Source organism: Homarus americanus, unplaced genomic scaffold, assembly GCF_018991925.1.
Source record: "Homarus americanus isolate GMGI-L3 unplaced genomic scaffold, GMGI_Hamer_2.0 scaffold24523, whole genome shotgun sequence".
In the NCBI taxonomy this organism is placed as follows: domain Eukaryota; kingdom Metazoa; phylum Arthropoda; class Malacostraca; order Decapoda; family Nephropidae; genus Homarus; species Homarus americanus.
The window spans coordinates 4,000,432-4,068,119 of record NW_024744357.1 but is presented as its reverse complement, the minus strand read 5'-3'; the positions used below and the strand labels follow the sequence as shown (position 1 = coordinate 4,068,119).

At 36.6% G+C, this 67,688-nt stretch overlaps 2 protein-coding genes across 6 annotated transcripts; both read right to left on the bottom strand.

The window, feature by feature from the left end:
- Positions 1–9,215: 9,215 nt before the first annotated feature.
- LOC121877723 ((Lyso)-N-acylphosphatidylethanolamine lipase-like) lies at positions 9,216–31,772 on the bottom strand. Of its 2 annotated transcripts, none has more exons than XM_042383577.1 (8): positions 31,651–31,772; positions 22,377–22,453; positions 22,029–22,238; positions 21,575–21,749; positions 18,736–18,890; positions 13,258–13,375; positions 10,798–10,984; positions 9,216–10,610 (listed from the first exon to the last, which is right to left on the bottom strand). In XM_042383577.1, the coding sequence occupies exons 1-8, from the start codon at positions 31,692–31,694 to the stop codon at positions 10,353–10,355; spliced, it is 1,224 nt and encodes a 407-aa protein (XP_042239511.1). In that variant the 5' UTR covers positions 31,695–31,772; the 3' UTR covers positions 9,216–10,352. The 2 variants fall into 2 exon arrangements, with proteins under 2 accessions (XP_042239511.1, XP_042239510.1); XM_042383576.1 differs by lacking the exon at positions 31,651–31,772 and adding an exon at positions 24,403–24,911 and having other exon boundaries at positions 22,377–22,468.
- A 3,926-nt stretch (positions 31,773–35,698) lies between these two features.
- Positions 35,699–64,245, bottom strand: LOC121877899 (REST corepressor 1-like). 4 transcript variants are annotated; one of them, XM_042383852.1, is made up of 10 exons: positions 64,004–64,245; positions 62,263–62,325; positions 55,944–56,030; positions 53,878–54,092; positions 51,730–51,843; positions 51,216–51,385; positions 48,540–48,675; positions 47,955–48,065; positions 47,648–47,786; positions 35,699–47,052 (listed from the first exon to the last, which is right to left on the bottom strand). In XM_042383852.1, the coding sequence occupies exons 1-10, from the start codon at positions 64,122–64,124 to the stop codon at positions 46,880–46,882; spliced, it is 1,329 nt and encodes a 442-aa protein (XP_042239786.1). In that variant the 5' UTR covers positions 64,125–64,245; the 3' UTR covers positions 35,699–46,879. The 4 variants fall into 4 exon arrangements, with proteins under 4 accessions (XP_042239786.1, XP_042239788.1, XP_042239789.1 ...); XM_042383854.1 differs by having other exon boundaries at positions 48,540–48,657; XM_042383855.1 differs by having other exon boundaries at positions 48,540–48,642.
- Between the last annotated feature and the right edge of the window lie 3,443 nt (positions 64,246–67,688).

Below are 67,688 nucleotides of genomic sequence, written 5' to 3'. Positions count from 1 at the left end.
GTTTAGGCCGAGACATGAATAAGGAGATGGAAAATCTTCCACCCACGAAGGATGCTACATGTTACATTACGCAAGAACAAATTACCAGAAGTTGTGGGTGGAGGCTGACAACCATAACAACCATAGAAATGCTGGACTGCCATCATCAACAGGGGAATGGAAAGAAACTGGAAATGGGCTACAAGTCACAAGGATGACACTGCCTGCCATACCAGCTGTGTGTGTAGAGATAGTAATGGCAGCTTAGATACTAGAAATAATGTCAGTCTATTATAAAGTGACTGGGAACATGTCAAGCGATTTAATTTGTAAACACGTGTGGTCTGAATGAGTCAGTTGACTTTATTTAATGCTCTTGGTGATTTATACATGGTCAGATTGTACTAAAAATTATTTCAGTAAATAAAAGGCGAATGGGAACATAACAACTGACTGAATTTGTATACTGAATGTATGTTAAATTACACATTCATTTGTATACCAATGTATATGTGTGGTCTGAATGAGCATTTGACTTCATTTGTAGTTTTTTATTAATACCACAAGGTAAGAATACACCTTTAATGTCATATTCTTAATCCTTGACCCTCAAAACATAAAAATTGAGTCACACTAACTATATGACACAAATGGTCGCAAATCAAAGACCCGGTGAATCTTAGAGGGACAGCATGATGGCCATTTTGATGCTGTCATTTCTGCCATTCAGTTGGTCTGTTAAATTGATATCCACCCTGGTGTTGGATCCACTGACTATTCCCTTGATATCTGGCTAGTTGGTTTGCTTGTAACAAAGATGCCATCGAACCAAAATTTCAGCATAATTCCGGGGATAGGCTGGCTGATTATTCCTCTTGCTTAATAACACCAGAGTATTGTGCATTATGTGGTATCTTCTTGGTCCTGCAGCCCCAGTTTCTATTTTCCCATTACAGTCCCTAATACATGAGCATGTTAACAAGCAACTCTACTGTACTGACCTTTGTGAATTGTGATTCAATTTCTCTCTCACTGCTTCATTCTCATATACAGTATCTGAAACATCATTTCCACTTACTTTTCATCATTTTACTTCAGTTATTTACAATCACTTATTGTTTTACAAATTCCTGTACACACAATTTGAACCATATTCATGCATTTTTCCAATGTTACTTCAAAACTGTCCATCAGAGTAGTGTAATCTGCATATATGAAGTAAAAATAAACACAATTAAGTTGTACATTTATTAATAATATAAAACTTCCATATAAAACACACTTCAGACAGTCCAATGTGTTGTGCTGTTGACAGTTGTCCCATACAGTACACTTATTAGCCAAAGGTTGTTTATGAGACAACACAACTACCACCACAGCATTACCTTCTCCTAATACGGTGTGAAGTGACAGGACCACTTAGGCTTCATAATATTTCTACCTGCCTAAGTACAAAAATTCTGAGTATTTGTACATGATCATTAAACTGAAATTAAATGTGACTGTTCCTAATTTTGGAATGAACTTGATAAAATTTCAGAGTGGAAATATTTTATAGGCTGTTACTAAAGACTATGGTCTGCCTCTCAATTTGTTTTGCTAGAGTTGGGTATGCCACAGCCTGTGTACAAAGTAATCATCTATGGCAACATATAAAACAATCAGATCATACCATAGGTCTTGCACACTACGATCAAAGTGCTTTCTTGTAAACAGTGGTGGACAGGAGTGAAGTACAGTATTAATACAGTGCAGCACTTGGTTATTTTACTCAAGTTACTTTTCAGCGATGTTCTACTACTGTAAGCTTGCTTAAATAATTCTTGAGAAAAATATCAAAAATTTTATTTAATTGATTTTAAATTTTAGTGTCATTATTGTGTAACCAAGAGAAAATACTGTATACTGTATTCACATTATTCTGGTGCCACATGGTAAGAAAATTCCTCATAATATTTTGGTAACCCTTCATAATGAGGTAATCTATGTACCTGAACACAATGCTGCCAGCTTCAGCAGCCTGTGAACATTTTCTTTAGCTGTAGTGGACTAATTAACCCAGAGCCAGCTACTATTGGCAGCAAGAATTAAAAAAAAAATTCAATTATCATTAAAAAGCTACAAAGTTTTGCCGATACAGTAGTATTGATAATGTACAATAAAAAAAAATGTCCACTATCAACTTACATCACTGGTTTTTTTTATAACCCCATAAATTTTCAACACTTCATCTATAAACATAAATACTGTTCAGTATTACAGATTTCCAGGGAGTTACTTTTTATTTTCTGTACTTAACTACTTTTTTTTAAATATGGTGCTCTGTACTCTTAATAAAGTAGTTCTAAATAAAGTTACTTTTACACATACAAAAGTTACTTTCCTCCCAAACAACAGTTCATTTGCTAAAATAGCTTATATCATCACTTTGTCCACTGCGACATGTAAAAATGGTTGTTTATTTTGTACAGGCTATGCATACCTGGTTCTCTACCAGGAGTAAACAGGTGTAGGATTCTAGCCACAGCCTAAAATAACAGCCTTTAGTTCAGTCCTGTTTACAACAGGTCATTTCATCTAAGCATTATACGAGTATATCTGTTCTTATCTCCTGAAGTCATACAAATCATGACATAACAGTAACAACAAATGACTTAGTTTACAACAGTCTAGAGCACTGTATTAAACAAGAAAAAATTTATATAAACATCAAAATTTTACTAACTTAACCCTTTCACCGCGTGTCACGCACTTGCCATTTTATTCTGACTACTGCCAGACAATTTTATTCAGCTTAGGGTAACCTCCCGCTGTGAAAGGGTTATATATATATATATATATATATATATATATATATATATATATATATATATATATATATATATATGTATATATATATATATATATATATATATATATATATATATATATATGTATGTATGTATGTATGTATGTATGTATGTATGTATGTATGTATGTATGTATGTGTATATATATATATATATATATATATATATATATATATATATATATATATATATATATATATATATATATATATATAGTACAGGTCACCGTCATTTATGCTGTATTTGCAAGAACCACAACTGAAATCAGAAATCATTACTTGTACCACTAAATTTTGTGATCATTTGTGAAAAAGTGCTAAACATATTGGTAAGCACAGTATACAGTACAGTACATATTAATTTCCAATATTTGCAAGCACAATATTTAGTTATAAAATTACTACTACCACATGCATGAAACTTAATACAATACAAAATACAGTATTGTCAAGGGTGGATTTTGGTGAGCTGGAAACATACCCTCCCCCTTTTGTTTAGAAATCCCTATTCAATATTCAAGTTTTACTTATGACAGCCTTCTCTAGGGATGTAACCCACAGCATAAATGATGCCAACCCGTATCTGTTAACACTACCAGGATAGAGATAATATATATATGAGTTCCTTATTCCAGATTACATGATAGTACAGTATCACAGGCACCAAAACCAAAAACCCATCAAGGTCATCCATACTTGCAAAGACAATGACGAAATGGATGTGTGGTGTACAGAAAAAGAGAGAGAGAAACACGTGCACACAACATAACATATGAGAATACAGTGGTCCCTCGGTTAACGAGCACAATTCGTTCCAGAAGGTTGATCGTTAACTGAAAAATTCGTTAACCGAAACCATTGCTTCAATGGGTAATTGGTTCCAGCTCACCAAAAATTACATACAAACTGAAAAGAAATGCAGTAAAGTACACTTACTTTGAGGTGTGCATGTAGAAGGTTCCTGGTTGATGATGATGATGATGGGAATTAGAATGGGGGTGGAGGAGAAGGGAGAAGAGAAGGCACCCCATGCCGCCATTTCACCCATAAAATTTTAGTTCACTTGGTGTAATTCAAGACTATTTTCTTTAAATCAACACTGCACTGTGCTATATATTATATATCAATATGTAAAATATATTTCAAAATGACCAATAATTTGACTGGAAACACAGAAAAAAAGCATTTATGTTGAAAAGTCTTAAACAAGATGTTCCTTCCTCTGAACCTGTAAACAAACTGACACCAAGCTTGATGTGGCTGTTTGGTGCGCAAAAAACTAGTTTCCTGTACTTCAATTATGATCAATAATTGTTAAAATGACTAAAAAATTTAATATAAAACTTTTAAAATTATTGAATAGTACAACCTTCTTGATATTTACTAAAATGGTCAGGAATTTAAGCCCTAAAACCGATTACTGCATTGGCGGACTAATGCTACAGCTGGTGAGCAACCATATGCAGGCGAAAACATGCTATGAAAAATTCGTGAGGAATTCGTTAACCGAAATTTTTTCGTTAACCGAAGTGAAGAATCTTATGGAAGGTAATTCGTTAACCGAGGGATCACTGTAATAAATCCTGAGAAGAAGCCTGGCCAGAGACACTAAATAAAAGATAGGGTACAGATAATAACATAATGTATAAATACCTGTACTGTCATGAATTGTGTCATGCAGAGTATCATTCTCTACGTTGATGTCTCATCTTTTTCAGGTCAAAAACCTATCAAATAATACACAGAATATAATATTAATTCTAAAATGTCTTATTCTTTAAAAAAACAAAAAAAACATACCTGTACAGTTTATGCTTCAAATACTTTGAATACTGTACAAGATTTTTTGCTAAATTTAATTATATCACTGCAGTCCTTTCCATTTAGCTGTCAGAGTTTTAAACAATTTCCATATAATGTTCCTCACACAAAAACACAAATTTTCCAGGCAGTGCCAATTATTACCAGTAAAAAACTATTATACCTCATGACTCAAACCTTACAACTAGATATACTAGAGTACATTTAAAAGCTTATATACAGTCCGTTAAACATTTTTACGTGTAACTTCATTACCCCTGATCCAACCATCTATAATACATCATCTATTACAAGTTCCTTCAAATTCTGAAACACACTGTCACTTAATATTCTATCCAATATTTGTTTTTCATTTCTTTATATAAATGGCACGAGGGAGAGACAGAAATTTTGGATCACACTTTGTCGTGCACTGTGAGCCGTTGATTGAGCAGAAGTGGATAAGAAGAGATTGAAAATTTCAAGGTTAAAGTCAGGGATCATGTCAGAGGACCAAGGGTGGAGAGTGATAACCCTAATGACTAATGAAGACTTCCTTAAGAAGTTTAAACAAAAGAACAAAGAAGAAGAAGTAGAGTCTCAGAAATGAATGAGCAAAAGTGAATTACATGTGAAATGTTTCATGAAATGTGGAAATTCACATTCACATTTTTGCAGAACTTTTTTGTGTGAGGCATGATGATTCTATTTCAACTTGGAGTGGAATACAGTTTATCATATAATTTAATTTACAAAAGATGGATGAGCTACTGCAATACTAAAATCAAAGATGTTAACTAATGATACTGGCCAACTACCAGTGTTGGTTACATTTTAAAAGTACTGTACAATATGTAACTAAACCTGTATTTCTGAAGTGCATTTCCACCTGATAGATGAAGAATACATAAAATTGCACTTCTTGTAGTTTGTGAATGACTTAAAAATTAGCATATTCACCATTCTCAAATCATGTAACTGCATCTAAGATATAAAAATGTTACTCTTAGTTAATATATATATATATATATATATATATATATATATATATATATATATATATATATATATATATATATATATATATATATATATATATATATATATATATATATATATATATATATATATATATATATATATATATATATATATATATATATATATATATATATATATATATATATATATATATATATATATATATATATATATATATATATATATATATATATTTGTGTGTTGGTATAACTCAATAATATCACAATTTCTTAAGTTACTATTCCACATGAGAGAGGAAATGAAGGGCTAAGCTTACAGAGACAAAGGCAATGCCCACTTACATCTTTTAACACGACAGATGAAAAAACCTTCGTCTGTCAAGCTATCACCGGCTTTTTTAAAAATGGTTGTGGCATGAAAAACTTTTTCCAAAATATCAACTATGTTATCTCTTTAAGCCACCTACTATGTTCTTCATCAATACAGAACATTTTATAATCAAGCAGAAGTCTTTATACCTATTTAAAACTTCTTCTAAACACTTGCTGTACATACATATAAATTTTTAACCAAACCCATTTCAAAGTTCCTTACCATACATGAAGATTTTAAATTTTTGTCAAGCCTTGATTTTGTTTCATTAATTTTATAACTGAAACTGTTTAAGTATTACAAGAACGAGGACCACCTATACCCAAGTGAAGTGGGTCAAACAGAAGTATAGTACTATTAGTCTTGTTAATTGTTACACGTGTTAAAAAGAAATGATGGGAGGAGAGAGCTTTGAAGGTTACATAGCTAATGTGTAAGTAAATAAAATCATCCAAAACATAACTCAACAATACTTCCAATTAAATAGTATAATTTTATTCTATATTCCAATTTTCAAATAAATGTCCTAACTTCTTCATATCCACATCATCATAAACGTAAATCAAGATTACTGTCCATCAATCATGTTACACTAAATTATTATTATTTTTTTTTAATACTGTAAATGAAGATTATTTTGTCTCATGTACAGAAGCCAGTCTTGAAAGTCACCGTGAACTTGGACACATCAGTACATTGCTTGGCAGGAATCTCAGTATGAATGAATTGCCTGCAGACTCAATTTGTTTGCTTGAATACCTTCACTACAGGGACACCACTTTTAATATATTATTTGACTAACACCAGACGATTTTATTCAGCTCAGAGGTGACCCCATACACAAGGGGTAAACTGATACCTGGGCTAGTTCTGATTTTTTTACTTAAATCTATTTGGATTCACTTCAAAACACACGCACACGGCTGCTGTACTTTGCCATATTTGTGTCATGATTTACCGGTAAACCACTAAAGCCATGGTTCCCTCAACTCCCAAACCTCTATATATTTCCTCTGAACCTTCTACTTAAACACTTGGTGAAGACTACATTAAAGAACATGAGTAAAATAAGTCATTGAATCTGTACCTGCCACTGAAGGTGATGTAACCTTAGCTAGTAGCATTGAAGAGCGTGAAAGATCCTGTTTTCATTCAGTGCTGTATTGTATTGCACTATTCATTAGATTAGTATTCACAAATGTTTATTTACCCAGTGCAGTACTGGGAAGTTTAGAGGAAATGCAGTTAAACTTAATTCTTAGAGCAGGAGAGTCAATTCTATCACATTCTTGAAACAGAACACAAATCCTCCAGTAAAAAATGTTGAGCTGAATTATTTTAAAATATTACATCTGGTGTACTTTACCTGTACAGTATAATGGGCCACTGTACTGTACATTTTAACTGGCATGTACCATAATTATTAACACATTATATAAAGAGGAAATTTGTGTACAGTTGGCATTCTAAAACATGATTAATAGCTTCCCAGGCCTTGATACCAGTAAAAAAAAAAATTATGAACAATACTCACTGGAAGTTTAGGTCTAAACCAAAATAACACTTAGCTACACAATTTATATGGAGTACAGTTGTCTTTACATTTACTCAATCTCATTAATTTTTAATATACAGCATGACCCAACAATTCGCGCGGCCCTCGATTATTCGCGGATGACACCCTGGATGTACCCAAGAATGTCTAAGGGTAGTTTTAAAGTTGCTGGAATTTTCGCGGCCGGGACAGGGAGCCATTCATTCTAGAGACAGTAATTTCTTTTACCTGTATTGTATTGGTGTGTGTGTATGTGTAAGCCCCCTCCCCCCCCCAAAAAAAAAAATAATAATAAATAAAATAAAAACGAAAAATAAATAAACGTAAAAATAAAAATGCCCCAGCTGGGTGGGCTCGCTGTGCTCACCGTGTTCCCTCACCCACAACTTCTTGGACCCCCCTTTTGATATTCCTGGATCTGCCCCTGATAGCAGATGGTCTCTGACTGACGTATGTGTAAAAGGATATACTGAACTGTACAGTACATCTATATCTACAAAAGATCCAGCAGTATCTGAAAACATGGAGGACGAGCGAGGAAGATAGATACCACGGAAAGAAATTAAAGTGATACAGCAACAAAACATTCGACCAACATCCATAGCAAATGTTAATTGCCAAAGAGATGGATCAGAGTTATGTCAGTTAACCCTCTCGTGGTCTTTCATCGCAAATTGCATCACTAAACACTCCTGTGCAGGGGCCAACCTTCCTGCTCAGCTGTATCTCACACTGAGAGCATCCTTCCTGTAAGCAGTAATGCAGGAACAGTAGACCAGCCCTATCAACCACCTAAGTTCCTCCTCACTAGCCTTGAAGTCTAGCAAATGCATCTCTAAGGGTGCAATTTGGGTCTGGATCACTCTACTCAATGTTTATTAAAATGGAAAAACCACTCCTGTTGCCACTGCATCGAAAGACTGTAAGGGGGTGAGATTTCTGACCATGGCCATTGGTGCCAGAGGGTTAAACAGCTTATTTAACCAAACTTCACTAAAACTGGAAATCTGGATAAATTGTTTGCTACCTGAAGCATCTGTACATTTTGGAGGAAAATGGGAAGTTTTAAAATATACAAGTACACCAACATTTTACAATATCAATCTAGTCTGCCTCACCATTTCATATCATTTCCATTTGGTCTATTCAAATTCTATCCATAAAAATCGGAAGACCCGTGGCTATTACTGTACACATTACAACAAATACTGAACCAGTGCAGTGTTGTCATCCATATTCATCCTATGTTTACTCACATCACACACACACACTAGATATTATATATATTTTGATCCTTTCCTTGCTTACTCCCTATTTCATCACTGATTACTCCCTATTTCATCACTGATTACTCCCTATTTCATCACTGATTACTCCCTGTTTCATCATTATTTACATCATCGTTTACTCCCCATTTCATCACCATAGCAAGTGCAAGTGGCAGCAGTGGTGGTGTTGGTGCAAGGCCAAAACTAATGCACACGCAAACAAGCATTACTGACGAGAGGAAATAATAAAAGCATCTCAGCAGCTGCTCCTCCTCTTCACTCCTTACACCACAGGCTCAGGGGGTGTACACAGGTTATCTCAAAATTATATTATAAGTTTTAGTATATTAATATTATATGTTATGTCATTGGGTATGTTTTTTTTGTTTTGTTAAATGAAACACAAAACCAATACTGTGAACGTTCATAAAATGGCCACCAATTTTTTATTTAAATTGGCTATAAATGGTATTCTTTTGTGCCCTGAAAAACTAAACTCCCTTTTCCTCTATTTGGTCTAATTATGCAGGGGTTTACTATAAGAACTTTATTATTCTCACATCAATATACTGTTCTGTATAATTATTTACTATGGAAACTATCCAGTTTTTAAACAGGTTTTGCAACAATAATTTGTCCTGAAAACTGATGAACTTCAAAATCCCATTAATGTAAATTTGTTAAGATAAAGATGTTACAAGGACAAAATTACTTCCTGATTCTAGAAGTAAAATAACATCTAACATCCTTATACAGGTACTTAAGATAACTTACTAATATGGAGGAGGTTCCTAACCAAATTTCCTTTGTGACAATAAAATTATCTTCATAGAATACTGTATACAACATGTAATAATAACATACTGTACTTAAAATTGAAATATAAACTAAATACTTATAATTGCAAAGATCAAGGATACCAGTAACTATATATGGCTAACAGTGCATTATTACACAGCCAGTCTTACACCCAACACTGATACATGAGAACAAGAACATGATGCAAGTAAGCCAGGGATGCAATAAGAAGCCCCTGCGCCACAAGGGGCACGAGAATTCTTTTTCCTAACTAGTCAAGAATTGCTCTCATTGAACTTACTCAAACGGCTAAAAACAAATGCCACACAATGAATAAAGTTTTATTTCAAAACTTCATTACTCACTCCAGTAGTTTATGTTATGGAATATTATCGAGATGCCTTTGCATAGGTGATAAACTTTGGCCTCTAAAACATTACTGCACTAAACTGAGGAAGCCTTCCATGTTACTGCAACAATAAACAGCATGCCATAAATTTAAACCTGATGGATCAACCTGATTATGTAGTAATAGTACTGTAATTAAAAATGATTATCTTTATAATCTAAATAGATCTGCAACAGGTCACCAGATATGAATGAAGACATAAAAATATAGTTTTGTCATATTGTCTTAATTACAAATTCCTAACCATATGACACCATTCCTGTTATGGCCAACTTTTTTCCTTATAACCACTATATCTATCAGCTTATAAATAATGTGATGTTAATCAAGCTCCTCTGCTGATACATTCATATCTACTTGGACTGTCGTCTCATCACGTAAGTTATCATTACGTACATTGATTATCTTTGAGAACGACATGCCAACATCATCTTGGTTTTCCTCGGTGTTTTCTGTCGGAAGGTCTGGAGCGAGTGCAGGTAGTGTGCCATCATCAACGTGTTTACCAATGTTATTTATCAGGTTATTGAATATCTCAGCCTTGTCGGCATATACATGATGACCTGCTCCTGGGATAACCTGAAAATGACAAATCATTAAGTTTTTCAACCACATGGACACCTTCAATAAAAGTTTGAATTACCATACATGGGAGACAGTGGAAGGTATAAATCAAGTGGGCACCAACAGCATGACCTCACACTTGGTACATGTATACTGTATATAATACAATGCAGAAAATTTGACGAAGAACTGGGAACAGTACCTGAACATTTACATAGGAGTCGTTCCTCATATATTTAATCTGGAAACCTGGGTCACGGTCCACCCATGATCTGGATCCATATATCAATGTCATTGGCATTCCTTTCCTGAGAGAGTCCATGCGCTGAATCATGGGATACTTGGCCCAACCAAACCCAGCCATCAGGGTGTGGAAAGCCGATTCACCACTAAAAATGTACAAAATACAAATCTCTCTTCAAAAAAAAAGGGCATAATCATCAACTGTTTACAAAGTACTGTACAGTATTGATAATTTCAAACAAGAGAAAGCACATACAGTACATATAGTATTTTTCACTGAACTTATTGAAATTTTTGCCCATATGTTTGAGATAAAGTGAATATCTATGTAATGTGAGTTTTGGATGTTATGTGATGTACAGGTATTTTTGCCAAATTATCGTACTATGTTTTGAATAATTAGTGGCATCAGTGAGAGACTTGTAGTGGGAAGTGAAAAATGGTCATGCGATATCTGTATGTAAGGTGTTGGGAGCAACTAAATAATGTGTAGCTGTAGTGAGTGTAGAAGATGAGTACACCAGAGGTACAGTGGAATAATTAGCAGACTGAGAGGATGATGCTAACTTTAAGTACACTGTATATTTAGGTACTGTATAGGACGCACCACCACATAAGACGCACCCCTATTTTACAAGAATATTTTGTGGATTTATTTTTCTTTTGTTCGTTTCATCATACATTTATTGAAAAGGATCTTAAAGTGGTTTTGTAGGAGGAAACATATGATTTTGTGCATGTAAATACAATATATACTGGAATCAAGTAGGAAATCATATATAGTATCATTATACTAACGCAACTCTACCTCTGATCAGAGCAGCTGTGTGGCTTGTTAATATTTTGGTCAAGAGAATCACCGACAGGATGTTACTCATATTTTTGGCTGTGATGTTTTGTGTTGCCGCGATCTGTCACCAGGGTGTAGCACCATCGCTATTGTTTTGGCATCATCGAATCATTGCAGAAGGCTGACTGGCGGCTGAAATTTCTGTTAACATTTTAATCTTTCTAGGGGCATTTTTCATTTAGATAATAAACAAATGTTTCTTGAAGGTAACACAGTCATTAAATAATGTAAGACATGTATCTGGTGTGGGTTATGTATGCTGGGGAAGGAGGTACAGTGAGATGTTGTGAGCTTCCCTCCGCCATTAAGCCAATGTAAGCCATTATTTACGTCTTCGGCAAATTTGCCGTAAGTTTGTGATAATAGATTGTGATAATTTGGCTTGTTTTTCAGTACGTATTTTATTATTAGTAATATTATTAGCAACACAATATTTGTGCTTAGTGGACTACTGCTCGTCCCAGACTCCCTAGCGAGGCACCTCCGCCTACGGCACTCGGCTTCCCATCCGTAATATGGGTGCATTAGACGCTGGGTATTTTGTGATACTTTTTGGGGGAAAAAAATGCGTCTTATATGCCGGCAAATATGGTAATCATGTGGTCACACCAAAGCCAGAGAAACACTACTTGTACCAATGAGTTCTGCTATTTGGGTAACATGATCAGAGTTGGAGGTGGTGCTGTAGCTAGCTCAGTTAGCTGGAAGAAAGTTAGGGTGCTGCTGCCTATATTGTTGACATTAGAACCTTCTCTTCATGTGAAAGGAAGGATGTACGCAATTAGTGTGAGAAGTGTGATGATGTATGGCAGTGAAACATGGCGGCAGGTCAATGAGGATATCATGTGTAGGCTTGAGCGAGCTGCAATGAGAATGGTGAGATAAATGTGTAATCTAATAATGGAAAACAGGAAAACCTGTTCAAGTTTAGAGGGTGGCTGAGTATTGAGACTATTGGCGAGGTTTTGCATTGAGGTAGAATGAATGGTTTGGTCATGAAGAGGGAATGAAGGAGACCATTTGAGTCAAGAGATGCATGAGTTTTAATGGGGAGGGGAGGAGAGCCAGAAGTAGGCCAATAGGGAGAGGTTGTAAGAAATAACCTCAAGGTCAAGAACCTGATGACAGAGGCTACAAAAGAACTCACATCATGGAGAGCTGCCATCAGGTATTCACAGCTAATCCACACAAGTGTGAAAATTTCTCCTAAAATAGCGACAATGATGATGATGGCAAACTTTTATTTTATCTTTGACTCCACATAATAAGTTTGCAAAATAAAAATAAAAATAGCCACTTTTCAACCAAATATCACACCATCTGGTGCAGTCAGTATACTTTGCAACTGGGAGAAAAGCTGAGCTGAGCTAAAGCAGAAAGTAGTTTTTATTTTGTTTATGTGTCCCTGTGTCTTGGGATACAAGCCTTCATCCTCCTCCTTTATACAGCAAGACAAGACTAAGGGGGAGGGGGGATTAAGTTATCTGTAGATGACTTGTTTCTAGAGACAAATGATAATATTGTAGACCAAAATCAAATGTAGGTGTACTTGAAGTTTCTTTTACTTACGACGGATTTTGAGCATTACAGTGGTACAAGTAACTGGGGATTACTTCCTCAGCATCTTTCACCATACCAGAGAATTTGCGGATCAGGTCAGGTCTGGCTTTCTGGAGCAATTTTGGGCCTGTGAGAAAAACATAAAACTAATGTTACCATGTAGAGTATTACCCAAGACCTAGAACAAATGGAGAAAAAATAGTAATGGTCATATAGTGATCCTGTCATCAGTTCTATAATAGTTACTTTCTTATAGAGCACTTACAAACAATACTGTACTTGATTTTAGACACTACCGTACTTAACCCCTTGTGAATGGTGTCGCCTCTCAACTGAATAATATCATCTGGTGTTAGGCAACTATAATAATAAAAATAATAATAATAATAATAATAATAATAATAATAATAATAATGATAATAATAATAATACCTGTAATAATAATAATAATAATAATAATAATAATAATAATAATAATAACAATAATAATAATAATAGCTGGTCTTTTGTTTGTCAAAAGCAACTGTTCTTCTAAAGGTTCCACTAGCGCTTGTAACACTGCAAAGTAAAAAACTTGAGAATAAAATGAAATACTGTACAGGAGGGTCCCCGGGTTATTTCCGTTCCTGAGGACGTTCTTAAGTCGGATTTGTATTTAAGTTGGAACACATGCTATGTGCATAACGTACTTACAAAACAATGTTTAAAATCCCACTATATTATAGCCTAAGTCCTTATATACAGTACATCTAAATTGATTTAATTTAAAACAAATGAAGAAATAGAATGACAAAATACAGTAAATGAAAGTAAAAAAAATAGGTCATCAGGTAAATAAAATATTGTAAATTTCAAGTTTAACCCCGTTCGTAAGTCGGGAACCCCCTGTACTACAATAAAAGATCACAAAAAGTGACAGTTCGACTTCTATCATTCATATGCCCTTAAGTTTTAATACTTCCTAAACCCTGTAATTCTTCATCACTGTACCGGGTGTATTCTGTTCAGCATCATAAACTTTAAAAAAAGAGAGGTCTTAAGTTGTTTCTTAAAGGACTCCACAGACGTCAGCTGCTTCATGGATACAGGCAACCTACTGTACAGTCTGGGTGCTGCATCGGAAAAGGATCGGGCAGCAGAAAGAACATTCCCGTACTGCTCTAGGTTCCTCAAGGCATGAAGAATCATCAATACTACACAAAATCATTTCAGAATGTGTAGTTCGTGGAATTAGTAGGTTGGCCAAACATTAGTGTCTTAAAAGTCATTAGACAGAGTTTGCACTCTATCCTAGCTTTAATTGGAAGCCAATGTAATTTGATCAAGAGTGGGGTAGTGGGGGTCCTTGTTAGGAGAGCAAAAATATGCCTGGCAACCCTCTTCAACACTGTTTGAACTTTTTTCAGTAGTTAAATAGGTAGGTAGACCCAAAAAGAGTTACAATGGTCAATCCCAGACAAAATAAGTGAATGTCATAGTGTCACAAGACACTGTCAGTCCAAAAACTGTTTTACAACATTTATATTTTGTGTATGGAAGTTTCAACTCTTAACTACTGAATTTACATACTCTTTAGAATTCAGTTTTGAGGCAAGGTACACTCCAAGAGTGTGAGCAGAGTCGACAGAATTGAGTTGTACTTCCCCAAAGTTTAAAGAGCCAAAATCATCTTATTGTCTCCCCTCCTATTTCCTTGGATGACAATAATATCGGTTTTGCTGTCATTCAGCTTAAGTTTATTCCTAGACATCCAAAACTTAATATCAGACATCAAGGATTTCATTATCTCCTAAATATCTTTAACATTTATTATTTTCACATAAACTGTGTATCATTGCCATAGAAATGGTAGGCAACACCATGAGCATCCAGCAGAGATACAAGACTACTGGTATAGACTGTAAGCAGAGGTGGTCCCAAAACTGATCCCTGTGGAAATCCAAACTGCAAAGGGAATGGGTCTGAATTGGTACCACCCTCCATCACACACTGAGATCACTCTGACAGATAAAACTCAAGCAGTGAGAGTGCATCGTCATGGACACCAAACAACCAAAGATCCTGAAGCAACAGATGATCCACCATGTCAAAAGCTGCAGAGAGATCTAGCAAGACCAGAAGGGAGGACTTTCCTGTGCAAGTGTTTATTACTAAATTCAGAGGGATCACTCCATTTCTCTCTAAAAGATAAAGTATTTTCAGTTTCAATACCAGGTTTCTTAAAAAGTGGACACAATAAACCGTTTCTCAGATTGCAAAAAATTGCTCACTGCAATAAAATTTATTTATGATTATACAAATACAGCCTGCAGCATGTTCATAAGTGAGTGGTTCCTTTTATACATTTACTGGATCAAGATGGCAAAAAGTCTTCTTCAAGTCCTTGATATAGCACAGGATGTTGCTCACTCCTACAGGACAATTCAATGAAAGAGTGAGGTTAGGTGTCTCCATAGAGAAGGGGTTAGGCAAGACTAATTGTCTACTCAGCAGAATATATGAGAAAACTTAAAAATAGTAAAACTGAAAAATATTTAGGGCTGATACTCTAAATGGGAGCTGGTTATATGCTCAGGGTTTGAAGCAGTGCCCCCCCCCCCCTCCTTGTGTGGTTCTGGAGGAATAAGTAGGAATACTCCATTACTGTACAGTCAGTTCTGCTATAACGCGATAGTTGTGTTCATGTAAGACATCGTGTTATAGAAATTCGCGCAATAGAAATAACAGGGCTTATGGAGAAAATAGGGTTGGTGCAGATTACTCGAAATCGAAAAAAAATTAGTAGTTAGCCTAACACAAAGGATAGAGCATTCTAAATAAATGTTACATTCATATCTAATAATGAAATCATAAAGTAAATGTAACACTTTACCTTGAAAAAATATGAATATAACTTGATGGGGAGAAGGGTGATTTTGAGGTTGATAACATCGAGCTTCTCTTCAAGTGTTATAGCCTTTCTTTTACGATCATCACCGGGAATGAGATCACCAGAACGCTTCTTGGAGATATTCTTCTTTACCATATTCACAGTTAATACCACAAAATTGGAGAAATAGTAAGCAAAAATCATGTTACAGCAAACAAGCGTTCGCGTTTTACAAATATCGTTCCTCTATTCATAAATCGCGTTACAGCCAATTCGCGTTGTCAAAACACGCATTATAGCAGAACTCACTGTACTTTACATCAATGGAATTTGGAGGGGATTTACTTTTAACTCAATCCTCTAAATTCTGAATACTTTTACTCTGCTACTCTTTTCAAAACATTGTGCTACTTGCTACAAGAACATGGCTGTCATTGGGATGCATTCAAGCACTTTCATATTGACTGATATGCACTCCCAAGCAAACCATAGCAAGAAATATCTTTCGAAAATGAACTGTTCCTTAGACTAAACTCAAAATTTTATAACTATAGAATTTAAATAAATATACATAAGTTACACTTCTTTTTTTAATTTGAATAAATATAATTTATCTTATAATTGTTCTTACTTTTCATTATCTAACAAATACAGTGGAGGATAGGATGAAGAGTGGTGGACATCCAGACAGCAGTAGTATGTTTGAAAGAACAAATAGTATGACACTGTGTGATTTTCAGGTAAAGTATTGGACTGATGGGTGATGGTGACCTGTGTGGTGAAGCAACAGGACTAAACCAGGTTGGGCCTTGTTACAGAAGAGGAGTAGCAATCTTGCCATTAGCTGGAATCCCCAATCTGTGGAACTCTCCAATATCCGGAATGAAAATCGGGGAGGATAAATTCGAGAAAACTCTCTCCAAACCTCTCCGTTCTGGGCCTGGAAATAAATTTTCCAGGAGTTCTCAGAGATTGCAGTATGCTCCAACACGTCTCCAGATACCAGACGTGTGGGTGGGCTACCTGCTTGGATCACTTAGTTCATATTCTGCTGCCATTGTAGAAGGTTGTTCCCTCACTAGCTGCTGTTTTTTTTTACTTTGTTCTGTGCAATAATGTACATTACTGAACATACCAGGACACAATCAGCCATGAATACAGTGTTAAAGCAGTTTTAAGATGTAAAAAGTGATTATAGTTTCATATACTGTACTGTACTGTACTGTATATTCAGTAGGTGGGAAATGCTGGAGCACCTTACCTTTTGTCTTTATTCAAAACATCTTCAGGCCATGAGACCCATTAATCCCTCACCAAACAATGGGTGACCTGACCTTACATCAAGTCAGGTCAGTAACATGAGACCCACTTATCCACCACCCTACCCTCATCGCAAGTGTAAAGACAAAGTTATTTCAGTTATGTATTACATTCAGCAGAGTGAACAGTGTCTGTCTACTCTAGGTTCAAGACAACAGCAGCTGTCAGAAAGTACAGTGTTCTACAGTATACATTATTTTGTTTACAATATCTACAATAAATTGTAGGCGTACAGAAGTGTTTGCGTAAATAAATACAACTTCGTGCGAGATGCGTAATTTAGACTCAAAGAGAACTTTCCCCAGTGTTGTGAGGAAATTTCCAGTCTTGGTTGTAACACACAGCTCCATTCACGCATCTCAAGCCCGTATCATACAGATTTAAAAAAAAATTTAATACTGTATATTCTCTTAACCAAACTTTTAGTTAAAGTATTCAGAATTATTTGGGTAAAAAAAAAGTGTTTCTAAGTTCCTTAGAACTGATTTATAGACTCCGGTATCAACATTTCTTATAGTTTTTCATCAAAGAACTCAGTCCCCATTCTTATTATTGCACTGGCATATTTTGTTTTCGGGTCTTTTATTGGAACAGCCTTATAGATAATTTATTCGGTATTATCATGGTAACAAGTTCCTCTCTCTAACACTATTACAACAGATGATGTGAATAAAAATTTCAACATATTTTTGCTAGACATACCGGTAAATATTTTTGCTTGTGCCCGTGGTCTAAATGTAATGGGAGAATGTTTGTTTGTGGGAGATGAGACGATGAAAGGCGTAGTTTATTCGAGATGAGATGCATGGTTTAGACTCTCTTAGATTCTTGGAAAACTTTCTCCAGCACCCAGAAACATTCCGGGGATGTGCAATAGTGTCTGTCTGTGCAAAATGCATAGTTTAGTCTCTCAGAAACTTTTGAAATCTCTAATCCCCGAAAGAGCTCTGCACCAATTGTTCCGGCTAATGGAAATATCAAGTTAGCAGTAAAAATAAATGAATGTTCACGAATGAAAGAATGAAGAGAAAGTGTGTGTGTGTGTGTGTGTGTGTGTCCTGCATTAGTTGAGAAAAGGCATGAAAGAGTAAAATAAAAAAAGGAGGGGGCTCAACTACAGTATACACAAACACAAAAGAGTTCATTACATATTCCCATCCAAAGATTCACTTACTATAAACACAAACTTCCTGAAGGCTTCCACCACAAATTATGTTTAGATACAAAAAGATAATTACTATAACTATGCATCCACCAGCGTCCCACTAACTAACAATTCTTCCCACAAAAACACTTACCCCATGGTCCAGCAGTTCTCACAACAAAGAGAGGATTGAAGGGCTGGAGTATAGCACCGACAGCTTTGACCCAGAATGGAAACTTGTATCGTTCAGCGACATCCAGAGGACGCTCCGGGAACCCCCAGGGATCAGCCAGGATGAGATGACGAATCCTGGGAACAAATAATTCTCCTGTATTACACTATTCCTTGTTGTTATTGTCGCCACGATCCATCATGATAAGCTTGCATCTTGGATTTTATAATAGGGTCACAAACCTTCCTCAAAATGGAGTTTCAAAATCTTTTAAACTTAAAAATGTACAGGAATACCTCGCTATTTACAACCCTGTTTATCCACAATTGATATTTCAACACCGCTATTCAATATTTACAAAGCATACCCTACTTATTCGCAAATAAAAAATTACAATACCCTTCAGTAATATTTCAAACTACACAGACCAGCTGATGCTCTCATATTCAGCTGTAAGGCCCGCTTCACACGAGTGTCTTTTCTGCGCAGTTTAGAAATTAGTGAAGTTTAATGGGACCGCTTAAACTGAGCACACACGGGAGACGCTCACCCCACACCTGTACCTGTACTTCCAAACCACAGAGTTAAAAAACATGCCGAGCGTTCTAGTATTCATCATATGGCAATGGTAAATGGTAGTTTAAATGCTTACACTCATTTACAAACGTCGTACACATGACCCAGTGTCAAGGAAAAGTCCGAGAAGACCGGACAAATCGCCAACTGCACTGGCTAAGCATTACCCCGGAACAAATCGATTAACATCCAGGTTCCCAATTACTGCTGGGTAGACAGAGGCAAATGGCATAAAGAAGCATGCCCATAGTTTCACCCTGCCCGGGGATTGAACCCGGGTTCAATTCCATGTGAGGCGAGCATGCTGACCATTACACACACTCACTTACTCACAGTGTTCTTTTGTATTGTTTTTATGGTATTGTAGTTATTTTATTACATTATATGGAGTGCACCTGTACAGTATATCAAAAAATAAGTTGCTATAAAAAAAAAATATGAAGCGCATACTATAGGTGTGTATGTGTGTGAAATGAATGTGTGTGGACTTGGCAGGTCACCAAGTTAGACTGTCCCTGTAGCTAGATCTCCATAGCTCTCTCCCCACCAGGTCAAGCTGTGTTATTGATATTTTTCAACTCATAATTTCCGGTAGATATAAGTCATTTTCTAATTTTTTTTATTCAGTTACATGCACACACAATCGTTCATACAGAATGTGCAAAAAAAAAAAGAAGAGAAATGAATATCATAAGATCAAAAACATAAAGGGAATAAACATTTGTTACGTGCACGGTAGTTAGTGAGCGGATCATGATAGGAGGAGGAGGGAGCAGAGTTGGGGATCTCAGGCACTCTTGTCTCCCATGTCCCACGTGTAGTAAAACTATTGCCAACTGACAATTTGGTATTTTTTCTTTGACTTTATACAATCCTCGAATAATGAGGAGTGTGTATAAAAAATTATGTGGTGAAAGTTGCCGCCTGGGAAGGCATCCCCCATTCACATTAATTTTTACAGGGTAAATTGGCCCGATATTCGCAAATTCTTGATTCACAATGACTTTTAAAAACGTATCCTATGTGATAACCGGGGTATTCCTATATAGGTAACAAAGTTCTCAGTAGTGACTTGCACAGCTGAATTATTATCCAAAACACTGAAAACTGAGCATTTAACTGCCCAGTATTACTAGTAGAGATATCCCTCGCTATATGAAAGGGTTTGGTTACTTGAAAATAATGTGTTAAGTGAATATTCGTACATCAATTAACATAACATGTGGGAAAAATTGGGTTTGGTTCCCCAATAACAAGAAAGCCTCAATTATCCCTAAAAAATTAAATGTTCACAAAAACTTACCTTACTAATGTAACTTAGTACTACCTAACTACTGTAATTTAGTACCTAACACATATAAGTGAATATTTGTAGAATGAACATTAGTATAGACAGGGATACCTGTACTTATACTCAATGATCATAAACATACAGTAGTAAATTCTCATTTGTCTGGTACAGTATTCCCTTAAAGCCTGCTGGGGTTAGGTAAAATGGACCCCATGAAAAAGCAAAATCCACGAGTTTTTCATGTCAGTCCCAAGAGTGTGAAAAAAATATATATAAATAGCTATATGCACACGTCTAACAACATTATGTATGCGTAAGACACTATAATAAATATGAAATAATATAAATAAATAAACAAACATGAAATAGCACTGTATGGACATTAGGTCCACACAGTGATAGCTGCGGTAGTAGGAAACATGATACCATATAGCCAGTGATTTGGCTTTGCCCGTACAGGAGGCTACTAAATCTGCAAAAATAATGTTTCCAAAATATACCTTGTTAATTATAGGGTGCATCTTATGACCTGGGAAATATGGTGCTCTGTACTGTCCTGTAGTGTTGACTCCTCTTGATCCCTGGCACACAGCCTCAGATTTATTTTATTTATTTCCTATGGCAATCCGTGAGTTCCAAGGGACACAAGCTTTAAAACCGTGAGCGTTAAGGGAATACTGTACCAGATATGTCAATGGTGTCACAACACTGGCACTTTCCAAATCTCTTATGACAGCCTGCTTGTTGACATATGCCATTTCACTTAAGATTACAAGCCTTGGGACTATTCACAAATGATACCCAAGTTTCACCCATTTGGGACCAAGTTTCCATGAGGCTGCCCCAAAACTCCCAAGGATCTGTTTCATAATTCTTGAAAATACTGTAAGTTATCTATCACCCACTGAAAGATCCACATAAGTGCTCATCATTCAGTTACCTTATAATACTCACCTCTCTGGGTGTTTAATTGCATAAGAGGCCGCAAGGAAGCCTCCAAACGAGTGCCCCACAAGGATAAATTGTTCTAGGGCCAACTTCTGCCGCCAAAGCTCTATTGAAGTGATAAACTCGCGCTCGGCCTCTAACGGATCCTTTGTGAAGGTCGGACGAGAACTGCGGCCAAATCCTTTGGGAAGTAAAAGCATACAAAGTTCAGAGGCAAAACTATGGGTTATACATGAAGTAGTACAATACAATACTGTAATAATAAAAGCTTTGTATATTAAGAACTTTTTCACAACACTACCAACTGCATCAATAACTGAAAGTATAAATAAAAGTGAAATTTCTGAAATAAACTTATGATCCTTTTTAATTTATTTTTTCAATCTAAAGCATGAACCAAAAAAAGTCCCACAGGATATCAAGAAATCATCACTACACACAGGTACAATACAACACTCACCTATAATATCTATGGCATAAACTGGTCTGCTGGCTGAGAGAGAGTCAAAATTAAGACACCACAACCCCACACCAGACCCGAAGCCATGGAGAAGAACGAGTGGAACATTATCTGATTCCTCATTGAAGCTCACCGTCCAGATGTGGGACTCGGTTTTGTCAATGGCACATCCAACGTTGACATAATGCCCTCTGTATGACCCCTTCAAGTCTGACCAAACAAAGAGACACAGAAATCAGGTTAATGAAACTATATCACATTTACATCTGTTTCCTCAATGTAACACACACAGAAGCTTATACTATTCAATGGTTCCTTATATAAAATCTGAAATAAGAGGAAACTTACTAGACAAAACGGCTTTTTCTGCCTCGCGAAGAAGACTCAGTGAAGTGGGACACCATCTTAGCCAGCTACCAAACCAACTGTCATCAGAGGAGGTAAAAAAGAGAAAGACAAATAAGTATCCTGGATTTCTCACTCTACTCTAGTCCACTAAATCTTGACAATCCACTGTCCAAAAACATCAACTATCAGCATCGTTTTTATGGTCAAGGTTTGTGTAGCGTGATGGAGCAAGTGTGTGTTTCTGCCACCTACATCTTCCTCTCAGCCCATCCACCATTACTTTAAGAATATAGATAAATTCTGAAATTTCATATACTGTACTGTACAGTATTGTATGTACTCCAAGAACCAATAATTATTCAATAAAACCCATCAATTATTATTTCGATAAGGCATTGCCCGTGACCGGTCACTGGTGTAGGCTGTGCACACGAAAGTCACTACACAGAGCAATATAACATCAGGTTTTGCACAAAAACTTTTTTCATCATCCTCCTACACTCACAGTCACAGGCTGCTCTATAAAAAAATAAAATTAGGGAAACTGCAGTTGCTTGAGTGTATGTTAAACCCATAAAAAATTCTGGCCAGCTATGATATCTGAGACTAATCTTGATGAATAAGAGTTTGCAAGTTTTAACTTTTTTTCTCTGTAGGAATCCTGTACAGTAGAACATCAATATAACGAAGGATACGTTCCAAGAGAGGTCGCTTTAAATCGAATTCGCACTAAATCGAAGTGTTGTTTCATTGGAATAATTTAGTTTGGTACTTGAGAGAAACATAAAATACTAAAAAGACTGAGAGTCTACCCAGATGCACCTCAGCCCATCTCCTAGAATAAACAAAACATTGTTTTTTGTAGTATTGTGTAAAAACAAACACTCATAAATCAACACAGCTAACATTAAGGGATGTGAAATGGTCTGTTTACTGGCTGGGAAGATGGGGAGGAGGGAGGGAGGTGATATGTTTGACAGTTGATGCCAAGGTCTAGTGCTTATTTATTTATCTGTCCTTAAGAGTGACTAAGTTTTTCTCTTATAAAATGTCACAGAAGTGACCGGGGAGAATATAATTTACATTGCTGGAATTCTTATAAGATAGTGATTAATTTGAATATAAACATGCTATAGTTTGCACGAGACAAAAATTTTAATAATCATTTAGTACATTATTTTGAGTACATGTACAGTACAGCTGTGCCCTTAGGACAGTGTAGCGTGCCCAGGGGAATATTAGGCGCAAATTTTAAAATATGATGCGCCAGATTGACTCGCACAAAATAGGTAAGATCCGCTTTAAATTAAAAGATTGTCCTTAATTGTGGGTGTCGCTTTAAATCAATAATCTTAAATTGAATCACTTTAAATCGAAGTTCTACTGTACAATATATGTGACAGCAATTTTTATTCTGTGCACTGCAGGTGTGAAGTAGAAGGGTCGGGCACTTTTAAAAAAAAAAAACGTGCGCTCTTATGGGCAGCTGGAGGTTATAAATATCTCAGTTGGCAACACTTATTAATGCTATTCGAATAAGTGATATTTTCTTTTTATTCTGGTCGCCAGTATCCATCACGATGTCACAAGAGGAGAGCACAACAACTGTGTGTGGCCAGAACAACAGCTCAAAACAAGATTTATTATGTTGATATGTTGGATGCAATTCATTCTAATAACTTAAGAGAACAGTGATGATGAATCTAGTGTGTGTGATGTGCTGGAAAATGTGCAAGAAACAGTGAGTATCAAGGAACTTCACATCACCACATCAGTACATACCGTACTTGATTCAATACACTCAGACTTAACTACAGGTTTAGTAACAGGTGTTTCAGAGGAACTGGACTATATTTTTTAGTAAGTTAATACTGGTCCGTTAGGGAGCTAAGGGTCATAATGGCACATAAAAGCACTCAGAAAAAGACAGGTTAACAGAGTGACATACTGTACTGTATATTACTAAGTGCTTTAATCACAATGTGACAGGTACAGCAACAGGTCACACACAATGTTATAAACTTATCATTTATCCACTGCTTCAGGATCAAGTGAAGATGTACACTCAACATCTTCCTCATCTCGAGTTTCATATATCACCGGCCAAAGGGTCTCATTGTATTCACCTACATGTGTTAAGGCTAACATTACACCTTTCCACTTGCTGACTCTCTTCCTGGGACCACTAACATTCTCTTGTCCTTGGGAGAAGTGTAGCAGCAACAATATCTGCAAGACTACCAACAACACTTTCCATAGCACTTGAAGCCCATAACTCATCTTGGCAGGAGATTCACATTCACAATTACTCTAAACAATGTCTCATCGAAGTAAGATAGTCATAGAAACTTTACCGTGCTAAAGATTTTCTAAATACTATAATGCTTAAAACCGGATCCTCGGTACCAGCCGTCAAATACCCACAGGCAGTGATGCCAGATAATACACCAAATCAATCTTCAGTAGCACTGAATATAACGATAAGATACGGCGATCATAATGTGGACCGCTGTGGTGAGTGTTTCTACAGCCTCACACCACAGTCACTCAGGCCTTTACATAGCCTCCGTTATCAGCAATCAATTATCCATCTTGACCTTTAAGCTTCCAGATAAAATATTTATATATTCAATTTAATAAACATGCTATCTAGTAATTAGTCACCTGGCACTAAAACATTTTAATAATAGTCTATGATACTTCTATACTGTACTACCATCCAAGTTCAGAACTCCAAAAAGTAAATATTTTCAAGAAATATGCATTTATGAACAAAAAAAATCCTCCCAGGTGAATCAATAAGAATCAGATTAGAAACTTCATTGTATTGTACGCTGTATATATTACACAGTACTGTATCAGTCAATGGCAATACTGGGTACACATATAAATGAACATTCTATACACTGTGTTAGAACTATTTTACTATGCATAGTGTACAGTTCTCAACTTGTTCTAAGGAGTTTAGCTAGAGGATGAAAACCTCACAATTGATTAATGAAATATACACAGAACTTCAAGAAGCAATACAGTACTTTATAATCTACTGAAGAAAGATTTTTAATCTAAAAATTTTTATTTGATATAATACTGTACACAGTTCTGAAGAGAGGGTCCTTTAAAGTACAGTATATGTACAGCTGACTTTAGGTTAGGTAGTGAGCACATACACTCGTATAAATCCAGAATAAGGTGGGAAAAAGAGCAAAACCTATTAGAGAATAGTATGACAAAAAGTGCAATACCCTGTACAGTAATATCTCCATTTGCCGGAATCCCTCAAACCTGGAACTCTCTGATAGCCGGAATTGAAATTTTCTGAGGGGCACATTTTCCGGAAAATTCCAAGAAAATTTTCCCGATACCCGGAAAATTCCGGGGATGGGGGATATTTTTCCGGGTTTGAGAGATGAAAATCAGGTGCATTTCCGGAAATTTGGGTACAAATTTTCCGGTTCGGAAAATTCCGGGGATGGGGGATATTTTTCCGGGTTCGAGAGATGATGCAATGGGCAATTTCTGGAACTTCGAGAACTTTTTTTAGTTACCCAGAAAACTCCGGGGATGAGGAATTTTTTCTGGCTTTGAAAGAGTTGTATTGTCACCTGGATATCTCTCATTCTGGAAGTGCTGTGCACCAATTGTTCCGGCTAATGGAGATATCAGTGTATACTGTACTGTACCTATTATAAAATATGATAAACAATTAAACAAATCATGAGAAAGCTGCCTGTCTATCATTGTGAAGCTTCAATTTATTCTCTAACTACTGACTTAATACTACTGTAATTACCAACAATTATTGGCCAATTAGAACACAAAGAGCCAAGGTCGCCAATAGGGCAGGGAAGCCAGGATAAATCCCCGGGGCCTAGGCCTCTAGGGGGCCCAGGAAAAGGGGGAAAAAATATTAAATACAGTACTGTATATCTATAAAGGGGCCTATAAATTTATCTTTCCCCGGGGCTCTGGCCAGCTCTCGGCGGCCCTGCAAAGACTAAAACAAATTGTATAAAAACCAACCACACACAGTAAACTTAGTGACTGTTTTGAGAGCTCTTTACCACAGGGTGTCCTCAGAATAGGAGCCTTGTTTAAAATCTTGACAGTATCCACTCCAAATATGAACAGCAAATATTTCAAGCATTGATCTTCAAACATTTCAGTTATTACTCTAAGGCAGCAGTGTCACACATACAGGCAGGCCACACCAATGACTTAATGATGAGTCTTCCAATTAAATTAACTGCAGAAGACATTATCTTTATGCAAAATAATAAACAATTTAGAAAAATATCTGTGTCTGTACAGTCACCAACTCCCCCAAGCTTCCAAATGCTTTTTACATAACGGTATAAATTTTGTTTAAGTAAAATAGGAAACTATAGTACAGTACTGTACTTTTCTCATGAAACAACGGGACTGTGTAGTCCAGTGCTACACTAGGCACCTGAGAAGATTTTAAGATTGCCCCCGAGGGGGCTAGTTTATTGGGCACCCCCTTACATCTTGTGCAAGGTGAAGCACAAGCATTTACAGCGCCCATCTGGGAAGCATGCTAAGTTCATGCTTGCCTTTATGACTCATGCATTAAGGCATACTGTACAGTATCTCAAAACAGTATCTGTCCACACTGTGTAAAACGTTATGAGACCACAATGAGTATTTATTTTGGCATAATTAATATGATGTTCAGTTACCAAATGTAGTTGGATCAGTATGCCAGAGAGCCACGCATATGAACCCTCCCGGGACATCACGAGTTGCATACAGCATTTCGGAAGTCATCGGACCCATCCTGGCAGATACTTTTTTGAGATACTGTATTTGTGTCCCAAAGAAAGTTAAGATTCGTTCTATTAATGGATGTGATAAAGCTAGTGTAGTGAAGAGTGAGGCTCACTTATAAACAAACACAAAGTACCAGTGATGAACTTTGTATTAGTGCTGCCTGACTTATCAAGAACCTGAGATTATAAGTTGTGATAAAGGTGAAGTGTGTGCTGGCTTCATAAATCTATCCGTTTTACATAATGACCAAATAATCTATACAGTACTGTACATAGAATCTGTTGATAAATTGTATTACCTGTGACATCTTCAAATCATCAGTATCATTTTATGGTAATTTTCCATGCTTGTATGGGTTACCCGCTGTCTCTTGCGGTCTCTCTTGTCAGGTTCCTACCTGTAATGTTATTTCTTACAATCTCTCCCCATGTCATTCTTGGCCTCCCCTTGGCTCTTCAAATGTTGATACATAGTGAGAAAAATCCTAATTCACAATACTGTATCCCTCCAAAGTCAATACAGAAAAGTACTTATACAGTACAGTAATTTATGAGAAACTTAAAACTTTCCACCAAAGCTTGGTTTCCAGTACTTCAGCTCATATACAGTAATGCAAAACTTTATCATAACATAATGTGCCATATATATCACAATACCCTGTGCTCGAGTGTACTGTTACTTCGCATAAGTTTTCATTCATTTGCCGTATTTTTCGGCTTAGAAGACACACTTTTTATTACAAAAATATACCTTGAAAATTACCAGGCGTCTTCCAGGACGCTAGTTGATAATTGTAGCAGAGGTTTTCTTGGGGTCAACTGAAATCAGCCCCTTACAAAGACTGTTACCTCATAACAGTACAGTACTTAGCAATTACAAGTATTCTTTATACAGGTACAGTACTATAAAACTATTTATTTAACTAATATGTGTGTGTGTGGGTGTGGGTGTGTGTGTGGGTGTGGGTGGGTGTGTGTGTGTGTGTGTGTGTGTGTGTGTGTGTGTGTGTGTGTGTGTGTGTGTGTGTGTGTGTGTGTGTGTGTGTGTGTGTGTGTGTGTGTGTGTGTGTGTGTGTGTGTGTTTTTGTGTGTGTGTGTTTTGTGTATGTGTTTGTTGCCATGTTAGACTGTCCCTGTAGCTACATCCTCCTACAAGGCCAGGCTGTGTTATTGGTATTTCTCAATTCATATTTTCGGTTAGATATATTGTACGTACTTTTATTCAATACATATTCTACTCTTTTCCATGCACACACAATGGCTCATAAAGAATGTGCCAAAAATTAATACAATAAATTATTACCATTAGGTTAAAAACAAACAGAGCACAAACATTTCTTATGACTGTGGGAGTTATTGCTCTGATCATGGGAGGGGAAGGTGGAGTGGGAGGGGAAGGGGGGAGGGGAAGGTGGAGTGGGAGGTGGAGTGGGAGGAAGATGGAGTGGGAGGAAGGTTGGTGGGGGAAGGTGGAGTGGGAGGGGAGTGGGAGGGAAGAAGGGGGGAGTGGGAGGGGAAGGGGGGAGTGAGAGTGGGATCTCAGCCACCAAGCTGTGAGCTCCAGGATTAATATTTTTCAACTCGTATTTTCAAGTACTGTAGATATATTTAATTTTCTTCAATTTTTTTTTATACTGTTACATGCACACACAATCATTCATACAAGATGTGGATAAAACAAAATTAAAATAATTGATTATCATAAGGTCAAAGACATAAAAGGAATAACATTTCTTACGTGCACGGTAGTTAATGCTCGTATTGTGGGAGGTGGGAGAATTGTTGGGTCTCTCGACCGCTCCAGTCTACCATGTGTAGTGAAGCTGTTGCTAAAACTGGCAATGCGGTATTTTTTCTTTTATTTATTAATACAGTGGTCCCTAGGTTAACGAACGGTTCGATTAACGAAATTTTGGTCAACGAATTAGCTCCCATAAGGATTTTCAGTTCGATTAACGAACAAAACTTTGATTAACGAAATCCTTACGACAAACACGTTTTGTTGTGCGCATCAGCTGATAGGCCAGTCCGCCAATATAGTAATCAGTTTTATGTTTACATTCATTTCCAGTGGAGTAAATATCAAGAAAGTTAGTCTCTTGAATATTTCTGCATTTTTTATATTAAAATTATTGGTCATTCTGAAATTTAGTTAACATATTGATAATACAGTACTGCAGTGGGGTATACATGTGGCCCTGGTAACTAATAGCCTTGGATAAAGAGGAATACAGTACTAATATAAAAAAATTGACGAAAATGTCCGGCTGGGAACGCATCCCCTGTATTCACAGTACATTAATTCTCATGGGGAAAATTGTCCCAATATTCGCAAATTCATTATACAGTACGCATTGACTTTTAGGAATGGATCCTTTGTGATAATTAGTGTTAATTAATGACCCTTGAAATACAGTAATTAAACACCTTTAGAATATTTAATACTTCCATTGAGCTATGCCGTTAAGTTTAAATCACCCATAAATACAAGAATATAGACTAACTTTACCATTTAAAAACATTATTATTCACTTTCTAGAAAAAAGCCATTTGTCATGTCGAAAATGCCTGATGATAATGATATCTCCTGCAATGATCACACAAGGAAGTAACTGCATAACACCATAGTCAAAATTTTTAATTATTCCACCATTATTCCACAGTATTTACCAATTACACTTTCCAAATTAGATGATCTCCCACCAATCACATTTCAGGACGCTATCATTCTGCCAAATTCTAAAATTGATATGCTAGGCCTCACCATTTCCTCTAATATGACATAGAAGCCACACATCCTCAACAGTGCTAAAGCTGCCTCCCGAAAGCTGGGAAAGATGCACAGATGCCGTAGCTACTTCACTTCTGAGCAGTTGCTTCAAGTCTATAAGGGATTCATTAGTCCTAACTTGGAGTACTGCTCTCATATCCGGGGTGGCTCTTCTTCTGTCCAACTGCTAGATAGGGTGGAATCAAAGGCATTTCGTCTTATTAACTCTCCTCCTTTAGTTGATAATCTCTCTCCTCTTTTTCTCCGCCACCATGTTACTTCATTCTCTCTCTTTTACAGGTACACAAGGGGTCATTTAGTTATATTTTGTATTTGTGTCTCAGGAATACACACCCTCATTTATGAAAGGTATCTACGGAACATCCTGTATAAGGTGCTGGACAACTCGTACCCAAGCAAATTATACCCATCAGAACATGTAAGTCGTACCCAATTTATGAGACAGTTCGTGTGTGTATATATATATACAGTATATATGTATATATATACAGTTGTACCCCGCTTTACGCGGTTTCACTTAACGCGATTTCTCATATACGCGGTGCCTCGCCAGAACCGAACTTTCACTTAACGCGGTTCATCTACCCATATACGAGCAGGGTGTCCGGCTCGAGACGCTATTTTTAGATTCGCCCCACCCGCTGCTTCCGCCTGCCTCGCCTCTCCCTCCTCCTCCCTCCCTCCCGCCTCCATCCGCCTGGGCAAGCCGCGCTGTAAGGTTGCGCAGTGTGTGTCTTCTACTAACGTAAGTGTTACACCTAACTTTTAGTTTTCCTAACCTAACCTTTATTTTTCCTAACTTAACCTTTATTTTTCCTAACCTAACCTCTTCTATATTACTTGTTTGTTCATACCATCATAAAGTTAAGATAAAATTTTTACTACAACATAGTTGTGTGTCGTCAAAAAGTGGAGTTTGGGGGTCGGGCCAGTCTCTATTGGAATTAATACCATATGTTCTGTTGTTCACTTAATGCGGTACCCTGTGGGTTCAATTGACCGCGTTAAGCGGGGTACAACTGTATATATATATATATCGCAGCGTATAAGTTGACTGCAGAACTTCCAAGGTACAAACCGACATTCCTTTGATCATCTGATGTCACGTCCTTCGATAGTCACGTTTCACAGTCAGGTTATTCAGGACTTTATGATATGTGACGCTCAAAGGACGTGACGTCAGATGATCAAAGGGATTCCGCCTGGGTCACTGACCGTACTAATCTCTTGTGTTTGGAGGTCCACTAATCCTATGTGAGTGAGTTCAGTTTTAAATATAAGCTTGGACTTCGTTTCATAGCTCCAGTACCGTTTCAGCCGTTGTCAAGTTTAGTACTTGTAGAGCAATGTTTGTGTGACGGAATAACATACTTAGGCAATGAGATGCAACCATTTTAAAGCGCTGCATTACATTTCACTATTTCACTGCACTTTTCTACAAGATTTACATAATCATTATTTTTTGTAATCATAGATAAAGCTAAAATGCATGGTACATATACTAATAGGCATGAATTATCTCTTAAACTAGGTAATCTTGGGTACGACTTATCTAGTTATCTTGGGTATGAGATGAACCAACCCCCCTTGTATAGCCTTTCTGAGTTAGCTGCAGCACGGTCCTGTATATAGCTTCAGCTCACAAAGACTTACTGTAGTTAAAATAAAATATAACATAATCTATATTACTCACCTCTCTTGCTGTCTCTCTAACTCAAAGCCAATTTCCTCCGTCATTATGAAGACTAGTGAGGCAGAGTATCACACCTCACCTCCCTGCATCACCTTCACCTTCCTCGCCTCTTGTTATTGTCTCAGTGTTCGCCTTTAATGAAGCTGTTCTTTTAGGTTAATACTTTTTTATTTAGTGTCAATGATAATAGATTATTTAGATACTTAGACATAGGTATAATAATATTTTAGGTGTTTAATACTTTATATGTGGTATTTATATCTTATAATGGTGTTTAATTTGATGTAGTTGAATTTAAATTTTTCTAATAGCATGGTTGTTAAAGTTTTTTTACTAACTTTATGAAAACGCTAAATAATAATGATATTTTAATTTCAATTATATTCATTATTAATAATCCTAATACTGTATTGATAAGTTTGTTAAAAGTAACTATTTTTTACAGTAACAGGCTATTAAAATCAGCTTAATAGCACATATACTTGACTGCAGTGTAATGGTGAGCAAGCAATTTATTACCCAGTTTATCCCATAAGATCTTAATTCTGTTTTTAAATTGAATTTATCATTTTCATAATTTGTCTACGTTATTAACTTCATTTGTCTAGGTCTGTTCTCTGTTACGACCTTGCTCTGTTTTAGTACATAAGGTAACAGAGTACAGCACTGGTGAGAAACAGGCGCAATGCAACCTTCTCATAAATATAACCTTAACCATATTTCTTTTGTGGGGTTGAAGATTGGTATATTATCCTTACACTGGTTGTAGTGTGGTGGATACTCTCCCCTACAACTGCTGGTTGATCACTTACCAGCCAACCAATGGCGAGTTCCGAATGTGATGGACCTCACTTTCGGACTGCGCAGTGATTGGCCCTTTACTGCCTTCACCTCAGCCAATCAGCAGCGCCGCTCACTTCACACCTCTCCCCTCCTCGTCACAGGCCTGGCACTAGGGACCTGCCACGCTTTGCTATAAACAGATGAATTGTACCGGGAACTTTCCCCCCACACACTCATCATTCTCTCACTTTATGTAACTTGACAGAACCTATGACCCTTCAGGCTTTTACGCCCTTAATGTACGAGTCATAAAGGCAAGTATGAACTTTTCATACTTCCCTGTTGGGCACTGTAAACGCTTCTGCGCTTCACCTTGAACAGGATGTAAGGGGGTGCCCAATAAACTAGCCCCCTCGGGGGCAAATCTGAATCTGAACACCCCCGCCGTACTGTACCCTTCTTGCACCCTCAGAGCTAATGCTCTCTTCTCTCCGTATCACCGACCGACCCGAAGGTCATTCTACTTAACGCTTTCAAACAGAAAATACCTTGTAGGAATTCGTGGTATAATGTTGTCTAGCACTCAGGATGGATGGAAACTCTAATGTGGTTTTCTTATATAATATAAGTTATATGATATACAGTCTGGTGCTGGAGGTGCCGTGTGGTGAGGAGCTGCTCAGTAGAGACGTTCGGTGAGTAGCGTGTTGAAGGAGGTAGATGTGCAGGAGCTTCGTTAGAGAAGATGTTGCCTGTTGCTGGCCTCCTGGTTGAATGAAAGCTGGACAGCGTGGAGCTTGCTGGAGGAGGTGTTGCGTGTTCAGGAAGATGGGTAGAATGAATCTCAATGGAGAGACAGAGCTTATATACCCCGCAGCCGTGAGTCCTCTATGAGTCATGTTGGGAAAACCCGAGAAAGTCGCCGGTCTTTGGTTCGTTGCTAGGTTACGGTAACATCTGCTGTCGCCGCTCGCTTGGTTGCTAGGATACTGTCGCATTGGAATGCGGATACGCAGTTGTAGGGGAGAAGTCCACTACAACCTCCTCTGAACGAGCTCCTCACCACACAGCAACTCTCTAGCACTGCATTGTACATACAATATATATAAAGAAAACGCCATTGTGAGTTTCCTTTCTCACCTCCATCCTTAGTGCGAGATCTCCTACATGTACGTATGTATGTGAGCCTGTGGGGTTTCGTGATGTTGTCTCGCACTCAGGATGGAGGTAAGAAGGGAAACTCACAATGGCGTTTTCTTTATATATATTGTATGTACAATGCAGTGCTAGAGAGTTGCTGTGTGGTGAGGAGCTCGTTCAGAGGAGGCGTTGGTTGAGGAGCTTGTTGAGAGGTCTTGTTGGTTCGAGAGCGTGGGGTAGAGAGAGGTGTTGCGGGGCTCAGGTAGAAGGGCTGTCACGGCTTGGCTGGGAGCTTTATATAGGAGGAGGTAGACGTCGCTAGTAGCTGACCCCCCTCTGTAAGACCACGAGGCTCTGGCTGGGAAACTCGACAAGGGATCGGCTGGTCAGCGACAAACGGCAGTTGTAGTTGTAGGGGAGAGTATCCACTACAAGCCTAACAAAGAGAAATTTGACAACTGGCTACATACAATACACTACAGTAGATTGTTACATTATCCTTACACTGACTGTAGATTGTTTTATTATCCTTACACTGGTTGTAGATTGTTATATTATCCTTACACTGGTTGTAGATTGTTTTATTATCCTTACACTGGTTGTAGATTGTTTTATTATCCTTACACTGGTTGTAGATTGTTATATTATCCTTACACTGGTTGTAGATTGTTTTATTATCCTTACACTGGTTGTAGATTGTTTTATTATCCTTACACTGGTTGTAGATTGTTTTATTATCCTTACACTGGTTGTAGATTGTTATATTATCCTTACACTGGTTGTAGATTGTTTTATTATCCTTACACTGGTTGTAGATTGTTTTATTATCCTTACACTGGTTGTAGATTGTTTTATTATCCTTACACTGGTTGTAGATTGTTTTATTATCCTTACACTGGTTGTAGATTGTTATATTATCCTTACACTGGTTGTAGATTGTTTTATTATCCTTACACTGGTTGTAGATTGTTTTATTATCCTTACACTGGTTGTAGATTGTTTTATTATCTTTACACTGGTTGTAGATTGTTATATTATCCTTACACTGGTTGTAGATTGTTATATTATCCTTACACTGGGTGTAGATTGTTATATTATCCTTACACTGGTTGTAGATTTTTTATTATCCTTACACTGGTTGTAGATTGTTATATTATCCTTACACTGGTTGTAGATTGTTATATTATCCTTACACTGGTTGTAGATTGTTTGATTATCCTTACACTCACTAAAGTTTGAGAACGGCTCTGAGTTCAGATTAATTTTCAAGGGGAGAGCCGCAGATTTTTCATGATTTAGGTGAAGTGTGACAACAAGCTCCAGAGGGAAAAAACGAGCTCTATAATATTGTACACTGTATTGTGATTTGGGAAATATTGGACAAAATAATGGCATCTATGTTAAATTTTCAAGATTTTTTTTTTTATTGTTGTAATGATTAAAAAAATATACAGTAAACTCTTATTATTTGTGGGGGCTAGGTTCCAAGGAATGGTGTGAATAGCAACTTATACTACCTTAGTGCACTACTGTATATCATCTATACCAAACAATCAACCAGCTCTTCACCACTCATCCCTTCCTTTAACTTGTCTAATAATTCAACTTTCTTTGTCAGGATCATCACTGACTTCTGCCTTTTACGTTTCACTTCACTAGCATCATTAGCACTGTCACTAGGCAGTCTTTTAGGGGCCATTTTCACACAGAAACACTTCCCTGTAGGTTTTGAGAGTACATAATGCTGTGGGAAAAGGCTCACAAGTTAGCCACCATAGCCACCATTTGCTTACCGGTACTGCAAATCACAAACCCGCAAATGTCGTCTACTGTATTTATATTAACTAGAATAACTATAGCACACTCTGAGGTAAGACTTTCTTTTCCTTATCTTATTTGGTTCATTCTGTCTGTCTCTACCTTACTCTGCCTGTCAGTCAGTATCTCTTTGTAGGTTTGACTTTCTTTTTGTCTGTCTATCTCTCTTTCTGTTTGTCTCTTTTTGTCTGTGTGTCTCTCTTTGTTTAACTGTCTCTTTCTCTCACTCACTTTTCTTTCTCTCTCTCTTGGATACTAGTAAGACCACCAACTTTGCTTTAGAGGAAAGAAATGATAAAATCTCACATCAGAGGCATCATTTATTTTTAACTGTACAATACTTACGGATAAAGTGACTCATTTAAATATCACACACAAATAATTACATAAGAACAGAAAAAATGTGTAATGTGATGTGAACTTGTGTTATCAGCACACACACATACATACCGGTACACACACACACACACACACTCATACGTACGAAATTCAACATGGTGTCGGTATACAAATATTGCTGTAACATTATTTTATGTGACAAACCTTTGGAAACTTTTAATAATAACTGAGACAATGTAAGGAGGCACCAAAAATAAGAGCAACAACGTGTAACACAACAACAACAAATAAGTCATCTCAGGTCATTACTGGTCTCAGGTTATTATTGGTCTCAGATTATTACTGGTCTCAGGTTATTACTGGATTACAATTATACTTCAGTGAAGGAACTATTATAAACATCTGAAAGTGGCATGTGTCAAGTTATTCTCAGAAAGATTAATGAAACACAAAGAAATTGGAAAGTTAGAGAACACCAAATACAGGGTAATCTTTTTATTCAAGTACACTATATGATTACCTGTACTATATATTTTTGGATGTGCATTAAAAAGGAACCTAAAAATCAGAATGAATGAAGACTGATCGTATCATTGAGAAGAATATACCTCCAGCATTTCTCATTTGTTTTGTTGTAAATGTCCATCACAATGATCAGACTTTATTCCTAGTGAATTTTAGGTTCATGTTTATTGCACAAGATAAGTTATAGTCAGGGGAAATGCTTCTTCATCCATCAATTTAATCATATTTAAACCTTTTGGATGCAGACAATTTAAACTGACATACCTGATCTTGTACTCAAATGTCAATACTGTACCAAGAAAAACATAACCAATTTGCAATTATTTTTTTGTATGATGTTGTTGCACTTATAGACAAATGCTGTATTACTTAGTAAACTCATAACCGAGCCAGGAAGTTACAAAACAAATGAAAAGTCAAGACAAAATTTATATCTCTTCAAATCAGAAAAAATCATACTCGAATTTTAGAAGTCACAGTTGATTGTATTTCAGCCAATCTATACGTTTGATTTGTAAATATGTACAAATCTATGAAACCTTCCAACACAGCAAATATCTAACAACAGAGCTAGAGTGAAGCTTAACACAGCCATACATAGTCAACCCAAATAACAAATACTGTACAATATTATCTGAGTCAGGTGAGATTAGATTTAAATACTGTAACTGTCTTCATTGGTTATTCTTGGACACTGGTGAGTCAATCTGTCATATTTCCTGCCTAAAGCTTCCTACCTTGCCTGCTAGCTGAGAACAGCATCAGTTGCTTGTACTGAAAAATACTGTAATAGGCAATTCTCACTACAGTACGTACTGATTGTAGTTAAGTATTTTTCTAATGTCTTCCAATTTATATTCATATACATAAGTTTCACATCATGAGACCTAACTACTGTATTATCTCTTATCCTCTCTTACTTTTGCAAATGGTGAATCATAGGAAGCAGACCTCAATAAAAAAAGGAAATATAAAGGGAGAGTGGTGGTACATGAAACAGGTACTGTATAGAGCAACAGGAGAGGGCTACAACTGCAAGGAGAAACACACAATACAAACTACTGTACATATATTGTCACCAAGACTGATAATCTCATTTAGGCTTCAAACGAGCAACTAATTTGGTTACCCTAGAAACTAGGATTTTTTCTGAAAAGGGGAAGCAAGATAAAAAGGATTTTTATGAAAGTATAATATTCAAGTGAGTTATAATATACAGGTACATTATTTCACTCTTAATTTGTTGTGATATACAAAGTTATTTCAGTACTGAGTTCTTATCAACTCAGTGGTAATAAAAACAGCCCTTGTTATTCCTGAATAGTAATTATGATTATGAAATGGATTAAAACAGCTATTTGGTGTTAACATAACACTGTCAAAACGTTTGGACAAAATACCTTCACAACATACTGTACAGTACTGATACCAGTTTGCTAACATTAACACATACAGTACAGCAAAAAGACCCCAATAAAATATTATACAGATATCTATCAAAACAAAACAAAATAAAAAAATAATATAAACCTTCAAGGCCTTATACTGCATAGAAAAATGGTATGTACTCTAAGAGCAAACTAAAATCATTACTTATTGCAACTGAAAGGAACTACAGTAATAATTGATTCTTCTTTAGGGAAACATTGCTTAGTTGGTAACACTGGATGCCCAATCCATGAGACACAGCTCTAATCCTACAGCTGTACAGGCTTGGTTATGCAGTAGACTAAGTATAGTACTGTACTGTACTGATTAGTAATTTCCAAAAAAATTCTTGTTGAAACTTTTCAACTTAGTTTGCCACATTACCTACGAGTAAGTGAAAAAACGTTTTTACCAGACTGCAACTCTTCACCACGTCTCTTACTCAGCAGAAAATACCCATTAAGTCCTATGTATCCAAGTGAGCTGGAAGTCTGCCACTGATGAGAATCATACAATAACCATGGGGTGTGAGCATCATCTAATGTTTAATATTCACATTCATACATTACAGTACTTATGTACTGTACTGTATATGTCAAATAAATAGTCAACATAAATAATCTAATCTATTTTCCTGTGAGACTACAAAATACATCTATTTGCACAGCTTGAAAGCAATTATAGTACAGTATTGGTTTTACCCAAAATAAATTTGCCAGGAATTCCCTAAGGTTTACTGTTAATATTACATAACACCTCTACTGCAAGTCATGCACTGTGTACCTCAATGCATGTGCTCAGAACATTACACCTCTACTACTATCACAAGCAGCTTGGCTCAACACACATTACCTGTATGTTACATCTCTACTTCTCGTCACGCACTGGAAGGTTCAGTAAACGTGACCAGCATATTATCCCGTTATTGTAATTCATGTAGTGTGTCTTAATACACAATACACATCTAAAAGTCATATGCACTATGGATCAAACACTCACAACCTGCATGTGAAACCTCTACTTCAAGGCAAATATTATGCAACAGAACTCAACACATATAGCCCGGACATCACATCACCTATCAAGTGATATACAGCTCATGGCACTTAATCTGCGCTTCACACACAGATGTCAGGTGCTGTATGACTCAACACATGAGCTATACATCCCAACTTTTCTGCCAGTCATGTACCACAAGTATATGATAAACACAGATTCCCTGCCAAATCCTAAGGTTGAAGTGGCTCTCAGCACCAATACTCAGATACACACAACACTCACAGGAACTTTTGATAGTAATCCCAGAGGATATTATTTTACCAAGAATTATATAAAGAACTGTTAAAATGAGTTTATCAGTCAACCAACCAGGTAGCATCCCTGTACAATACACTATACACAAACTTCAGGCACTACTGTTGGATCACCAATGACAAGTCCAATCAGGGAGCTCATGATCCTTCTGGTTGTTAAAAAATTCCTTACATGCAAAACTTTTTAAGGGCAACTATGTGTGTGTGTGAAATAGCAACACCAAGGGACGAGATCATTTGGAAAAATTAATTACATTACTGTACTTGCAATGCAATGATGAATGAATCACAAACATTGCTATGTGATTTCACATTTTCAGCTGCACTTCATAAGTTTTCTGTTGCAAAATACAATGAAATACTGTACTGCTTATTTCACCCCTGATTACATAGGGAGGAGAAGTCACACTCCCTCAAATACAGTACAGTCTCTCCTCGACTTACAAAGTGGTTCCGTCCCGACGACCAGGTCGTAAGTCAATTTGGTCATAAGTCGAAAAGGCAAAAATAATACATAGAAATTCTAAAATGGGTGTCTCTTTTTCTTCTCAGCACCACGAGAACTCTCACTTTTACGCTTGCCAGCCATTTTAAAGGGAATTACAAACTAAAATTCTGTGAGTCCACAGCGCGATCACTAGCATCGGGACTCAAAAATACGTAATGTGAAATATATTTTATACGACCATGGCCGTCGTATATCCGGGTTGTCGTAAGTAGAGGAGAGACTGTATAACTAATTCAAGGAAGTAACACAAAACAAGTGTCATTGGGACAAAAACCTGAGAAGGAAGAGGCCATATCACATACATAATAATAAAGGCAATCCATTTTAATGTGGAAAGGAGCAAAGACATTTATGGGTGATCTACAATAATCAAAGTACAGGAGTTACACTCCTACAGTCACATTGAAGTTAATATTGCTCTTTATAAATCAACCATGTCTATGGTGAAAACATCAAGAACGAAGCAAAATGAGAGAAGATATAAAAATAGTTGGGACGTGGGGGAGAGGACAGGTCTACTACATATGCCAATACAGTACTGTATAGTATTCCACAAATAATCCCTCAAATTGATTCAGCAGGACTCTCTAGTGTTACTTATTTATACTGTGTTGCATTAACAAGGCCTTAGTAGATTGTTGGTGAGGAGGACCGTCTACTAGTGGGGGGCACCCTAGAGACTTGTAAGTGACCACACCTCATCACCTTTCACTGAGAAAGACCTGCACTACCTGTACCTCAATACCATCCATCTTAACACATAGCTTATCCACATTCTTACATTACACACCCTGCTGAGATACATGCACAGTATTTAGGGGGTAATCTGGGATGTACGAGTGTTAGAGAGCATTAGCTCGCAGAGGCCCAATATGTGAATCACAACTTTGACCCCAAAACCGTAGTTTTTCATTATTATATACAGTACTGTAATATTAAAAGAGTTATAGACATGATTGTAACTTTAGTGCAACTACAAGAGTAGTGATAACCCTTTCACAACCAATTTTAACATTTACAACGTCACTAATATTTTCCTATCCGGCATTCAATTTCAATTTCAATTGTTTATTCCTTGATAGAGGAAGCGGGATCCTAGTGCTGTCACTCCGGCACATTATTATTTTTTCTTTCAACTGAATTATTGCTTATTATATTATTATTATTTGTTTACTTTACATCTTTTTACATACCTTTATTATTATTGTTCACATGTTTTTAGGATAGGAAAAGGTTTGGAAAGACTGCCCAGAATGAATCCCTAATGATTCCCTATAAACTCATGGAAAAAGCCTTCCTGATGTATGAACTTTCAGTATCCAAAGGGTGTTTTAATGTAGTGTGATTTTAAGTAATACACAATGTTTACTTGAGGAGGATTGAATACCTTTCTACCGATTAATGCTATAATTTCCCTAGAAAAATGGGGATTGATTGTGATTTTTTTTTAATCTATGTTCTCACTACCACTCAAATGTATCTAATTTAGGTAAAGTTATAACCCACCTCTCCCTCTCCCACCCACTGGCTCCAAACAAGGGAGACTGGGTACAACAGCTGTCCTTAGGGGGCAGTAATTTTTTAAACTGTGTCTGGCTCATCATCACACTTCACACCAAAGCTATGACTCTGCCTTTTTTTGTCCCAGGGCCATTCACCACTAATCATCTGTTTCTGTCACTACCTGTTGCACCTGATCTCACCTAATTTGGGGACAATAGTTGTGATGAGGGTGTGGGGGGGGGGGGTTGGGGAAATGGTGGATAATTTACCCAAATGGTTTTATAAATAAATCCTGTCTGAATGGAGAGGGTGGAGGAGTGGATTCTTTGAAGGCAAGGAAACTCCATCATATAAACATCCTGTAGTACAAGAAAACATTAGCAAGTTATTAAGCCAGAAAACACTTTAAACTTTCTCGTGTATACAAGTATTTCAGTTTCACACTGCAGGAGGCTCAGGATTGCAAGCACTGTGCAGATTTTGTACTACAATTCAATGGGCTGTGGACTTACAAATTGCTCATTGGACAGGATTTACTATAATGTAATTATTGGGAAAGTTAAAAAGTATAGAGTTGAAGACTACAATTAAGAAAATGTTTAGAGAAGCATTGAAGCCAACAGACTGGTTGATCTACCTGGTCTACAATATTGACCTTTGACATGTCATCCTATATTTAGAGGTGACATATTCTCTTCATCTAATACATATTTGTGTAAAGTTCCATCATGATTCTTTCAGGGAGCATTAGAACAATATACATTACACTAACATCATATGAATTTCACAGAGTCCATACTAACAAGTGTGTGAACTATTCAGAGAAATATTGAAAATGAGAGAACTTTTACCCACAAAATTAATTATATCTGGCAAAGAAAGATCATTATAAAAAATATAATGAACAATGTTAAGAATAAATGGCACTTACTAAATGCAGTAAAATTATTAACAATAAAAGAAAGCTGTCAAACAAATTACTGAAACTTGCTGTATCCATAATGGGCGGAGACATAAATAACCAAGACAGTATACTATATTATCACTAACATTAACCCCTTCACTACTGGGATGCCATTTTTAAAATTTTATTTGACTAATGTCAGATGATTTTATTCAGCAGAGGGAGGACCCCATACACAAGGGGGTTAATGTTATCAGGATGAAGACGAGACTTTGTTTTCTATTGGTTTCCACGTGAGAAATGTTACAGTTACCCAGAGTAAGGGTTTTACCAGGGCTTTATACACTACAGTATTAATTACTTCTGTGGGATGGTTTATTTGTTGTCTGCACATTAATAATACTGGGACACAGTTTAAAAAATTCAAGAATGAATACAGTAACAAAAGTGTCTTTTAAGTGATTATTTGAAAATAAAGTTGAGTGAAATAGTAACTCAGTAGAGTGTAAAACAGTATATACAGTACTGCTAGCATATCATTTTTATTCCTGAATATTAAGTGACTAATCACATACTGTAATCATTTGGTAGTCAGTTTTACGGAGTTGATTGCCAATGCTGAGAGTGATAAGCAGTGACCAACTCACTGTTTATCTCTAATGGGCATATGGGGTAAAATACATAGTATCCTCAAAACACTAATGCTGCATAATTCCCCTGATATTAAATGAAGGTATTTTTAGTCTGATATCAAGGAGATGAAGATGGAGGAAAACATAATTGAGAAAACTGGCAAGTGAACATAAAGAGTAAAGAGGGAAGAAGCATCAGGGCAGCTAAAGGCCATTGTCACAACCATCCCCTTGATGGAGTCATGCATTACTGTACAAATAAAATAATAATAAAGTTTAAATAAAGTAGTGAAAGAAAGTAATCATTGTAAAATGTCAATGTTCCACACACAGAAAATTTTTAAAATAGTAATTACAGTTCTTGCATTAACAAGAAACTGCTCCATCACAAAACCTTCAGCCTGGCAATATACGTATACATGTCACACTAAATCATCTCTTCACAACTGTAATCTACAAATAATTACTACGTACTTGGAAAAGGCAAGTCTATATCATTTCGTCTTTCTTCTTCACTGAATCGCAGGCTCTCATTAAGATTCTGAAGTACTATAGGATCATTCTCAAATAAAAAAAAATTACCCTGAATACAGTATAATGAACCATGATACAGACACAGATAGGTCAAAGGCCTTAAACCGTACTGTCAGAAATATTACAATAATTCTCCTGGGGATTTATCAAAATACATATACACCTTATCATAAGTTCTCACATGAGCAATTTATGGCAAATAAGACTAAAAACAAAGTACATTTAATGATATGATGATGAGTTTGCTACGATAACACACAATATATAAAACGGGGTTATCAGAGTGCAAAACAAAGAAAGATATTGACAATGATAGTTTAATGAAATGCCTATAGGAATATATCATCAGTCTTAAGATGTGTGATGTAATTATGTACAAATGCTTACTGATGGTACGATGAGAAGATGAAATATACTTGATGTTCAGATGATCAATGAAGCCTGAGAAAATGTCTTATACATTATTGTGAGTGAAAAAAAAAAATTTCAAAGATCATTAAATTAACTATTATGCTTTTTCCGGTAAAGGAGATACAGTAGCATTTAAAACCCTGGGGAAATGTGTGTGTGTGTGTCAATACTCTCACAAGCCTTATCATATCATAATGTAAAAGGCCAGAATCAAGAACCAAAACTCCCGCCCCTTCACTCTAAATGCTGTGACATACAGGAAAACCAAGCAATGTTATATTCTCTCATTAGTTACACGCGCTGCTCCCTGTAGTACTTCCATCCCCCCTCACTTCTAAAACTTATTCCACCCCATCCTTCCACCTCTTCAGTCTTCCCCTTTCTCTCTACTTTGTATGAGAGAGATAAAGAGACAGATACAGAAATTACATGAGCTCTAGACAGAAAGCTGATCAGGGTTTGCTGAGGTTTAAAGGAAATACTGTGAAAATGATAAAGGTAAGATTGGTAAAGGAATAAAATAATTCAAGAAATAGATGGTAAAAAGGTGAGAAGACCAAGACTCAGGAGATTGAAGACCGGCATAAAGGACGCCCTAGAAGTGAGGGGGGGCAGAGATTCAAGAGCCGGCAGTGTGTGTACGAAAAAGGACAGGCAGCTGAAGTGTACTACTGGCTAATGTGTGACCATTAAAACAGATTATGGGGCCTTGTTGTGGAAAGTGTATTTACCATAGAAGAATATATCTTTGACAGCAGTAAGAATGGATGAAAGAAAAAAAAAATAAAAGGAAAAAATTTAAGTATTTTCTCTTGTTTCTCAACACCCTGCATTAGGAAGGAAAGGGCTATGATGTATAAAATAAAATAAAATAAAGTTGTACACACTTCAGGTAGGTACTGAGGAATAACGATTAAATACTGTAATAATAACGATGTCGAAATATTGCTTCTTCACAGATTCTGTAACAGCATTAAAGTACAGTATTCGAAGTAGGATACGAATCACGCCTGACCATTCAATATCTGAGCTCCAACTTTCCAAAGAGACAATAATACACCATTGAGGACAGAGGGCATACAACTCTCTGACAACTATCAATTGAAACACTTTTGGTTGATAAGCGTCATTGCACCTTTCTGGTTGGCACCCTGTAAAATGTTATGACCATATGACCAGAGACACGGTGATTCAAGTTTTAACAAAATGTAGATTCATATACGCACTTGTACTGGTGAAAGTTTTAACACCTATATGCAATCACCTGAAAAATTTCCACCCCAGTTTATTTCACCTAAAGATTAACCACCCTAACACTATCTGGGGGGATGAGGTTCGGATAAGTTAGGTTAGGTTAGAATTAGGGTGGATAATCTTTAGGTGAAATAAGCTGGGATGGAGATTCTTAGGTGATCATCTACAGATATGTAATGAATACTAATGTGTGAAATGAAAATCTGAAGCTTTCAAAGAATAAAAGCAAAATGTGGAGATTTTATCACTTGTGTAATAAAATATGCTACATAATAAACAAATCACATAAATATAGTTAAATTACAGACAAGTACTGTCTGTGGGGCAACAGGAGAACACTCTTCACAGTTCAAGAAATTACACTTTATTTTGGATATTTTATAACAAGACAGTGGTGGCCACTTTGGTATACTTGAACTTTATCATTTTACTAAAAGCCATAATTATAAACCCATTTCAAGAGGGAGGGAGACAACTGACAACTTGGCCATGAAGGAACTGTTGACTTCATGATACTGTACACTGAGTATGGACAACACAAATGAGCTGAACATACAAAATTATATAATAAAATAAATTATATGTTATAGTCTTGTACAATATATACAATCCACAAAGTGGAGTAATAAATTTTTCTAAATAGTGTTGGTGACACAGTAGCTCAGAGAACAACATTTTCTGGCAATAAAAATCAATGGCTTATCACCTGGAAAGTTGACCGAGCTGCATGTATTACACCTGTAACTTTAATCCTTTAAATCTAACCCTTATTAAGACAGAAAAATCATATATAAACAATATAGCTCTTATACTCACTGTCACTCTTGTCAGTTGCAAGTGCAAGATTGAGATTATATTCTTGAACTCATCTAAAAATTCCAATGGGCATCAGAAGTGTATTGTTTTAAAAAGAACTTTATCCTTTAATGTGGGTTTGATTTCTAAGCTGTCACTGATGTTACTCTGATTATTTCCAAGTATTAAGGTTAAATAAGACACCATAACAAGACTCACCCAGCTAGTTGAGTAGGTCCTGCCTATCATGTCCTAACACAGGAGAGCATCTGACTCACTGGATACACACACATCATGCATAACAAATCTTGAACTGTATTTGAAGATTAAGAAATTGCCTATTACAATACAAGGAACTTTTTCATGTATGCCAAGAGTATAGATGCAAAACAGTTTTTTTAAACACCCCTGTACATGTACTGTACTGTATAATATCCTAGAGAGCTCCTTCTTAACACAAACATCAGCATATACAGTGTGCTGTTATCTATTAAGAAAACACATCTTTCATTATGGATAAATTAATTTTCAAGATTTAAATCACACTGCCATATTTGCCTCCGACTTTTACGTAAATGTCAAAATGTTAATACCTGTAATATGAGTTATATGAATTTCCTCATTTATGTTTCCATTAAACTATCAATCCTAAGCTTAATAAAGCATTGATAGATATATACACCTTTGCCGTATTTTAATAAAAAAACAACTAAAGAATGAATAAAAATTGTGTTAGTTTTTTTGGACACAGCCCACTTACACAGCTGGTGATGTAATTATCTCCACAAAATTAGTACTGTACTGTACTCTTCACTGGGACATTCTGGTGGTGAAACCATTAAAGCTCTTCATCAAAGACTGGCAATTTTAATCAGTAGCTCAGGCAGAGATTCACTATTTCAATAAAGAAACAGAAGAAAAGTGATATACTGTACAACACTGTAATGGTGAAGATAAATAATAAAGATTGAAGAGATCACAAACAAAATCCCAAAATCAACTAAGAGGACGTAAATATGAATGTGTTCTATTACATGAAACATTGTAGTCTGCATGTAACTGAGGTAAATAATTAAAATGTCTCTACTACTGATTTCCCCTCTACAGTATTATGAAATTAAACTCAACCACTCAACAATTTTGGGAGCCTTATGGACTACTTCTGGACAATATTCTCCCCTGCTTTAATCTGTGTCACAAGTGGTTGAGAGTACTTTTTTTCCCTGAATTATCATAAAAGACGCCAAACATAACATTCAAGCAACAAACTTACATTCTTCTTTTCCTTCACATAATAACTACAAGGTTTTATGGTACTAGGCTTTCCACTTCTATAAATCAGTTACTCGTCTGTATTTGCCTTTACCGGGCCGTGTTCTTCTTCCCACTCTCTTAAGACGCCGTCCAAGTTATAACGCTTTCGATATGTTACAAAGAAGCTGCGTACGTGATTCTCTGTTTTGTTGCCCACAATTTCTGCGATTGCCTTGAAGTCCTTTCCAAAGTACCGAACAGCTGAGAAAGAAAGAGGGGGGAAAAAGTCATTAAACCTGTTGCTGTTCAAAAACTTATCAGATAATCAATGTATAGTATACCAAGAAACATAAAACTTCACAACTGTAAACAGTAAAGCCCTGAGTTATGTAGTCTGACTTACGGTCATTCACATATAAAACTCTTTACAAAATTAGCTCCTGATTCAAGCTAAAGGAATATTTTATCTTCATTTATGATGCCCTTTTTTAAAATAAAGTGAAAAACCTTTTCAAGATAAAGAAATTTACCCATATTTCCTGCCATACTAGATGTCCCTCTAATTTAATAGTTTGTGAAGCATGCAGCAGCTCCTTGTCAGTGTTAACTAAGCTGGAGGGTTTTATTCATTTTATTCACGAAGTTACATCTTGAGCTTCCATGGTAAATCTAATGCGTACAATATGTTCTCTCTCTATTTATCTTTATCTCTCTTTACACACAGAACCTATATATCTTAATATCTGCCTTGCCCACAATTACCCCTAAGATTTCTCTAGTTTCTCTCTCTTCACACATCCCAACATCATCTATCAGCTGTATATCAGTATAAATTAAAAAAATTTACATTGCTCACCTTGAACTGCCAATAGAAGTTCCTCCTGTGACCATTTGGCCTTGGTAGGTCCTGCCTGTGCTGGTGGACGGTACGGAGTTATCCCATCATCTGCTATTTTACTCCGGAGGCCACTGATCTGAGCCTTGTTGCTTTGCACCTAAAATACCACATTAAAACTACTTAAAAGTTTTGGTGAAAAATTCTAACAAAGAATCCACTTAATTTCATCAGCAAGATGATACAGGTGTTATCGAAATAAGAATACTGTAGTATTAGAATGACATTGAATTAAACATCACTGACTCAAAGCTGAGAATTAGCTGACCTGGCGCTTGAGAGCAATGACCTCGTTCTCCATGTGACGCAACAACTGCTGGCCGGGGGTGAGGGTCCCTGGGGGACCGGGAGGGCCAGAGGATACCATGGCCATTAAGTCCTGAAGAGGATAAAAAGAAAGACCTGTAAACAACTGAAAAACAAACAAAAAACCTGTTAACATGAGAGTAAGAAGAGTGGAAGGTCGGAAAAAAAAATTATTCAGAGATGGATGGACCAAAAAGGAGCTGGAAGGTACTGTAAGAGCCGAAGGCTGTACAAGAAGAGAACGTTATGCTACTCCAGGAAACATTGGTGAGCATGAATGCCTTGAGAGAACAGCATAGAGAGGATATTGTGAACAGACAGGCAGCTGTTAGTTTCAGATATAACAAGGGATAACCTAGATAGGCAACATGGAGCCTCATTATGGAAGGAAATAACTTAACATGACACACCTGTTACTGAGGCAAGCGAAGGTGAATGGCCTCTGTGTTACTTCTTTATTCATGTAATTGTGGTAAAAGCTTTGCAAGATTATAAAAAATATATTTTACTATGTTGCCAATTAAAGAAAAAGAAGACAGTCACTCACTTCATGGTTAATATGCATGCCACGAGGTGGACGGCGTTTGTGTTTTATCAACTGCTTGTCTCTCTTCATGGGTCCCACAGTTGGTCGTAAGCTGCCCGTTTTCCTGTAAAATCCCAGTCTATTCACTTGACAATTACTGTAAATTTCATTAAAAGTTATTTGTAGGCAATAATCACAGAAAGAATTAAGATCATATCAATATTTTGCATACCGTATATATGTTACGCTTGTTTGCAAAATCGGTTATTTTGCAAAATTCACGGCATACATATTGGTAATTTTGTGAAATAACTTACAAACAGGCTAACCAAAGTAAAAAAAAAAAAAAAGGACCACTTAACTGTGTATCAATCTACATGAGCCATCCTAACCTAACCCAATGTAACCTAACCTCTCACTTAACTTAAGCATAAGGTTAGATTAGTTTAGGTGTCTGTTTGTAAGTTATTTTACAAAATTACCAATATGCATGCTGGGAATTTTGCAAAATAACCGATTTTGCAAAAAAAATTAACATATATAAGTGTATTAAGTGATCTTATATACAGTATACAGGCTGACCTCACAAATTTGTGCTAATTGGTACAGTATCTCACCATGGCCAAATTTACAAAAGGCAAGGATTGGCTGAATAAGCATTAAAACATATTATATTTTTTTAATCATTTGCTAAAAAACTAATCTAATTGTACAACATAAATCTTTATTGTTTCAAACTTACACTCCAATGCCATACTATGGGACAGTTCTTTAACACTTATTCCACTATATATAAACAATGTGGTTCTGAGTTAAACGATGTATTGAGCACAAAGTTAGCATAATTTTAACAAATTTCAAATTGCATACGTCAAAAATTAGCAAAAATTTTTATGATAAACAATAAAATTAATACGTACGATATCATAAAATACAATAGAACATATTTTAAGTAGCTACAATAAATAGCTCCTTCCACACTCAAAGCATCCTCTGGGCGACACGACACAGTTCAACCAGGCAGTCACCCAGCTGACTCAAGAAAAGTGTGGCTGCTGCCGCACTGTGTGTCTGCCATGATGTTACATTGGGGAGGGAGAGCGGCTTGGCTGGCGAATAGCGACGCAGTTACAGCCCACTGCTTTCACACACACGATCACGTCCCACACATACACACCCATACTCTTCATTTTTCTTATTTTATAATTTTATATTATATTTTCTTTACTTTTAAGTCTCATTAGAATATGCTAATGATTTTCCAAAATTTTTAGTTTCGTTACATGTAACAATGGCAACATGCATAACCATCTCACAGGCCACCTCATCCATAGGTTCCCCGTAATAATAATACTGAATATTTATTTTATTAAGCTGTCACAATAAATGCAACAATTTAGTTTAAATTTCAAACCAATTTCATTTTTATTTTTCTCAAAAAGCAGAGACAAGTGATAAACATGCTGAGCTAGTGAGAGATGCTGGGTGGTTGGCTCACGTGGTTCAGGGGGGGTCTATAGGCACGGTCGCATAGTATGGGTGCACGTACTCTGCGACCCTACTGTATTTAATTGTGAGGAATAAGATAAAAATAACATATACTGTACCAGTAAATGTAAGGAAAAACAAGAAAAAAAGAAAAAAAGAGCACTGCCATTTGGCTGTTGCACGACGAAGTATTTATCAATCATATCACTACATACAGGACTCTGGAGACAGCGAACAGTTGGAATCCCGGACTCCACTCCCTTCCCCAGCTCAGCATGCTAACACTCATGCACAAAGAAATGTTTACTCTCTTTATGTTTTTGATCTTATGATAATTATTTATTTATATTTACACATTCTGTACGTAAGTTGTGTGTACATGTAACCAAGTACAAAAATTTTAAGAAAATTACATGATCTATCCAAATTTACAAGTTGAAAAATAACCACAACAAAGTGCACAGCTTGGCCTTATAGGCAGAGGGCTAGAGAAATGTGGCTACAGTGACGAGTCTAACTTGGCAGCAATGCTACCAGTGATGTAACCAGAAACAAGTGAAAGGGAAATTATCTGCAAATCTTCATTTGTATCAGATATTGTACATTTAAAGTGGCATATATAGTGAATGAGGTTCTGTTCTTCATGTAGCAACATAAAGAAAGAATCTAGGAGTATGGTAGGCAAAATTCCAGGTTGAAGGAGCTTACTGGTAAGGTTAGCCTACCGTGAGCATGTACCGAGACCAGGTAGCTTTCGTTCACTGTAAGTGGCCCACAGAAATGCATGAATTATAACCCTGCAAAACTATTATACGTAAAAACTTGATTATAAAAACTCGAACTGTTCTCGAGTATATATGATAATTAATGTTTTTACCGGTATACCTTTTTCCTATAAAATTGAATGTACAGCTGGCAGCATAGGAAGTGAGAAAATTTGTGGCCAACAGAGACATATGGCATCTCCACGAGGTAGTTGGCAGTATTTTTTCATGAATGACTCACTCTAATTCATCGGGTTGGAGTGATTCATTCATGAAAAATACGGTCTTCAAACTCGAGGAGATGCCAGCTGTTTCTGTTGGCCACAAATTTTCTCACTTCCTATGCTGCCAACTGTACATATCCTCAGTCAACACAGTTCATTCAGTTCTAAAATGAAGAGAAATTTTTCCTGGATAACATTATGATGGTATAAATTAAACTTACTTCCAGTGGTTGTAGCAAGTGAAACACTGAAGACCCTTGGGTGACTCATTGAGCACTGAGGCAGGGATGGTACAGTTGGAGCAGGTCTTGGTCTCCTCTCCATTCTTCCCCTCCTCATCCTCCTCTGAACGATCTCCACTGCTGTCTCCTACACCACCCTCTGACACTTGCTGCAGAAAAAATATATATTTTCAAGATTCATACAAAAGAATTCACAACACATTTAGCAAGGAAGTTTAAGAAAATGAAAGCTAATAGAATGGAAAGCCTTTGTTGTTCTTGATTCCAAACACTCTGTATCATAGCTTACATAACTGGGGGAAAAAGTGCAGCTAATTAGGCTGTTAAACACTTATAAAAAAGATAAGTGTGTGCAGCATACAAGCATGGATTAAATTCTATTTCAGTGAACCTTATCCAACATCTTCTTTTTAACGTAAATACTGTACAGTCAGATTCCGCCTAACAATTAGAAAGAGAAAAAACACAGAATAAACTACAAATAAAGTATTACCTGGAGCTTGGCAGTGTGTTTGCGAGCATGTCGGTCTATGAGTGAACTACGCTGCCGAGTCTTCTTCCACAAGTAGTAATATTTCACTAACTGTGCTATAGTCTTGTCAGGTAACTGAGAACAAAAGTAGTGCATGAGAAACAGAGTAACACTATATTGTCCTTGCTACTCATTACTAACAAAGGAATATATATGTATGCAAAAGTACAAACATCAGTTATAACAACCCCTTTAACCAGATAGTAGCACCACTGCCCTGAACATCCTAACCTGTGATCCCAATTAATTGCAATAAAACCTGCCTAATCCAGGGATATATAATTCACAATTTGCTATCCATTAATAGTAATAGAAAATGAATGTAAAATAGTTTAACGTATTTCTATGGGTTACAATAGCATCAACAGGAAAAGAGAAATACGTACAGGCTTCAAGTACACATTGCACGTTGAGTCAAATATAAATTATACCATTGTTGCAAATTAAATTAAAATGTTTTACATTTAATCATGATTAGTATGAACAATAATGTGATATATATGAAAATAATGAAGACCAGCACAGTACGATGAAAAGTGAATTATTGCTCTAGCTGACAGCATCCAAACATACACACTATTTACAGCAGCGGACAGATAAGGAATCCTACCATCATTAAAAGACACTTTTCTATTTACAGGAGTCACAAAATGAGTAAGAAAGCCATGCTGGCAGTGTAAACCATGCACTTAATGGGATGGAAGGAGTAACTTGGATAGAGTACCATAGCATATCCAATAACAACGTGAACCCAGTGTTTACAAATATGCTACGCACGCACGCACGCACGCACACACGCACACACACACACGCACGCACACACACACACACACACACACACACACACACACACACTATACATACAGAGGGAGAATCAAAATAAATTATAATGACTAGTACTGTAACACAAAATCTAATTATTGTATTATATAATTTGAATATTATACATTGTAATCTACACAGCCAACCTCTTCCATGTACCATCACCCAGAAATACCTTGTATTCACCTCCAGGATGATGAGATGGATCCTGTACAATGACAGCATTACAGTACAGTATGACAAGAGCATAGAGACTCTTAGGCTATCTCAACATAACCCACAAGGAAGACATCTAACATCAAATCCTTGCCCAAAACACCAGAGTCCTTTTCATCCTGGAATTGGCTACAGTGTGGGATGATTTACACTATAACATTAGCCAATTCTATTCACTTATTATGAATTAAAATTGGAGTACTGAGTGAGAAGATTTTGTATATGAGAGAGGACAAAGAGCCTCCCTCTTTCATCATCCTCAAGTGAGTGAGAAGAGTCCCTATTCTCATCTGCCTTCCTCCTACCCTGTCTTCTTTTTCTTTTGCTGCCACAAGATTATGATTAAAAAGGAGAGGAGAGGAGAGGAGAAAAGGAAAGTCAGTCTCTCTCTCCCTCTCTTTATTTTCTTTTACAGTATAGTATAATGTATAATAATTCTAATCTAATCGAAGTAAATAAAGTTATGTATTCTACTGCATATGCTGCGTACCTCCACCTAGCTGGTAACAACAGTTGAGTGGCATTGCATCATGTCAGGTCATTCATTTATTTGACAGAGTGGTGTACATGTTCATAATAGATTGGATTTTGAATCTATATTGCTGTAATATTCATATCATTCAATTTTAATTCTTTCTCTAAGAGTACTGTACTGTATGGCTATTTTCACATTTGAATATCATAAGAACTCTTGATAATTTTCCAAATGATAACTGTACAGCCACTAACACTACTTGCTGCCACTGCCACTAGTGAAAATGTGTGATTGTTGAACTACAGGTGCAGTAGTACAGTTATTTAGCTCTGAGGTGTATGAATCAATACTACAATATAAGTACAGTACTGTATTTCATCTTGATTATAACTGCACTAATACTCATTACAATGTATTTTAATTCTCCATGTAACCCACCTTTCCAGACATCAATACTGTACACTTGAATACTATATAGAGTAGAGTATAGATCCTGTTACCTCAACCCCACCCCTTGAGGCTCACTTTCACTTGTGGGTTGGATAGGCTGAAAGCTACACAATGAATTGAAAAAAGTCAAAATAAACCTTTCATACCATTTGTCTAATTCTATGAAAACTTTTGCCATGGAACTGGAAAGCTTGCTCAAAAAGGACTTTATCCTCCGTGGTCCACTCATCTGGAAAGGGTGTAAAGTTTGCGAGGTCTGCTGTTGCCTTCTCTAGGTCATGCCGATGCCAAAACAACATGCCAAGAGCTTGTTCAGCATTATACCCGTATTTGTCTTTCGCTAGCCAGATGTATTGTTCAACTGGAAATAAATAAGGTCATTAATTTACACCAAAAATAAAAAAAATATTGAGGAAATAATTCTTTGTGAAAAATTGTTAGCCATCCCTAGTGTATGTGTCTGTCACTCCACCATACACCAGGATGACTGCAAGGAAGCCGGTAAAGTCTAAACTGTCATGGGCCTCTCCTTAAAATAATTATATATGCCTCTTCAACTTAAACTAAATATAGTGAAAAACAATCACTTTGAAAGGTCAACTCCCAGCCAACTCTTTTCTTTATCATTGCTGCTTTTATAAAATGGATCTAAATAAAAGAAATACAGTACATAATAACAAAAAATATATCCAGGCTTTAGTGTAATTATTTTTGCTTTTTGTGATTGGCTTAACATTTTTGGTATAGAAAACAGGCCTACGAGGGTACACTAGACATACAGCTCCTCCCCGACTTACGACGGGGTTAGGAACCCAAATCCAGGTCGTAAGTCGAAATGGTCATAAGTCAAAAATGCTTAAATAATACATAGAAAATCTAAAATGGGTGTCTCTTTTTCTTCTCAACACCAAAAAACTCTCACTTTTAAGCTTGCCAGCTATTTTAAAGTGAATTACAAACGAAAATTTTGTCAGTACACAGTGCAATCACTGACGTTGGGACTCGAAAATACGTAATTTGACAAAATTTTGGTATGACTGAGGCGGTCATATGTCCAGGTGGTCGTAAGTCGGAGAGGAGCTGTATTCTCCTCCCATAGTGATGCACCATGATTGTCATCAGCCACCACCACCATTCCCCACCTCATACATTGAAGAAATTTTTACAATAACATAATTTTGCTTCATCATTCTCTAATTATCAGGTTTCGGTGATGTGTTATTTGCACTGTTGTCGTAGCGCTGCAGGTAGTAGGCATTAGGCAGCTACCAAACAGGGAGGTACTACCGCATGGGAAGATATTGGAAGCATAATGTGTTGTCTATGGTGCCACATGGCATCACAAAAATTGTGACCAAGTCCCAGGTTGCTGATCTGACTTTCTGCCTCGGTTGCATACATTTGCAGCGTCTCAATTGTTTCTCTTACTATTGACAACACAACATACACAAAATGTTTCTCACTTTTGATTTTTCTTCATTTTGTATTTCTTTATGGTTCCTTATTATTATTGTTATTATTTTATTATTATTATTACATTTTTGCCCCCTAGGCCCTGATGTGGGTCAGTGACCTGTGCCTGGGTGGGCTAATCCCCATAAAAAAAGAAAAAAGATAAAAGATTAAAAAAATTCCAGGAATGATCTTGGGTATTCTTACTATTATTGTTCAAAACCTAGCAGATGTTTGTGGGTTACAGGTGTATGTGTGTGTATGTTAACAGGTACACAGGTGAGATGAGATCATCATAGTCTTGTGTAACTGTGAACAATGATATCCATCTCCCATCTCATTTAGTTGTTAATATTCCATGATCTGTTACTGTTTTAATAAAGAAATAAATATAGAAAAAAACTAAGTGTGAATTAAGTGAAAAAATTACTGCACTCCACAAGTATGATGGCCAATTTTTCTTGAAACACCAAGAATGTTACACCAAATTCTCGTTAATTGGTTACTCTTTATGCAAGACTTTACTGAACTGTATATGGAGGTTACAAGTAAGAACAAGTACAATATATTTTTGTTTTAGCCCTCCCTTGTCATTTTCTACCTGTGTTTTCTTATGTTCTATACTGTAATGTCTTGTACCACTTACCCTAAATTTCTACCTGTTCTTTGAGGTTTCTCTGCCCCTTTATCTACCCTATACTAAAAGTAGAGTAGAGAGAGATAGATAATCATAGACCAAACAAGTAGTAACAAAACCTACAAGAATACTCACGGCTCTCCTCGTTGAGCTCTAGTTTGGGCGCCCACACCAACAGGGCTCTCTCAGGACACTGCTCAGGTCGGCGCTCTACAACACCAAAGTACAGCACTGTGTTACATATGGTAGTCACAGTCTATGCTCTAGTTAAATCACAAGTTCTCTTTAATATAAGTATATACAGTACAGTACAATATATCAATTTCCATGTGTGTGCCATGAAGAACCAGTTTGCGAAAATCAAAAGTTAAGAAGAAATTTTTTCCCATGTTGTGATTTACGTACAAAAAACCTGAAGTTACGATTTTTTCCCACAATTTTTCACAGCATCGGAAGATGTTGAGGTGCGGTTATAAGCATCTCAGCGCTTCCTGTACTGGACCTGGCCAGTTTACAAAGACATTTAAACTATAAACAATATACAGTACAGCACTGTACTGTATTGAGTGGTAAACTAAGCTAAAAATAAAATACATGCAGAGTTTTAGTCATCATGGCTCAAAGGATCACTACATGAAGCAGTGGCAAGACACTACCTCTTTCAACCGTGAGAACAGTGATGTGCTTAGTATCTCAGAATTTTATCTGATATTTATGGAAGGAATAAAATGTTTAGCAATGCTTCTTCAGATATAACCTCAGTCAGTGAAATCAAACTTACTGAAGGTGCATCACTACCATATTAAAATCGTATGGCTTGGCTGGGCCTCAAAGCCTTGCACTGCTTCACAACCAGTGACACAGTTTCTCAGTAGCTTCCCTGTTCTCCACTGAATGTTTTTCACTTATCAAAACTATTGGTTTAGAGTCATTGTGTAAACCAAGAAGTGTCATTAAAAACATGTTTTCTAGCATTTGAAAAATAAAATATAATAAATTGTATAGGAATGTCTCTCAGCTTTTATATTTAGAGTTTATAGGAAAATATGATTTGATTAAGAGAAAATATATTTATGACAGATTTTTCAGGAATGGAACCTGTTTGTAAATCTGGGATTGTCTGTGTTATATACAGTACCGTATTTTAAGGCATATAAGACACACGGGCATATTTAGGAAAAAATCCTGTGTGTATTTTCCTGCTGTTGCCATAGTTTTCATAAAGTAATATATACATACCAGTAAATGTGAGAAATAAATGAAAATAATACCAATAAATAAATTAAAACAAAAAATACTGTACTCCCATTTGGCTACTGGACAACGAAATTTACTAAGCACTTCACTCCACACAAGAGACAGCTATGATCTCTCACTCTCCCTTCCTCTTAACACATGAAGAAAGTTCATTCTCTTTTAAGTTTTTGGCCTTTAGTTTTTGTTTCTTTTTTACATAATCTGTATGCAAGAGTGAGTGAGGATGTACCATGGTAAATAAAAAATTCATCTACCCAAGAATCATAAACCATACCACCTACCTTTCCTAAGTTATTCAACAATTGTGCTACCGTACTTCAAAACATTTATTTACAATCTAGATGAAAAGAATGCAGCTAAAACTATCATGGAAAAGGTAAATGAAAGGTTAACCTAAGTGCCATGTGCATAGACGCTGGCTACTTGGCCATAACGCAGGTCAGCGGGAGCGCTCCCTCTACCGCCCCACCCCACACACACGCTCCCTCCTCCTCATCCCCCACTGAGCCTACTAACTTGTGCGCAAAGAAGTGTTCATTCCCTTTATGTGTTTGACGTGATGATAATTATTTATCATAATTTTTTGGGCACAATATATATGTAGGATTGTGTGTACATGTAACTGAGTAAAAAAAAAAAAGTTACGTAAAGAGTATACTGTACTGTATCTACCCAAAACTACATATTGAAAATAACCATAACACCTCACAGCTCGGCCTGGTGGTCATAGTCATGTGTCTAACTTGGCAACAATGCCGCCAGTGATATTAACAGATGCAAATGTGAAGAGAAAATTATCTGTAAATGTTCATTTGTATCAAGTAATTGCAATTTTAAAGATAAATGTGACAGATATAACAATAATAGATAGTAATGCTTGTAAGAGTTCAGAAATGGTTTGTGCTTAGTGCCTGCTGTATGGATGCTAATCATCTCAGGTTATCATCAGTAGTTATAAGTCTATCTTTTATATTTACAATAAATATTTTTTTATTAATTAAAAGTAAAAATAATATGTTTAAATAAGCAATAACATATTTTTAATTTTGGAGATGGGCTAGGTAGAATTTAGCCTACGGGAGACAGCATATAAGACACTGGCTGATTTTTTTACCCATTTTTCCAGACAAAAAAGTGTGTCCAATGTGCTGTAAAATACAGTATCCAAACATTATAGTTTCTATTAAAACTTATAGCCTTCACTGTTCTTTAACAGAGTTATTGAGCATTTTGTGGTGTATTTTTGGTCCTTCAGCCCCAATCCTTATTTCCCACTGAAATCAGTTACGTGTTTTAATGCATTTTCATGTTACCGCGAGTTCTTGCGGTTTCTAACATACGTTAACAAGTGACTACTGTACTGCAGGCTAGTTGCACAACTTGTAGTAGAGATTCTTCAGTACAGTAATTGTAAAGGATAAATATATTCTTACTCATCAAAAAACCTAAAAAGTAGGAAGGAATATATTACTGTATTGTAATATAATTTTTATGATTTTTCTGTCCCAAACCCATGGAACGGCCACAGGGTATGATGCTATAGTTCCAATGTTTAAATCCTGGAGAAGGTTGATTTTCATTCACGGATAAAAATCTTTAAAATAATATTACAAAAACTTAACTTTTCCATTTTTTTTTTACATTCCATAAGGTAAGCCAGCCTTAATCTTCTACTGAGTAATAACATTTTCTACAGTTACTGCTCAACGTGCACAACCGTCATCCAGTATTATCTTTGAGTCTGTGGGACACTGGGTCAGTTAGAGGCAGCACACTGTGATGTATTGTATTTATTTCTTTTCTTGTGTGTACAAATTTCTTTACTTTTGTTCAGTTCTTTTTATTTTTCCATGGTGTACCAAAATGCTGGATATGTCTTCCTTGTGTTTACAAAATGATTAACTTTTTAAGCATTCTTTGGGCCACTGCTTCCTAACCCCTTATTCTGTATTGAATTTGTATATTACTGCACAGCATTGTACATTATTGTGATTTTTTATTTCACGAAAATCCTTGTTTGCTATCTTTGAAATAACCCAAGGCTATTGTAGCTGTGTATGCATACATACGTATACGTGCAGTGATATTTCCATTAGCCAGAACAATTGGTGCAACGCACTTCCAGGAATGAGAAATTTCTGGGTAACGAGACAATTATCTCAAAGCCGGAATAAAATCCCCCATCCCCGGAATTTTTCGCGTACTATGAAAATTTTCTCGGAAGTTCCAGAAATTGTGCATTACGTCATCTCACGAACCTGGAAAGAAATCCCCCATCTCCTGAATTTTCCAGAATGGTGCATTATTTCATCTCTCAAGGCCGGAAAAAACCCCACCCCCGGAATTTTCTGGGTGCTGGAAATTTTTTCTTGTAATTTCCGAAGTGCCCCCGATATTTATCTCTCAAAGCTGGGAAAAAAAAATCCCCCATCCCCGTAATTTTCCAGGTACCGGGAAAATGTTCTCAGAATTTGCCAGAAAATGTGCCCCTCGGAAAATTTTTCCCACAACCTGAAATTTTTTTTAGAAAATTACGGCTTTGGGAACGATTTTCCGAGAAAATTTCAATTCCGGCCCTCGGAGAGTTCTGGTTAAGAGGGATTCCAACTAACAGAGGTATTACTGTTGTATACTGCTATCACCAGCATTACAACTATACAGTACTGTACTATAATATACAGATTACATGAGTTGGCTTCAGTTGTGTTTATTATACAGTACAGGTTTTCTGAAACTCACTCACCCATTGGAAAATCCTTAGGGGGGAGTTAAATTTTATATTTGCTAGCCTGAAAGACATGTGGTAATTTTTCCACATGCAAAAGTGAAAGTGTCCAACATTCTTTAGCTATAATGAAAAAAAAATGGCCTTATGCAAAAAATTAATACAGAACCCTGTATATTGTACTGTATATTTTTGTCAATTAAATTAATAGAAAATGGGTAAGTAAAAAATTGTGAGGGATTGGATTTCAAAATTTACTCGCAAATGGGCTAGTGACAAATTTATACATTCAGCAAGCCTGTTATACCAATACAGTACTTCAAATTTGCTAAACTTTATGTGCATATATTCATATTGTAGGACGATTTATAAGTGACGTCAACATGAACTGTTGATCAGTAAAATGGAAGTGTTGATCAGTAAACCTGAGAGCTTTTATTGTGTTGTACAAGTATTGTACTGTAAAAGCATTGACATTTATTTGATAACAGTACAGTACTCACATCACATTAAAGAACATAATAAAATCACAACAAGGAAAATCTTGTGTCTGCAACACTCTACAGGATGTTGATGTATTTTACAGAAGAAATTACAGAATGTTAGATAAACTTCTCATATCTCCAGAAACAGTACATAGAGACCACATATACAAGCATCTCACTCACCAGGAATTGAACCTGGGACCTTCACATGGGAACAGGGAGCACTACAAGGACTGCAAAAGCTAACCTAGGCTTTGTTTTTTCACACAAAGCCTACTCCTTCACCTTATTTAAGAATAAAAAATAAAGAATCTTATTACAATAACCAGACATTACATATGTTGTGACTTATGAACAAAAAATACCTTGCAAAAAGTGTGTTGTCACTGATTGTCCCATTTACTGTTACTACACAAACACAAAAGCAGACCACAATTGTTATTTCATATTAGAGTTTTGGGTGCTAATATAGCGTGCAGTCTACAAAATATTTAGGTCAGGTTAAGTTAAGTTAGGTTAAACTAAAGATATCTTTGTAGACCGTGACGACCTGTGGTGTAATCGTCAGCATGCTCACCTCGCAAGCGAGTGGACACGGGTTCAATCCCCGGGCAGGGTGAAACTATGGGTATATTGCTTTACACCATTTGCCTCTGTCTACCCAGCAGTAATTGGGGACCTGGATGTTAATCGATATGCGGATTGTGTTCCAGGGTAATAGTTTGCCAGTGCTGTTGGCAAGTTGTCTGGTGTTCTCGGACTATTCCTTGACACTGGGTCATGCAGTTCATTAACTTAGGGTGTGGTTGTTGTCTTGGCGACAGCTTCTTCACCTTAAACAAATTCACGCCTAGATGGCCCTAAGGCCGACCATCCTCGATCTCGAGGGGCGTCCATTTTTTTTGTAAACTGCACACTACAGTAGCACAGAATGTTGTCTGTTTTCACTTGTTTGCCTCATATATTTTATATAGATCTGTGATAATTCTAAGAACACCCAGCTAAATATCATAATGGGAGCACAGTAGTTAATGCTGTAATAAGTGTCAGGATATAAAGTAATATCTCTGTTAGCCAGTATCCTTCTTAGCTGGAACTCTTTGATAGCTGGAATTGAAATTTGCTCAGATTTTTCCTGAAAAATTCTGGGCTTGAGAACGATTTTCCGAGGGCACATTTTCTGGTAAATTACAAGAAAATTAGGATTTGGGAGATGAACATCAGGTGCATTTTCTGGAAATTCAGAGAAAATTTTCCCAATACCCAGAAAAAATCTGGAGATGAGGTTTTTTCCAGGTTTGAGAGAGCCGTCTCGTTACCCAGAAGTCTCTCATTCCCGGAAGTGCTCCACACAAATTGTTCCGGCTAATGGAGGTATCACTGTATATGCACCTGGAACTGACCACCATGCCATCATCACCAGCCAGGAGCCAGTCCAGAGCATTGCCTAAAAAGTTATCTTTCCAGTATTATTCTGTCTTGCATTTTCAGTTTCTATTAAAAAAAATGTCAACAGTTTGACTACAGTACTGTATTTATACAATAGCCTAGATCACAAAATAAGGAGTAAACCCATCGTCTCACACAACATGGGTGTCTGGCGCATCACCCCTTGTGTACGGGTTACCCTCTGAGCTGAATAAAATTGTCTGACATAAGTCAAATAAAATATCAAAAGTTGTAGCCTTTGTGAATGATTAAAATGTACTTTACAATGACAGAATTAAGCAGTGTATCAAATAACAGCTGAAAATACAACTAAAATGCAAAAGAAAATAGCAACTTAAAAATGAGAAGGCTGTGAAGTACAATATCCTATGGGACAAGAGTCAACGACCAAATATGGGAAATTAATTTACCCGGTGATAGGAAATGTCAATAATTGTTACAACAGATACAGTGCACTGATATGAATGTACAAAGAGAGTAATAAAGCACTACTAATGACCAGTACAGCTGACTGATATGAACCCACCGTGGGACGGCAGCATAGACGGGATCTCTGCCTGGAACGCCTTCCCAACGCGCATCCCACTATCTGTAATGACAGTTTTTAATTAGGCATCCTGGATGTTATGAATATACTGTATTAATTTTCCTGCCCAGAAAAATATTTAAGAAGTTGCATGATAATTTTAGTAGGAAAATAAATACGGTATCTACAAGGAAACAAAGACCAAATTACCAACTGCTCCTAAAGAATACTGATATAGATAATAATTTATGATGTTGATACAAGAACTCTGAGATAATTTTGTAAAACCATCATAAATAAAAACCACAACTCTTACTTCCAGTCTGCACTAACCCGTCCTCACACGGTGACCCTGAGGTCCGTCCGTGAGTTATGAGATATGAATATTACAAAATATTATATTGGATGATATATTTTGTTTTAGTAGCACTGAAGGAAGCCAAGTTGGATGCACCCAACTCAACTACCTGTGTGAGGTCTTTCTGTTGTCTGGCATTCAATGTACCGGTAATGTTATCAAAATTTCAACTTTTCAATTGTATACAAATAGCAGTTAACAATATATGTGTAAGCCTTTCAGTCTTTCTGTTGAAAACTGTTAAATGATTTTTATATTTATAATTCCATAATAATATGCCAAAACTTTGATTTGAAAATACAAATTGAAAGATCAAGTAAGAAATGCAAGCTATAATATAGTTTATGTGTACAGTACATCTTTTACTAAAATATTATTCCTGACAGACACGATGAACCAACTTAATATAACATAACAACTAAAGTTACTGCAAGATCATCAGGTTAGCTTAGTGGCTACGTCGGTCATCATTATTAACTAGTAGAAACTACATACTTGCTGAAATATATCAAAACTTGGATATGGAGGTTATGTGAGGCTCTTCCTGTGTCTGAAGTTATTTTTGTAGTAGAAGAAAATTAGTAAAGTTGTACTTTCAGACAACATGGGAATCTTAGGAATTTTATCTTTGCAAATCAATAGTTTAGGTAATTAGAAGACAGTTTTCTTCTGTGAGGATTCCCTCGTAAATTACCTAAAAATTACCTAACTTAACATCCTAACCCCGGCATATAAACGGTACGTCGTTTGCAAGGGAAAAGTCATAGAAGAAAAGTTTCTAATAATTGTCTAAACTATGGATTGCAAAGATAAAATTCCTAAGATTCCCATGTTGTCTGAAAGTAATATAATACAGTACCAAAGAATTATATTCTCTATCATCCAACAAAATATTTATAAAATACCAAACAATTTGCCAATTTGGAAGACAAAATATACGGTATTACAGTACAGTAAAGCACTCCTAATAAGTTTGTATATGAGGTGTTCAGCAGTCAGCTTTTTTCTTATAGTAAGTTTCAGTTATAAGTGGTCAAGGTTCCCTCTGGACTGGGGTAGAACTGTATTAAGATAATACTCTAGGATGCTGCCCACTAGCTCTAATTCACCACTTTTTAACCCATACTGATGAACCTGCTACAATAATCTGCACAATCTACTGAAATCCTTTAAAAGTAAATGGTTCTTAGTTTAAAGATAACAAGAGGAAGACATCCCCACAGACCAACCTTAAAGACAGATCAGCATCCCCTTCACACAGGCGTCGGTGGGTGCCTTAACTGTCACCGGACCTTAATCAAATACACCTCATATGGTTAATGGAGTCTACTTGTTTACAGTTTAGTTAAATATAGTCTAAAAACATATAATTTAAACACTTACCACCATCCTTCTCGGCGTCGTCGCAGTGACCAGAGACGTGGCCATTGCTAGGACTTGGCCCTGTAGACTTCTTATCTTCTTTCGTCTCACCGCTGTTCCTGTTACTTACTGTCATCACCATCTTGTTTTGTTCTTCTCACACCCCTACACGTATTGGTTAAAGAAAACTGCTCGTAATAATCCACTAAGTTGAGACGAAACCTTAAGCAGGTAGAGATGCAGCCATCCGCCTTCACGTTCCGTTGTACGTAAACAAACAAACGTACCGTACTTTGTGCTATAATCCACACACACACCTAACTTTAGAGTCATATTTATCACTTAACTTCCAGATTATGCTCACAAAGTATAGTGTCACATTGATATTTCATTAATTATGTTTGAATTGCATTATGTGATAAAGTATATATGCTTAAATTGTATTTGTTGATAAACCTATTTCTAGTACGGTACCCATGGTAGATCTATATTTTAACAATTGTGATTGAGCATCATTAGTTAAAATTAAATCTACTCTATTTATTTTCATACTACAAATATAAAAATATTTATTATCAACATTAACATATTATACATACTTGAAAAATATAATGAATGTATTTATCATCCTGCTAGTGTAAAAATAAAGAGAACATAAATGTAGTGGAGGTCTTAGATGAGCCGCTGGCAGCTCAGAGAGAGGCTGATGTGACCACCGTGGGACGTTTGAATCAGCTTATCCGCATTGGTCTTTATTTTTAGTAATAAATGCCTCTGTTTTCTCAATTTCTGTGCGATATTTATGTTAGGAATCTGACTTATTGGAGAATAAAACAAAGCCACGCATAATATAGTTTCAAAGTTCTGTAATTAGGGTTATTAATTACTGGTAGTCTACATCATTGTCTTATTCGTAAGGACCCACAGGCAGTCAATATTTTTGTTTAGTGTCAGATTAAGAGTACATAAAAACATTAGTAAAACGTCAATAAATTATTCTTTAGGTTTACAACAAAGATTACGAGATATAGTCGAGTGTATAGCTAGAAGCTGGATTAGGTGGCAGAGATTGCTGGTGCTGCTTCACCTTTGGCTAACTTACTAGCCACTCAGTACTGCCAGGTGAGAAGTGAGAGAAGCTCTTCATGTAAATAAAAAATAAATAAATAAAAGTCTGGTAGGGCAACAGGCGGTGCTGGAGTGGAATTCACCAAGGAGTCGAGTCAGTACAGCTACTGAGAAGTTCAGGCTTTTCTTTATCGCGCGAGTGGAGACCAAGAGGGCCGGAAGACGGTCCAGGCGTCGTAAGTGTGATCTTGATCTGCCAATGAAAACCTTTGATCATAGTATTGAGTAATGAGTGGTAAACTGTGGTGCAGTTATGAGTCCTTCCTCCAGAGGTTTAACTACTTTAATACCAATAATATGCACCACCTCGAACCTGCAAAAAAAAAAAAAAACACGGTAAAACTCCGATTGGAAATCTACAATGAACCCAGATGAGACACCTCACATGGTGTAGCTCAAGCAGGAGGGAGAGGAAGGAGTTAAAGGTTCCTTGGGGTGTGGTTGTGTAAGACTAAGGTAGTGAAGTGTCACAGCTGATATTGACATCGGAGGCAGGAAGTGACACGTCCATGATATAAGGCGCAGAGAAAACCCTCTGAGGTGAAATACGTTTGGGTTTTGTTAAGTAGTCGGTGGAGCCTGACCTATAAAAAGCAGTGCTAACAAGTGACAAGACCGGACGTCAAAAAAAAAGTATCTTCAGCTCCCTTAGAAGCAGCGGCTAGTCGTTGAAAACATGACACTCAAGGCCTTCTAAGAAGTAGCAGAAATAATGAATGGCGGTATATCATAATTTTTAATTGTTGGTGGACCTGTGTAATTATTAACCTCTTTACATGAGGCAACAATGATTATTGATATTATTATTATTATTATCATTATTATTATTATTATTATTATTATTATTATTATTATTATTATTATTATTATTATTATGCTTAAGACTTGTTTCACCTGCGTAAACTAAAATCATACTTTAAGATCTCTCCGACGTAGACGTAATCTATTTGTTAGTCACTGCTCTGTGCCTCCTCGCTGCTCCTCTGGGGGCTCTCCCTCCCCGAACAAGAGTTCACATACAGAATACTGTTTATGATGATAAATAAATATATATTTCAGTGGCGGATTCAGGAGGAGCTGAGAGGAATATTAGGGTGCACACTTCCACGCTGTGGCGTGAAGGCTCCTGAAGGCGAGTGTGTGGTGTGGTGACAGAGAAACACGAGTATCATCCTCCCTCCCAATAATTCTTCACTATACTCGACAGTGCCTTTATCTAAGGCACTCTTGGCCCTCACATGATCCCGCGGTGCCCTTCATTAAGCTATCTCCCCCACCATTGACATTTGTCAGTGACCTCGTTTAACCTGTCGCCGAGGGTGTTAACAGCGTGAATATGGCGACGCTGACATGTTGCATTACTCCATATATAGTAGCCCGGTCATCACTCCAGCCAGGGGCGGCGGAGCTCTTTATATGCCATTATGTTATCATCAGAGGCTGACCCAGGAATATTCTGAGAGGGTGACGTGCTGTATATACCTAGAGGAGCACCTCACGTAGGGCTGAGACAACGTGTACCACTAACACTAAAATTTAAACAGTTCACTCACACTTAAATTCCACCATGAAAAATATATACACATGGTAGAGCACATCTTGTGTACAGTAGATGACATTGTCCTGTAGACCCGCCAGATTCAGTCCACCATAAACTGTAATGATGAATTATAGAGTTATACCACTGTAGGGTAGATGGGTGGTGAGCAGGGCAAGGCACTGGAGGATGGACATGGTAAAATTTAAACCAAATGTGATTATTGCAGTTTTTCCCCCGCTTTTTTATACACATACATACATACATACATACATACATAGATAGTTGATATAGATAATTCGAAACCATGCGGGGTGTCTCCAGGAATAAGAAAAACAAAAGAATCAATGCATGTTTGTAAATTGTGAGTGTTTCTGGGGTTTTTTCGTGAATTCCCGTGTTTTCGCTATAAAGTGAGAGAGTCTGTTGATAATTTCATTCGGAGTTGTGGTGTTAAGATATCATTGTGTTCCTCAGTCGCCGAGGAGGTGTAGTGTCCCAAGCCCAACAACTCCCGCCCTCAGGCTCGTAGGCAACAGACACACACACACACACACACTGAAATCCTTCATATTGAGTCACCAGCAATCTGAATGATGATTGATCTTTTTCTTGTGAAGGCTCGAGAGCTACTTGGCTTTGAGACAGCGAACTGCCCACTCAAACACTCGAGCCTGAAGTACTTATGAGTCAATCCCACGGGCGGCGTCAGGCGCGGTGGACGGCGTGACCTCAAGACTGTAGAGCGAGCATGGGTAACCTTTCTTCAGTCATGGGCCGCATTATGATTTAGGTATTTTTCTGTGGGCCAACCCACCCAAATTTATATCCTACCTCACCCAAAAGTATTGTTAATATTGTAGTAACACGGATAGTGAAACAGTTTATCGTCACGTCCACCTTACGATATTTTCAGTTTACAATCAGTCTTTTTCCTAGTTATGAAACAAATCCATCATAATATTTTTTTAAGTAAAATGTTAATGTTTCTTGACATTTAACAGAAGGTAAGCGAAACAGTCTGTGAATACGTTGATTTTT

What these genes read in the sequence shown, in the direction of transcription:
- LOC121877899 (XM_042383852.1), bottom strand. Translation starts at nt 64,124, where the DNA reads ATGGTGATGACAGTAAGTAACAGGAACAGCGGTGAGACGAAAGAAGAT. An exon ending in GGAGAGCCGTGAGTATTCTT is followed by an intron (nt 54,093 to 55,943) that starts GTAGGTTTTGTT and finishes ATTTATTTCCAG; the next exon opens with TTGAACAATACATCTGGCTA. An exon ending in TCATTGCTCTCAAGCGCCAG is followed by an intron (nt 47,787 to 47,954) that starts GTCAGCTAATTC and finishes GTGGTATTTTAG; the next exon opens with GTGCAAAGCAACAAGGCTCA.
- LOC121877723 (XM_042383576.1), bottom strand. Translation starts at nt 24,656, where the DNA reads ATGAGTTATGGGCTTCAAGTGCTATGGAAAGTGTTGTTGGTAGTCTTG. An exon ending in AGAAAAAGCCGTTTTGTCTA is followed by an intron (nt 22,239 to 22,376) that starts GTAAGTTTCCTC and finishes TTGTTTGGTCAG; the next exon opens with ACTTGAAGGGGTCATACAGA. An exon ending in GCAATTAAACACCCAGAGAG is followed by an intron (nt 18,891 to 21,574) that starts GTGAGTATTATA and finishes ATTTGTTCCCAG; the next exon opens with GATTCGTCATCTCATCCTGG.